Source organism: Monomorium pharaonis, chromosome 2 (assembly GCF_013373865.1).
Source record: "Monomorium pharaonis isolate MP-MQ-018 chromosome 2, ASM1337386v2, whole genome shotgun sequence".
NCBI lineage: Eukaryota > Metazoa > Arthropoda > Insecta > Hymenoptera > Formicidae > Monomorium > Monomorium pharaonis.
Window position 1 is genome coordinate 28619203 of NC_050468.1, and position 60948 is coordinate 28680150.

At 37.2% G+C, this 60948-nt stretch overlaps 4 protein-coding genes across 6 annotated transcripts in view; 2 read left to right on the forward strand and 2 right to left on the reverse strand.

The window, feature by feature from the left end:
- LOC105835937 (protein transport protein Sec31A) overlaps positions 1-2776 on the forward strand; it is a 6191-nt gene extending 3415 nt beyond the window's left edge. Inside the window, exons 10-15 of one of the 2 annotated variants that reach the window (XM_012679611.3) lie at positions 1-936; positions 1073-1162; positions 1639-1716; positions 1786-2022; positions 2165-2236; positions 2306-2776. The exon at positions 1-936 is cut by the window's left edge and continues 182 nt beyond it. In XM_012679611.3, coding sequence (XP_012535065.2) covers positions 1-936; positions 1073-1162; positions 1639-1716; positions 1786-2022; positions 2165-2236; positions 2306-2494 — 1602 coding nt within the window. In that variant the 3' untranslated portion in view covers positions 2495-2776. The remainder of the gene's footprint in view (positions 937-1072; positions 1163-1638; positions 1717-1785; positions 2023-2164; positions 2237-2305) is intronic. The other variant, XM_012679619.3, reaches the window with a different exon arrangement.
- A 1116-nt stretch (positions 2777-3892) lies between these two features.
- Positions 3893-6639, reverse strand: LOC105835955 (integrator complex subunit 10). 2 transcript variants are annotated; one of them, XM_012679645.3, is made up of 8 exons: positions 6392-6637; positions 6128-6195; positions 5796-6039; positions 5230-5731; positions 4835-5145; positions 4543-4707; positions 4218-4476; positions 3893-4142 (listed from the first exon to the last, which is right to left on the reverse strand). In XM_012679645.3, the coding sequence occupies exons 1-8, from the start codon at positions 6542-6544 to the stop codon at positions 3976-3978; spliced, it is 1869 nt and encodes a 622-aa protein (XP_012535099.2). In that variant the 5' UTR covers positions 6545-6637; the 3' UTR covers positions 3893-3975. The 2 variants fall into 2 exon arrangements, with proteins under 2 accessions (XP_012535099.2, XP_036138596.1); XM_036282703.1 differs by lacking the exon at positions 4543-4707 and having other exon boundaries at positions 6392-6639.
- A 27261-nt stretch (positions 6640-33900) lies between these two features.
- On the reverse strand, positions 33901-39390 carry LOC105834101. Its single transcript, XM_012676334.3, has 5 exons — positions 38682-39390; positions 38056-38203; positions 37888-37970; positions 37229-37373; positions 33901-36076 (listed from the first exon to the last, which is right to left on the reverse strand). The coding sequence occupies exons 1-5, from the start codon at positions 38748-38750 to the stop codon at positions 35871-35873; spliced, it is 651 nt and encodes a 216-aa protein (XP_012531788.1). The 5' UTR covers positions 38751-39390; the 3' UTR covers positions 33901-35870.
- Positions 39391-39777: 387 nt separating this feature from the next.
- LOC105834102 (probable ATP-dependent RNA helicase DDX31) lies at positions 39778-55351 on the forward strand. The gene is made up of 9 exons (XM_012676335.3): positions 39778-40186; positions 40324-41706; positions 41786-42052; positions 42134-42354; positions 42546-43131; positions 43234-43464; positions 47835-48177; positions 51981-52188; positions 55023-55351. Exons 1-9 carry the CDS (start codon positions 40121-40123, stop codon positions 55162-55164), a joined length of 3447 nt encoding a protein of 1148 aa, XP_012531789.1. The 5' UTR covers positions 39778-40120; the 3' UTR covers positions 55165-55351.
- Positions 55352-60948: the final 5597 nt, after the last annotated feature.

Here is a 60948-nt window from a genome sequence, read left to right on the forward strand (position 1 = left end):
ATAGATGATAAAATTGTCACCGTGCTGTCACAGTATGCTGAGATGCTGGCGGCAGAGGGCGATTTAGAAGCTGCCTTAAATTATCTCGGAAACAGTCAGGATCAAAAAATTTCAATGCTAAGGGATCGTTTGTGTAAAGCTTTAAGTTACATGCAAGATCAAAGACATGTTACAACGAAACCTACAGCTCAGAATTATTATTATGAACAGACACAGAGAGTGTCGCAAGGCCCATGCAATCCGCCACAGCAACCATTACAGCAAACAACACCTGTACAAAACTGGAACACAACTCCACTGAAACAAACTTATGGAGCTCCGACAAATCAGTTTAACGCTCAGTCTCAGTTATATGGAATGCCTCCTCCCCCTCAGCCTCAAGCGCAGTCTACAATTTATAATCAATATCCTACATCACATCCGTACAATCAGATCCCAGTACCACAGGCTGCAGCTCCTCCGCCGCCTCCACCGACATCCAGTTCCAATTTGAGTGGCTCAAGACCATCCAGTGTCGGGCCACAATCAAGAACGAAGTATTTAGTAGATCCGTCTGTAAAATCCATTCCGTCATACAGTCAAAGTACCTTCCCGCCGCCAAATCCGTTGTACAATTCTCAGCAAATTCCACCTGTCCCTGATACTGGCTACTCTCCGCTAAATTCGTATCCTCAAGTTCCCATACCGGGCAATGTTTATCCCAATCAACCGCCAAGTTTTATGCATAATCCTAAAGAAACAGAACCATACAAGCCACTTCAACCAAGCATAATGACGCCGTTGCAAAATGTCTCACAAACCCAAATGTACGAACCTATTAGATCTCAACCTACTCTGCAAACGCAAACGACATACGGAGGCGAAAATATGTATCAATTACCACCGCAATCGTCTGGATGGAATGATCCGCCCATTGCAAAAAGCTCCAGAGCACAGGTAAATCATAGAGTTCCCAGAGTTTACTTTATACTTCTCAATTCCAATAGCTCTTCATGTTATTTCCTTGTCTTTCGTCCGAATAAATCTCTAAAACATTTCGATACTGATATATATGTATATTAAAATCATATAGCCAGTACTGGCACTATACAACGAAATGTCTGCGGAACATTCTGGTACTAGGAAGTGGAAGGCAAAACATTCAAAGGGTGTAGACGTTAAGGTAGTCGGCTTCACACATGTCGAGAATGCTATATCTACAATGTCTCGTAGAATATATTGTTATCGTTAGTGTTACTTGCTATTCCCCTATTTAATAGAATTAATCTAACTGATTATGATTATGATAATCTTTTTTACATTTGTGTGATATAAACTAATAAGCGTGTTAGATGAAAGAAAAAGTTCGAATTGCTTTGCATTTTGACACTGGTGTCACATCATCAGATTATCGTTGTTTATTTATATTTTATGTGTCAAATTTTATAAGCATAAACAATTTTTTCACATATTTGATTGATATTATCATCACTTTAAATACTAAAGTGAATTGTGAGGCTTTGTTGTCTTAAAGCTTTCATTTATTTCTATAGCGCTATAGATGCATTATCATCGATCATCATGCAAAGTGGCTGAAAAGTCTAGAGAATAGGCTTAAGATAAATACACCATTAAGAATTAATTATTTCTATTTTTCAGTCAAAGACAGATTATCAAGCACAAAATCCAATAATGCATCCATTGCAAACTAATCCATCGAGTGTACCAGAACCGGGTGTAAGTCTTAAATATAATTTTGTATATACATGCGTGTATTTATATGATTATATTTTAATAATTTTTTAGCCATTACCTCAGGACAATGTTTATCAAGAGTCTCCCGCACTTTATAATCCGCAATTCAGGCAAGGTGTGCCAAATACTGTACCGCTTAACAAACCAATTGAACCATTGCAACCTGTAATGCCTGCAAAAGTGGCGGAACCTGAGAAACCTAAAGCACCTATACCCGAACAACACGTACATTTAAAAACGATATTGGATGAATTGAAAAATCAATGCTATGAAAATGCAAAGAATCCAGTAAGTACTTTTCTCCCTCTCCCCCAATTCTGAATATATTACATGCAACATATACACATAACATATATTAAATAATTTACATTTTCATTTTTTATTGTTATTGTTTTTATTTAACATAAAATATTTTGTATTATTCTTCTAGCAAATCAAAAGAAAAATAGAAGATGTATCAAAAAAACTAGAAGTACTCTATGATTGCCTTAGAGAAAATAAGGTGAGGCAATTGTAATATTATTTTCTTATATATTTTTTATTTATTTAAAACAAATTATCTTGTTTTCAGTTGTCTCAGAATACTTTGCAAATGTTACATCAAATATCACAGATGATTCAAAACGGTAACTACACAGGAGGATTAGACTTGCACACACAATTAGTATCAGGACCAGATTTTAGTCAAATAGCTTCCTTCATGCCCGGAATTAAAGTATTACTTCTAAGTGCCCTTCAATTGAGTGTTTATATTAGATAGATTGTCAAAAAATCGAAATTGTTCAATTCATATATTCATTATGAATTTTTATAATTCTAAACAGCCTTAATGAGAGGATTGTTTGTTATAATAACTTTGTATAATCAATAGCAAATAATAATTATATCATGCAGTTATCTATAATTGCGCAGTATTTGTTAATTGAATTTTATATATCTTGCTTTGAAAATTATATTTTAATACTTATCAAGATAATTTTATATTATTTTGTTAGTTATTAATTCTATTGTTAAAGATTTATATATGTAAGGAAATGGAATATATTTACAGAAAACGTCCATATAAAAGCAAAATGTAAAAAAATTGTTTTAATCGCATGTATATATATAATATTAAAAGCTATTATACAAAAAAGTAAAATTGCTTTTTTTAATCTTAAAATTTTAATCTTTATTTTGTGTTCAGTGTATATTTAATATATATGTAAAATGGAATTTTGCAATAAATAAAAAATTTAATTACATAAGCTTTATAGATGTGCGAATTCGAATCAAATCGAATCGAATCTGACGATATTCGATTCGATTCGAATCCGAATCAACATAGTTCGAATTCGAAAGATTCGATAACGTCGAATCACTGCAATTCGAATTTGAATAAAAAAACCGTGTAAGAAGACTTAATAAAACCCGTTAAATTCTATCGTGCATCCAGCGCCTTTGCGGTCAGAAAATTTTTCTAAAGAATTTTAGGCTGCGTTCGGAAACATCACCCGGGTGCACTCGAGTATCGTTTTATCTTTGTTTACTACCCAAAGTTAAACAAAGACTTTTAATAAAGTATAATTTTTAATTTTAATATGTTTAAATGCTTTTCATTTTACTAACACATTTCTCATTTGACGCTAAGGGATCACATATCACAATTAGTTCTCTACAATTCTGCTGTTGTATTTTCGGAATTTTACATAGGCTCGCATAGACTCCATTTTGCATTTTGTCTAAGTAATTGAATATTTATTGTCAGTTATAATTATACCTACCAATACTATGTCGTGATTTGTGGATTATCTTGCTAAACTCTTGATGCAAACGGAGCAAGTTGCACATTGCACAGTTGGTCGTTACGGGACTTCAGACTTCGTTAATTTTGATTCACCTATTCGATGTTTCAAATGCTTATGTCACATTCCTGGCTTGCAGGATTCCTATGCGTTGATTCGATTCGAATTCGAAATATGGGTGATTCGATTCGATTCGGCGATATTTTTGTCAATTCGATTCGATTCGAATTTTTTTTTGCAAATTCGATTCGATTCGATTCGAATTAGAAAACCTTGATTCGCACATCTCTAATAAGCTTGTATATATAAAATTTTTATAAATAATTTACAAAATATGTCGTAATTATAGTTAAATAAAACTTGGAAACAAATTGTTATGGTATCCAGAAATTATTTTAAAAGCTTTAATATAAAAATATTGTATACAAATTGTGACTGTATAGATAAGACTCAAAATTTATTGAATGATTAAGGTATGCAAAATGGCGCCTTGTTCGTTGATAATAAATTTCTGTAACAATTCATCTAAAGGATCGATGCCATCTCGTGCAGCTTGTCGACGCATAGCTTGCTTCAATTCTTCGCGTACTCCTTTATCAGCACCGCGGGTGGTAATGCGACGATCTAAAATAATAATTTCCATAATTTTCTTTATTTCTATAAGATAGTATATATACATAAAGAAAATTTTATATATACTTTGTATAATCCCTGTGCTTGTAGTTATGTCCAGTGACACTCCTCCGCCATGTTCAGTCCATAAATATGTTAATTCTTCTAAAATATCTACACATATTATGTACGGTTGAAATAATGGATAAGTGAAACTTCTACGATTGAGAATTTGTTCTGTTATCATAGTTAAAATACTAGCTTCTTGTGGCCAATCTATCTGCATGAGGACCAATGCATGTCCAATAGCCAAATCCCCAATATTTCCAGGTAAAGAAAAATTATCCTAAAATTAATCATATATTTGCCAAATAAGAAATGTAAAAATATAATTAAAAATAAATTATATTACCTTTATAGCTAAAAGAAGCAGTCTGCAACAGTACTGTAAAATAGAGAAACGCGCAAGAGCCAAATAATGTAAATGTTTCATGCTTGGAACTGTCAGATTATGAGATACTTTGCCTGATACAGTAGGCAATGAATTTGTTACCAAAACAATATATTCCAGCATACTCTAGAAAAAAGATTATTTAATAGCTTTGTAAAAAAAGAAAGAGTAAAAATACAGAATATTCTATGCAAATGATTATAATTCGCAATGTGAAAATATACATTCTTGTACGATTATAATTATAACACACCTTATAGTCTTTCAAGAAGAAACATGTGCTGGCCAAACGAAGATTAGCAGATAAATTAGCTCCTTCCGATAATCTGGCTAACACTTCACGATATAAACCTTTATACATTGCTGAATCTGTTAAGAACAGATTCAGCCAATTATCTAGCCGCAATTGTTGAATTAGTTTGGATATTTCCCTTTGAAGATATTCACTGGTATGTAGCAAGTCCCATAACTTTACTGCCAATGCTAAACCACTGCCATTGTAGTCGCTATCACTAGTTATTATTATGCCAGCATCATCTCGCTTTCGCTTTTTCAATTTTGATTCTGGTTTATGGAATTTACGATTCAATATACACAATACATAATGTAATTATGCAAATAATCATAAATCTCACTCGCATATCTCACCTGCAGAATATACTCCTTCCGCAAAAGCTTCTACAAGACAGTACTTTGTTTCTTCATTGTTAATGAGAATATTATGCTCGTTTAATATTCTCAATAATACTACAATTGTACACATTAGTAATTGCCTCACAATTGGCTCGTCGCTCAGACCAGTGCTATGTGTAATTGTATATTGCTGCAATCTATCGCTGTACATCTCACGACTCCAGGGCATACCAAACAAACTGCTCAACTCCCATCCCAATTTCTTCCCGATTAGCTCCACAATTTGGTAAAGTTTGTCCCATGGATTTTGAATTTGTGTGTCTTGCGGCTGCTGTATGTATGCCAAGTAGAATTCTACAGCCTTACACAACAGTCGTAAGCTAAGACGAGGATTCAATTCCACTACAGCACCACCGAGCAGCGGCAAGGCTTCACATGCCAGTAATCTTCTAAAACCGTTCACAGCTTGGCCAGGACTGTGTTTCTCCGCCGTTAACAGAGTTTCCACCAAACGTGGCTAAACATAATACAATAAATAAATACCTTTCCACAATCAGGCTCTTTTATATTTCAATACATACTCCATGAGTTGCTATGGTTTGAGGAAACTTGCGTAGCAGTAATAGTAGCAATTTGCAGTGTTCCATCGTGTCCTCGCTATGATCTGCTGTCAGTACAAGCAATCTGTGTTGCAAATCCTGTGGGATATGTTGAAACATTTGGCACAAAAATTCAGCCTCGCTGTCACATTGCTCCAAACGAAGACACATTGTTACCGTCTCTATCTCTTTCCATATCTCGCGATCATCGGGAAAATTTTGAAATCTGTGTTTACATTTAAAAAAAAGATTAAAAGAAAGTCTTTATAAATAAATATTAATAATCACAGATATTTAATGATCACAGTACTCACATTTCGCTGAAGCATTTTGCCGCCTCTTTTACATTTTTCGACAATTTCTCGATACGATATGCCTCAAACTGAAAGCAGAACAAAAGATTGAACATTACATAGCCATATGATCAGTGCAGATAAGTTTTAATTTGAAATCAATTACTGAAAATTGTGAGACGATACTTATCAAAATAAATTATCTCACTCGTGTAAAGAAAGAAAGAAAAAATAAATATATGCAGTAAAGAAACAATAAAGAATATAGTGATAACCGGTACTAACCTGAACCTTAGCACTATGCGGAAACAGAGATTTTGCAGTGATCAGCCAGGATTTAGCGGCGTAAATGTCGATCGGCAGAGCATTCTTAGCTTTTAATATTAAATAATCTTCTCTGGATAATTGGTTATCCGCACTGGACGATTTTTCCAACATAATGTAATATCACGTAAAATAACATCGATTTGCACATGTAGCTCGCATATCACATTATCACACAACTCCGCACAACTCCGTGTCGTCCGTGTCTCCAATAGTCTCCATGATTTTACGGTTCTCTTCCGTGCTATATTCAGCGTGATGAGAGCTAGAGGTGATCAAGAACGCCGAATGAATATCTGCTGCTGTTAATTTTAAATTTTAAAAAATCTCCAACAGCACGTTTAAAATCGGAACGTACGTAAGACATCCTTTTAGACATCTTTTAAAAATATGACCGATTATTTTAATTATTTCCAATTCACTAATCTTTTAATTGTATTTACAGAATTAAAAATCCTTTTCCATAATTAAAGTACAGACGGTAACATAATACGCACGTAAGAATTTTATATAAAAAACGAAAAACAATTTTAGTTTGTAAATTACATTAAATTTTTTTTTGTTTTTTGTATAAAATTAATTCTTACGTGCGTATTATGTTACTGTCTGTACTTTATTATAAGCGTTTCGTGCAATATATATGCGAAAAAACAATTCTTCTGTACTGATGCCATTTATTTATATATAGTATATATTTTTCAGCAAGTTTTCTGTAGTCGGAAAAGTAGTATTCTGAAATATCGCAGTTGCATAATATAGTCATAAAGTTTTTTTTCCTATAGAAAAAAATGTTTGCTCATAAAATATCACATATTACATTATAAAAATTTACAAATTTTTAAACATTATGAAAAGCAATAAATAATAAAAAACAATAGTACATAAAAAGTTATATTAAAAATATAGATTTATAATAAAATTAAGTTTATAATTTTATTAAAATAAGATAATTAAAAAGAGATAATAATACCGTGCGCAGTACGAGGAACGACTTGTGTTGAATTATTTCCAACATTATTTCGCTGCACACAAAGTAACTCAATACGTTATACATTTCTCACGTCTTTCGCGTGAATTAATTTCGATTATCACCGTCAATTACCAGTGTCATTAATCGCCGGACGATTCGCGTCAATCTCTGGCGTCTCTGAAAGACCCATGACGATTTTTCTCGAGATTTTCCGGTCGGGACGGCGTGACCGGCAACAAAGGCGTAATTTTGCAAATCCCCTGAGCGATATGGAACGCGCGGGGCCCCCGAGTAGTTCCATTTATAAAGATATAACAACGGCCAAATCCGCTTATTTCGCGACTCGCTGCGAGCCACCCACAGCGGGCGAAAAAGCTTCCCTTAAGTGGTTATGGCGCTTTGGCTTTGTATCCGACGACTTGCCGACGACTCGGCTTAACCACCGGAAATAAAGCTCCATCGACCTGCATGGGCCCGGCGCTCGATTTATGCGGCGAGAATGGAGCACTGGGAGACTGCGAGGAGGACCACCACCGGTGATCCATCATCGATCCATCGAGCGCCCCTTGGCGATGTTTCGCATGATCGCCCTACGCTGGATGTCGAAGTTTCAGAAACGACCCTTTCGAACGTAACGTAAAACTTTTCCGGCGTTCCCTTACTCCACACTCAGAGAGAAAATAGTTTTTGGCAAGTATAACATGATAATGAAATTCTGGAATTCTGACTCTGAAATTTAAGTACTTTTGTAACTAGTTTAAAATCACATGAGAATGAAAAAAAGTCATTGAAAATTAAAATATAATCACGATAATAAAATTAACATGACGTGAGATTTAAATTTGTAACTGCGAGAAGAAACTTGTTGTATAATTATACTGATATAAGTAGATATAATAGATAGTATTATTTTACTAGTTACATAAAATATTAAATAAAATAACAATTATAACACATATTGGTTATACATATATGCTGAATATAATAACTTATGACAAAATTTTATTTTTAGACATTTTCCTCTGAAGTAACACATTTTTTATCAATCAATATTATTAATAATATATTTTATTACAGATATTTTATATATTCTTTTCTTGAAATCAGTCTAACTATACTACTATTAATTAATATGTTAATATTTATTAACAATTACTTATTATTTATTTGATTAGTTTATACTGTTTATTAATTGTTCTTACTTTTTAATATTTTTATCTTTAAGTATATCCTTATTTAATTGTAAATTATTATAAAAATATTATAATAAATTAAACAAGAGACGCAATATTTTTAACAGGGTAATGTTACGACAATCCTTGTACAAATACTTTTTTCACTCTTTTTAACAATATAATTGTTGCTATAATATTTTAAGTAACATACGTTATTCAAAATTAAGACAATAAAATGTAAAAATTGTTTGCGCAGTGATAATTTTTTTCACAATTCTTACAATAAGACATGTGTCGTCTTGCGAAAAGGAAAAGTTCGAATACACCCGCGTTCATTAACTCAAGTCTACACAGGGGCGACAACGTGCGTTTCGCCTGCAACTGAATTCTGCAAATACGAGACCGGTCGGGAGCGTCCGACCGGTGGCTGCGTTAGTTATCCTCTGTCTCGGAGAGTCCTTCCCCTTCGTCCCCGACGACTTCACAATGGTATTAAAATTACCGAGGAAATTCAATTCCCGGGTGGATACGTATCTCGCGTAGCCCTCCGCTCACTCGTGCTCGGCCATACGCGAAGAAAAGCGCCGAAAAATTATGGCAAACGGATGGCAATGTTAAATCCGAAACTCCGAACGTGTTCAGGTAAAATAAAAAGTCGAGAGATAATCGCGTACCGTTTGACAATACGGTGCGAAAATTAAGAAACGCTCTGTCACGTTTTCAATACAACGGAGAGAGATGTGAAATCAGCACGAAAATGAAGGCAAAATGAAGATTTCATGAATCGAAACTCTCTAAATCTGATTTGGTGAAACTTTAAAATACTAAACTTATAATTGTGATTATCAGCGACTAATTAATGTTTTTTTTTTTTTAGTTACGAAAGAAGTACTCTCACTAACCAAAATTAGTACTATCATAGAAAAACTGTACATATATAATTGATTGATATAGTTATAAGTATAGCACTAAAATTAAACTATCTACTGTCAGTGAATAATACAAAGATTTTGATTTAAAGAGAATAAATCAAATACGAGTTAGAATATTTTACTATTAAAGAGTTTTTTAAAGTAGTTTTTCTAAATGTTTTGGTAATTATAATAAAAAATTAAACTTTTATCAAAATATTGTTGCCTTTTGATCATCGTTTATCGTGCTAAACGAATATTTTGCTAGCAATTTCCATAGCTCATCAAAGAAATGTGCGGTTAATTGACGGAAATTGTGAAGAGAATAAAAATGAGCTGAAAATATCGCGGGTAATAATATTGAAATTCGGTTACTATTGAAATCGCTTAACTAATATTTGCGCAAGTGTCCGCAGCTTCATGAAATTCTCTATTGGAGTACTAGCGCCGAAACATTAAATTGGCAATAACAAAGTAATGAGTGTAGTGTATACATATGTGTAACGCACTCAGACACATATGCAAAATATACAAATATACAAATTTTAATGAACATGTATAGTTTATGTTTTTTTAACATGTTTAATTTGACTCTCAGAGAAGTTTAACTTAACAGAAACTCTACTCCAAATTATAAAACTATTTAGAAATAGTACAAAAAGTTCACATACACTAAAGATCAATTCAACTCAGTTATAAGATAATTTTATTAATATTGTAATAAGTAAAAAAATCAAACATTTATTATTTTTATCAATGAATTGTATTGCTTCATAAAAAAATTAGGTATAAATATTCTTTTTCAATTCTTCTAATACTTATTCAAAATTTTATTTAACTAAGGCTAAATAATTGATATTCTAGGGCATAACAAACAGTAGCATATTTACAAACAAGAAATGCACATTTTGAACAAATAATAAAAGAGAAAAATATTTATTTAATAAAATTATAAAATAATAAAAATATTGTATAATTAATAAAACTTACAATTAGTATCTAATTTTTTATTACCTGCTACAGTATTAATAAAAGTATCTGTATATTTTCATAACTGAATGAATTAATTTATTAGATATATTTTTTGTTATTTTTGTATTCTGAATTTATAAAGTTATATTTACATGTTATAAAACACCTTATGTATTCTATAATATCATATTAAATTGTGTATATTGTATTATATCTAAGTTTCTATATTTTTTTAATAGTTTGTATCTTGAATTAAATCTATTTAAAAAGATTGTAAAAGAGTTTTATAAAAATATTCTTTTCTTATATCCTTCAAAAGTTTCTGCGACATTTTTTTAAACGTTCTTCAGGCAAACGTTTTTCATGTTCGAACGAATTCCCAACTCGTCGAGAAATTTCTCAGGCTGAACGAGGGTATGTTTGGTCGAAAACACCCTGTATACGTCGTGCACAGCCACGTAACCAGTAACCACTATGGATAGCTTAGGTTGGTTAGTTAGCGTGCAAGTACACGTATCAAAGGCACTCAGAATCCGAGCTTAACAAAGGCAGCTTCGGGTTTACCAACCGTGTCACGTAGTACGTGTATACCTTACCTGCCTGCCCCGCGCGCTTCGCAAAACCTAAACCTCCTGGCGGGCCGTATAACTTTGGGCTTAATGCGTTAGCGGGATAAGTTTCGGGCGGGTCAATTAAAACTAATTATTCCCGTCGGCGTAATCGGAGCTCCCGCGAGCGATCGCGGCTAATTGTATACGCAAGGGCGTGTTTAAAGGGGAGGGAAGGTCTCCGTTGATACTCACGGAAAACGATACTGAGGGTTTCCAAGGATAACTCATGAAACTTCTTCGACCGGTGATCAATTTCTTGGAATCAAAGTTTCGCGAGAATTCCATATTAAACTTTAACATTATAAATATATGTATAACGAAGAATTAACAATTATAATAAGACAGAAACTAATATTGTGCACTCGATCATTATTAAGTAGAATAATAAATTATCATGATTAAAATGATTCCAAAATAATTATTAAAATTCGATTCACGATTTATTTTAATATCATTACGACCTGCTGTTCTGCTTTAGGTCAATATTTTCAATTAATTAAATTACAACAGATGATATACTCCAATATCAAATTTTATTGTTCGAATATTCATGTGACAATTTTTGTGTCATTCCTTTATAGTCAGACATGATCGAATGTATGTACCTTGATTATATTAAGTTTTCTTTTTCAATTTGGTATGCAATTGACAAATATTTGCATTGACACGCAAAAGGAGGGAAGCGTGTAACATTATAACAACCATAAGGATGACCAAACTAGAAATATATTAGCGTGACGTAGTCGGATACCACTCGGATCACGAAAGTGCCGATAAGCATCGCAAATTCGGTCTCGTACGCGTGTGCACGATGCTCCTCCACGATGGGGGGCTATCACAAATTTCAAGCCAAATGTGCAACTAAGTACCTACTTAGTCCCCGTTGACGCAGGGGATTGAGATCGCATTTGAATGGGAGATTTAGTCGACGGATTTTCGTCCCGAATTGAGCCATTGTGCCCTTTTAAAGCGGCCACCTGACAGCCCCTGACACGCTACCGTTTGCCTTTCTGTATTTTAAACGCGCTTCCGACACCGCGGATCGCACGTTTAAAATAGAAAGCGCTAAACATCACTCAACAAATCTAGACTGACAACGAAATCCTTAATCTCGTAGCCTGCCACTTTTTCGAACGACACGTTGTGTCTTGATTTCTCTCTTTCTATTGCATTGTTACGTCACGAAAAATTGATACTGATCAAGAATGGAGAGGTTTTAAAAGTTGAAGCCTATTCAAACAAGCATTATCTTATTTTTTACACGAAGGAATTCAATACAGAAAGAATTTTTTGCTAAAGTATTTAAAATTTTTAGAAATTTAATTGGGTACAGATTGGAAAGTAATTTTGTTAAGCCATCAAAATAATTATGTAGTGCTCGAGCTGGTTGCTCGAATATCAAACTTTAGCATTATTACAGGAAATGCTGCAAATGCTTAAATTATTTTGCTTGAATGCTTTATAATTATTTTGATAGTTCAATAAAATTATTATTAGATATATGTAGCTAAATTTTTAGATTAATACTTTAATAAAATTGTTTATTCTGTACAATATTTATCAATTAAACTATTAAACTTATTCGAAAATGTCGAAAATATTCTTTTTAGTCAAATTAAATTTAGTTACGTATACAATACATATATTCGTTACTGCACGTATATAGATATTTAAAAAATAATTACATGATAAATATCGGACATGTACTTCGCGAGTTTTATTGCCTCAATTTTAGCAGCTGCATTAACTCTACTTTTTCCAAGCCACGGCGCCAATCTGCCCTACAGCGTAACACGAAAATCTAATAGGCGCGTCCACGCCCAAAAAATTAGCCCAAATGAATAAATACGAATCGGCCCGATATGAAAAGAATTGACCGCCAATGACTGCTCGACTTATTTTCCAATATGTTCAAAAAATCTTATCAATTTCATTAAAATTTAAAATGTTTTTGCCAGAATTATGGTATTAATATGATAAAATATAAATAAAATTGTTCAAACAGTTTTGTGGTAAACAAAAATACAGAACGATAATCCTTGGACAATACTTTCTCGGATGGTACGAGATGTTTTGGCACCCCAACGCGCAGAAATATTCGTCCCTCTTGTAATACGTCACCCCATCTATCGAATTATTTTGATTCTGCGATAATTCACCCTTAATACGCCATTCCCCCGCTACATAAAACGAGAGGAAGAGGAAAATGGTGATTCGATCTTTTTGATGGAAATTCGAAAACATCGCGCAGTAGCCGCTCTTCCTAAAGATATTAGGCACAGGAAATTAGCAGGATTTATAAAAAAAAAACGTGTTGCGTGTGCGAATAAATCTTACTACAATTCACATTTTAAACATGTATACTAAGAAAAAATTGTGTGATATTTGCCACTATAATTGCATAAAATAATTATAATTAAGAATATCATCCTTATATTATAATAATTAGTACTATAATATTCGTAATAATAATCATACTTTATAGTGGATGTTTGTAGTGAATGTTTTATGATACAATATACTAAAATCTTTATTTTGGTTATGACAACCATATTATTAATTGTCTAAACTAATATTATGATTATGAGACCTTTAATTTAATTTAAACAAACTATAATTTATATTGTTGAATAAGTATAAAAATATAGTTGAGTTCAAAAGCTACTATAAATTATAGTAACTTTTCAGCTAACATCATGGTTACTGCAACTATTTTTTTTTTCGGTACATTTGTTAAAAACAAACATTGAAATAAGATTACACATTTCAAGCGGAATAAAATCTGCTTAAAAATAATGTGTCTTATTATCGTTAGTTAATTTTATTTAAAAAATCATATACAGCAACGTATTCTCAAAATTGTGTAAAACTGGTGTTGTTAAAAGTGATATATTTTAGTCAAATTGTTCGATATGCAATTTTAAAAAAAAGGTATTTAATTACAAAATTTTACAGTTCGCATTTAAATGTATTTCACACTACGGTGCGTTATATTGCATCGTGGTTTCCCCAAGGGAAACCTCTCTTCGCCGTATGTTCGACACGACGATCGAGTGCGAAGGTGGAGGGCCTCTCCGAGGTTTGTCGGACGGCTTAGCGTCGTCACGCGCGTGAAAGAGAGAACGATCGTTAGCGCGGTTCGCGCGACTCGCCGCCGTGAATCCTTTGGCCGTGTCGAATCGGATCGGAGGGCTGTAACGGCGCGGCCGAAGCCGATTTCGGCGTAATTTTTGGAAAGTACACAGCCGGCCGCGTATCGACGCGCGCGCACGCGATAATCCGTCGCGGCGACCATTGTCGACGTGAAATTGTATTTCGTCAATTAGATTTTCGGCGTTTACGGTTGGTTAATCCAACGCGCCTGGCCCACAATAGACGCACACGCCACGTGGACAGCTGTACACGTCGCGATACATACTTCTGCTCGCGCCGGATCGCCCACCCTCGGGGGACTCGATTCTCGCATTATTATAATGTGGCCTCGGGCCTAATTTTACCAGATCACGAGCCCGTGGCTAATTCATTGTCCGTATTCAGGGTCGCGACGATCAGTGAGTGCGAGATCGGATCCGGATAATTGGTAATGATTCCGCTTCGACTAATTCGCGCTGATTGGAGCGGGAAGCGTGAAAGGATTTAAATATTTGTTTATTCCGATTGATTATGTTAAGCGCGAGAATAAGAATTTTAGCATGACACTAGGCTTTTTGCTGATGCATCTAAAAGTTTGATGTACGTTTCAAAATTATTTTGTTAAATTATTTTTTCTAGAATTGTTTATGCATCATGCTTAAACGCCTTTCATAATTATTTTGATGGCCCGACAAAATTATTTTCAAATCTACACTGAAAGAAAAAAAATAGTTACAGTAACCATAATATCACTTTATAATCATTTTTGAAGCCAAACGTATGTATATAGTTATTTAATAAAATAAATTATAGTTTTAAATCATGTGTTAAAGTTTTAATAATCATAATATTGGTCTATATAACTTACAATATGATTGCTATAATCAAAATAAAGATTTTAACGTAGTAAGTTATACCATAAAACAATCACTATCAGTTTCCACTATAAGCATGGTTATTCTTACTAACATTGAAGTAACAATTACTAAAAAATAATATTCTAGACTATAATTATTTTACTATGCAATGATTACAGTCGCAAATCTCATACATTTTTTTTCAATTTATAATTATCTAAATTTTTATGTGTTTCAGCAAATTTAATTGTTTCTTCCGTATGATTGTGAATTTAACGATAAAACCAATGATCAGTATAATTTGTTAAAGCTTAGCAATCAGGAGAATATTGAAGCACATCTTTTCGCGTTATAAAGAACATGCTGATAAGGTTTTCCTCGAGGCGCACGGTTTTCATTATTTATCTCGTTTACCTCATTCGCAATTTGCAGTAAAAGTGTTTAATATAATTTTAAATTGGGATATAAAGATCAAAATCGGATTAAAAAAATTCACTCGAGAGCATTCCTTTCCGTTCGACAATAAAAGAAAAGCACTGGCGAGTCTTTCGGCGACAGCACTTTACTCTTAATTGAAATGCCTCGAAGATCGTTGGCCGAACGGACGGCGGATTTGAATATTCCTTCGGCTAATTCCCGACCGACAAAAGATGTTATTCTCTTCCCACCCCCGTCTCGAACTCGCGAACCTCTTCCTCGCTCTTTCGTCCCGTGTTCCCGGGGGAGTCGAAGTTTGCGCCGAGCGTCTTGGTTAATCACTATAATTGATATTCCGCTGATATCACCGTCGCGAGTAACGGAGTAACGCGGTAACGAAGTAACCCAATTAAAGGGGGCCTCTTATTGGCTCGCTCGCTCATTCTCTTGGATTGAATTATATTATTACCGCCGGGATAGAGAGGGGGGGAAGGGAGGAAGGCAAAGAGAAAACGGGTGAGACAGTTTCCTGTCGCGAACTAGACAACGATCTTCGAATCAGAGAATGCGAACAAACAAACACCGATGAGGTCGACGTCGTATTTTCATCGTTGCCCCCGCTCGCAATTATTACTCACAAAATGTGCTGATTCGCTCGACATAAACAAAAAAATTGAATGGAATGTAGCAAGAAAAACATAAAAGATATATTTTGTTAAAATACATTTTTTTTTAACGACAATAAAGAAATATTGTATCTACGAAAAGAATAATTTTATCGAAGTATCTAAAAAATTAGTTTTGTGATTTGAAAAAAATTTCATTATATTATTAAAATAAAAATGTAGGTCGCAAGCACTGGTGCAAAAGTTTTGACATTTCAATTATCAGTTTGAGTTTGTCCTACATAATTATTTTTAAAGGATCCAACAAAATTATTATTTTCAAATCTGTATATGTTAAATTTTGAGATATTTTAGCAAAACTGTTTTTTCCATAGTTTAACATAATTTAGCATAAATATTGAAGTAAAATAATAAATTTCAAAATTTACTGGCTCTAAGAATAAACAAAATTAGACAAACAATTATTAATATAAGCTTTCCCGGTTGTTGATGCTTTTGCAAGCAATTAACAGATTTAGATTGTAATATTGTCAGATTACATACTGTCTAATTACTGTCCAATAACAAACATTCCGATGATAAATATGCATTCTCAGTGTAACTATAATTAAACAAAATGAACAAAGAGAACTTGAAAGTAGCCGCTACAATCTCTCTTTGCTTAATATTTATATTGTCCTAGCATAATAATCAATATATTAAGTCAATTGTAAAATCCTGGATCAAGCTGTCAGAATAAATATTTATTTATTCAAAAATTTTTATTATTCTTACAGAATATTTATTATTAAAAATGTGGTCCAGTTTAAATATTCTGAGAAAAAATGTCGAGTTACAATGCGTACACCATGGATATCTTAGTTTTATTAATGTAGGCATTGTAACTTGATATCTCTTCCTAGACTATTTAAATCTGGACCATATTTGAATAAGTGTTTACTTGATATGTCTCTTAATAAATATATTTTAAATATTTGATCTTTGATTTCAACTGACCTATTATTTCAATTATTATGTTGGACAAAATAAATAATGAGCGAAAAGAAATCGTAGCAGCTACTTTAATTCAACTTAAGTTTAACACGTAAATAAAAATAATTACACTAAGAATCCATATCCAGGATTGAAACGTTTCTTATCGAACAATATCTGATTTAAATATATAAATCTGTTAATAAACTACAAAAATTTTTATTAATTATATGTTTGATTTTATTATATGCTACAATTTTAATTAATTATATATATATTTGTAACAACATTTGAAGATTATTGTCTTTTCTTATTCTTACACACTAACAACTCATACCGCCAATTATTCTCTAATTTTATAAATATAATGATCAAGAAATAAGTAGATAAAAAGAATTTTAAATTATATATAACTAAAGAATCTTATATTATATATAACTTTACAGTACAAATAAAATGACATTGTAAATAGCATTTACAACATTTTTAGTAAAGCTATACGTTGTTTCCAACAACGCTCAATTATCTGTTCACGTAACAGTGCTTTAATTTAAATGATCGATAGCACAATATAATCCATCGTAACGACAGTATCATCCTTGACTACAATAACGTCGATATTATCTTTGATGAAATATGGAGCGATCGCATTTACAAACCGAAAATGATCATTATCCCGAAGCAGCTCGCGCGTTTCCAAGAGCCGAGACAAAGGTGTCGTGACACCCGTTCTTTCCGGCAGTAGCGATTCGTTTAGCAGGAACAATGACGTATCGGCGACTTCCGGCACGCGGGGCCGGCCGCCGGAATCCTCCGCGCGCGGCGCACAGGACTCCATTGCGGCAGATCCTGGGGAACCGCATCACGCAAGGGCGGTTACGAGTACGAGCCGCTGATTTCCGACGTTAATGACATATTTGCGACAATAATATTCTGTGTAAACGAGTATATTATATAATGGCGAAATGCGTCGCTGCGGGAAGTAGAGAGATGCGTCCAGACTCGGACTAAAGAACATTTTTTAATAAAATAAAATATAATACATATAAATTTTTAACTCAAGTAATATTAATATATATATATGATTTAAAAAAGAATAGAAACATGTAAATTAATTTTTCTTTTTTATATTTATTTTTAAATTAAAATTTTACACATGAATAAATATAGAATATATAAAATATATTAAATAACAATATAATCCAACGGGGAAGAGTTTAAACTATTGCATAGATAATTCAGATATAATCTTAAAAATTGTCAAACGGCATGCGTATTACTCTATATGTAATATTATAAATTTTTAATTACTTTAAATTGAAGAAACTCTTATCTAATGTCTAAAATAGTGACACTGATAAATGCATAATTTGTAATATCAGGTCTGAAACATTTTATAATCATATTATTACCCATTACTTATGGTATTTTATATTTGGAATTTCAACATTTTTTAAGTGCGTCGCAAAATTTGCATTTTTTCAAATGGCAAAATTTACAAGATAATACACACACGTATGTCGTAGAGTTCGCAATTCAGCTCAAAACGCAATTTGCGTAATACAGAACTAAAGAGGTATACGAACACGAGTAATGTCGCGTCGCTTCTGATGTCGTTGAGAAATTTCTCATTACAACTACTGCCTGTCCAGTCCGACCCTGAATGCGTTTATGAAACGTACGCGTGTGGACGTACGCGCAGGTCGTTACATACCGGTCGTGTATACGTATCGTGCACACGGAGTATCACTCGTGCGTGTACACGCACGAGACGACACGCGTGCGTTTTCCTTGCCGCGTCGCGCAGCGTGGGTGGAAGATACTCACGGTCGCAGGAAACAGCGCATCATGGTAATAACCGTCATCAAACGACAACCACTTAGAACCAGGTCGAGTTCCACGTGGAAAATTCGTTGTTTTACATCCGAATGTACAGGGGCACGACGCACGGTGGAATTGCTCGAGAAGCGACGCGGGAAAGCAGTGGTGCCTGCTCGCAAGGTTTATCAAGGCTTTAATTTCATGCGTCAGACAATTACGGAGCATTGATTACAACTTAAAAATCATTTACGATCGTTAACTATTAAAACAGTAAGGATATATTTTGTCATATTGATTAATCGACTGAAAAACAATTTTAAAAACTTTTTTTTTCCTTTGTGTTATATTAATAGATTGTTCGTTGTTTATTAAGTTTCAAGTTGAAATCTGTTAAAGTGTTTTAATAAGCTCTCAGATAGGTACTTTTTATTACTCAGTGACCTTATTCATAATTGATGGTTCTGAAAGTTGTTGGATTTGTTTCTGTGGTCTTTTTTGTATCTTCAGGTAATTAGAAAGGACTTGTAATCAGGATGGGAATAGGATACTTTTTTCCGTAGGTAATAAGTAAGTAAGTAAGCAATAAGTTTCCAGTCACGTTAGCTCAATTCCAAAAATATCGGGGAAAAAGGTGGTAATTTAATGACACACTTCGATTTGACGTTTATTGCCTTTTTGCGGGAATATCTGTAATTCCAAGCATGGAATGCCGTGTTGATTTTGTACCAGACATGCTCGTTCACGGACGCAGGAAACGGCGCATCATGGTAATAACCGTCATCACACGGCGACCAGTTAGAGCCGAGATGGAAGATTCGCGGAAAATTCACCATAGCCACGGTGAAACAATATTTCAAAATAATCTAACAGAGATGTATTCCCAATTGAAATAAGGCAGTTGAAAATAGATATCCGTATTACTTACGGTTATTACGTAATCTTCTTTTTTCTTTAGAAACATACCTTAAATCTTACACATTTCTTGTAGAGAAGAGAGAAAAGATTGAGAACTTAAATTTATGTAGCCGTATTATAATAATTTATTTTTCAAGTTTATTTAAATATGATTTTATGCTTTTAAGTATGTAATATAATTTTGTTGCAATCCTACAGTCTGTCATGTTATTGTACGAGCAAAATTTATGTAATGTCCTAATAAAAATTAAATGTTCTCTTTTTCTATAGCAAAATTAACATTGGAAAAGTAATTGTGCAAAGGTAATAAAGGCCGCGGGTGCAGCTCGAAATGTATAAAAGTCATCGACAAGTCTCCGAGAGCAGGCGGAACGAATAAACTGATAAACCCATCGTTGGTTAATGTCACCGGCTGATTACGTGAAAACCCACAAGGTGAATTAGATTTAACTGAAGCATCGTTCGCTAACGAGCGGTCGTGATGTTGGCGCGGCATTAAACTGTCCGCAATATCCGCCATTTCAAAACGGGCCGCCGCGAGCGAAATAGGGAACAAAAAAAAAAATGAGAGCGGGATAGAGAGCCACGGTAGAGGGAAAGAGAAAACGGGAGAGAGACGGACGGACGGACAGAGAAATTACAGCCGCATGCTGCATTCAGGAAACGGCGCATTCTATTGTGCTTTTGTCATAGTTAAACTGTCAGGCCGATTCTGCGTCAAGCCAATTTATGCTCACGTGTCCCGATTCGCCCGCGATCCTCTGCTGCTACACGTAGGTATCTCTACCGGCGCACGTTATGCTGCCCCGCATAATTCCACGGAATTTTCTGCGGCCGCATACGAGACGTAACAAAAAAGAAACGGCGAACAACGGTGCCCGACATTGCGGAACAATTTGCGTGGGTGCCAAGTGCTCGTTCACACTAACACCGCGAGATTTTTACGCAGGATCACATGGAGTATTCGTTTATCATTGAATTAGTAGTTTGTAAAACTAACAAAATGTCGCTCCGATGAAAAAAAAAAAAACAGTTGCTTCAATTTTCTCTGGTAAATTTGCAGATATACGCACACTCGCGGCATTTCTATAATTTTCCATTTAAACGTAGACAATTTTTATACCCACCTTCTACGTTATTTATTACTGTAATTATATTTGAAAAAAATAATAACATCTCAATCAACGCGAAAATTTAAAATGGATATTTAACGAACGTTTAAGAAAATGTCGAAAGACTAAAAAATATTTCAAACGTTTCTCAGATATAATATTTTTATATATTTCTAAATCTCATACTTTCTAATGTAAAAAAATTGATAAGACGTTTGAACGTCTGATCAACGTTTTGAAGGAAAGAGGTTACAACAAGGGAGAAAAATGGTGCAGTAAAAAAAGTTACAACTGTGAGCAATTTGCATAATGTCGAGCAAATTAATTAGCGGATTGCTATATCTAACGACGAGCGATCACATTCGGGCGAGCGCGATTCGTTTGGAACCCAAAGTTTATTCCGGCTTAACGATCGCCGCTCCCCTTCCCCCCTCCTCCCCGAAGCGGCCCGCGCAAATCGCAAGAGGCCGGGACTCGGCGGCGGGCAATTAGCGTAATTAAATAATAATTGAAAGGAGAGAACGGTTGGTCGAGAGCTAGTAATCGAGCCACGCCCCGAGCGTTCGTGATATGCCGACCAATCGGGCAGGACGACAATTTCCTCCCGACTTGTCTTGATCGAAACTTCATAAAGAGCATGGCTCTTCCAACAAGTGCGCTCTAAATCCAATAAGCTTCATTCGCGAGTCTCACGACCGCTAACTAGTTGAACTGAACTTTTTTAATTATGCATTGCGTAATGATCGTAGCTTCATAACTATGTCTATCGTCCCGTTTATTATGAGTATATAGAGAACGAAACTATTCCAAAATTAATTATGTCCGGTATGTCTGATCGATAGGCGATAAATAAATTAACAAATTAATCAAAGCTACCTGAACTTTAAGCATTCAAATAAATAATACAATTTATTAATTTCGAAACTAATTAATTAGCATTAGTTTAAAATTTAGTTATGTCAGGGGAGAGTTTTAATGTTACGCGGAATTACAATAAATTTTTAATCAAATTTTCGTAGGAAATGATTCAAGAAAATATTTGTTGTAATTTGTTGTAATTTGTAAAATACTTTTATGATTTAATTCACTTGCAGTTATTAAAACGCGCTTCATTATTCGGAATCCGATGAATTTGGATGGAGGGGAGAGTTGTGTACTTTAAATTATTCCCTCAAATAAATTGCGGCACCGCGAAAGTATCGGAACGATCAGCAGAGACTTTCATTCGCGGCACGTAACCCGAGGCAATTAGTCGAGGTGCTAAAATATTCTACGGTTTCAAGGAAAAGTGGTTTATACGCACTTAAATATAGGCGATTCTGCTCGGCCAACGCTTTCGATGGACGCGATGTGCATGAATAAAACATCATTTCAAGGGGTTCAAGAAACAGACAAGTTTTTACTTAAAAACGTTACTCCTTAAAAGCGACGTAATTCCTTCCGCGCGTTGATAGCTACATAATATCACGATTACATCATATTACACCATTATCTACAAGGTATATCAGAAACGCTGAAGTTTTCCGTTTTCATTTGCATACTTCAACCATTAAACTTCAAATTACATTTCTAAAATTTAAAAAGTGCACTTTTACTTATCTGGAATTTAAACTCGATTCACAAAAGTTTCTTAACTTTCAATTATATATAACACGACAATTATTGTAAATATCAATGCTGAAAAAGCGGTTATTCTTTTCACGTCGTGCTTAGAAGAATCTCTTAACGGAATAAAATCGTACGTCTCGTATCATATATCATATTGATAAATGAGTGACATCGCTTAAAGTAGGTCGGGAGGACAATTATGATTCGAGTAACTTCTAATGATTTTAAACGTGTAACGAAATAAATGTATCGACGACGTATGTATATATGTATGTATCGCGAAGGGTGGGCTTCGACATCTAGACACTCGGTTCAGGAAATTACGTTATGCCAGCGGGATACCTGCGATTGTGGTCGATGACGTCAGCAGCATCGGCCGTATAATGGAATATTCCAGTGTATGGCGTGCATTAACGATTCCATCAAATCGTTCGTTGGGAAGTTTACCTTCGTATAACGCGCACGGATCCAAAATCCTTTAAAATTGTAGTCGTAAAAGATTTTGCATTGTGACAAAAAATCTGAGAAAAAAAGGTGAGCTTCTTTGAAGACGTAAGAATCAAATTCCTGATTTTCTTAAATGCTTTATAACAGCATGTTTTATTGTGCCTTTGAGAAAAAATTCTGCGCAATGATAATGCATAAAAATAACACGACTAAAGATAAAAACTGCCCCATTGTCAGTTGCTATGTAGCGACGACTTGGCTCTCCGTGAGAATATACAAGAATCGCACATTCGCACGGTTAATTGATTTTTATTGGCGTTACGTCATTCGAATCGCACGGGAATGCGATCGCTGCTTATTTCCAGGTCTTAAGTCTCTTTAAGGATTTCACGGGCTCGGAGCCCGGGCTCGTTTCCCAGGAGAAAAACGAAACGATAAAGTGTCTTCACTACCATTTTGGTGGCGCGAGTGGCAAAATGTGGATATAAATATAAAGTATACGCTCTCTTTTCTAGTGTCTCAGTGACTGTCGGGGTATCGAAGTACCCCAGGCGACGATGACGACGGCAACGACAGGCGATGGGTGAATAGATAGGTTGCCTCATGTGTGTGTGTGTGTGTATGTGTGTGTGTGCGGCTCTTCGAGCGACACCAGGATCTTCCAATGAAATCGCAGCGCATATATATATCGGATGGTACAACCCGGCGCAGACGCGTTAGACAAGCTGAACCGGGCGGTAGGGTGCGTACTTCCACCCTCTCGACTTGGTGTGGCGGTGCCGTGCCGTCGCCGCCGCCGCCGCCGCCGCTGCCGTTGCCGGGGTGTGAAAATCAGGAACGCGAGCTGCGGAGGAGCCAGATGAGGGTGGCGGGGAGGGAGAGGGGGAGAGTACTGGCGGTGAGTGAGAAACTGAAACACCCTCCGGGGTCCAGTGGGCTGCGGGTGAGGCAGGGAAGAGGGAGGATGACGCGGGGGATGGTTGGCGGCCGCTCGAGTGAGAGGGAGAGATTGCCGCCATTTTACAGTGGCGCGGATCTGCATAACGATCAGAGACTGTCGTGTTTATCAAAGCTTTTCTCCGCCATCTGCATAATTTTCTGCCGCGCCGGGGATGGCGAGGAGGGGTGGACGCGGGCGGGAGGAAGCGAGAACGGCGCGACGGGATAGAGAGGCGCGGCGAGGAAGGAAGGGGGTGGACACTCTTACTCTCCATTCTCGAGTGCATTTTATGTGCACGACTTATGAAACTTTAACGCCCTTACGAATAAATTACGCGGGTAAGCACCAACCGCTGCAGTGCCCCCTTCCCCTCCCCATCCCCGAACGCGTGATTGAGCCATTTGCATTCGAAGCGAAAACAGAGTTAGTAAAAAAAAAAAAAGAATATATACTCTCGGTCTTAAATGCAGGAGCTATCTTCATGTGAAACTTTGATCTGGTTTTAGCGCCTGATAAAACTGACGTAGGAATATATTTATTTGTCACGCTTTGTACGAGAAAAAGTGCAAAACTTTCCTTAATCTTTACAGTTTATATCTAAAAAAAAAATTTTTTTTTGATTCAGAGAAATAAATGTTATGTATCATTAAACTAAAATGTTCCATTACGCGAGTTTAATGTGAAAATAATCATTTGTGTACAAACCAAAAGAATATCTGTATGCGATGATATGATTCTTAAGCCTTTTTCATCAAGTATCGAGAACACAAAAATCGATCTTTGTCGAAATAAGCCGTGAGTAGAGGACATATGCGCCACGGCATCACGGACGAACTCCCTGAGCAATCGTTGAGGAAGAAAAATATTTAGTGACAGTCCCCACATACCGTAAGGGGTGGAGCGCCCGTTATTAGGGCTCTTATTAGCCCAGCATATGGACCAGAAGGGCGACTTCAGATAGCGATCTAGCCAGTTCACTATCTCTCCTAGCGATCGCAGATCGCAAGCGGCAGTTTACAGTAACAGGTCCTATTTCAAGGGATTACAGACAGTCGTAATCTGCATCGGCCATCTTCCGCTTTCCGATCCGTCGAGAGAGAGAGAAATGCAAATGCGCGCTCCTTTCCGACCGCAAGGGACGAAGGAAAAAAAAATGAAATAAAACCGCGACGGAAGAGAGAAAGAGAGTAACATTATCCTTCGTCCCCTGTGGTATATCGTTTCGTATATTCCGAGATCCGTCGATCGCGACGATAAAACATACTTGATATTTCATAACGCCATCGGGCAATACGAAACGCTTGTCACTTGCGAAAACCGGTGCGTCATATTTTAGATGAATCACGCAACTTTGTGAACACGATAGTAACCCTTACAATTTTTATTCTTAAAGTTTGAGATAAGAAGTTTTTTGCACAAAAATAAAGATCTCTTTTAATAACTTTTGTTTTTATTATCCTATTACTCTCTAAATGGCAATCAGTGTATTATCACTAATTTGCAGAGTAGTATACTTACAACTAATAATTAGTGAGTTTCATTGTCTTTTCGAGTTTAAAATTAGTGCAGTTTATTACTGAAAGATCGATGTATTTATTTTACTGATTAATAAGTTATTAGTATATTATTGAAAGTCGGTGTATTTTTACTGATTGTAGTGATTATAATTTAGAAAGTATATTTTTATTAATTTCTAATAAAATGTGCCTATTTATATGATGAATAACAATATTCTAAGTAGTACATTGTTTGATGATGAGAATGATGAAAATACAACAAAGTTTTTGTTATACTGTACTTGTTAAATTTTATGATTTTATTGATAATCAAGAACTTTGGTTCATAACGATCGATTATTCTTTCGGTCTCTGTATATGCTTTTATTGTATCGCGACGAAAAGGGAAAAGCTGGAATCGGGAAACTCGATTGACCGGTCATTGGACGAAAAGGCGTTGGAACCCCTAATGCGCACATAATGGCGTGAACAAATTCAAATTAAACCACTAGGGTGTTTATCGGCGAACCCGAACGAACGGAACGGTCGAACGGTTACCGCGTTAGTTCACCTGATTTGGAGGCTTAATGAGCCCGTTGACACTTTGATGCAGGGCGTACCGCGTGTCGCCGGGGAATTGCCAGCTCAATAATTCAGAGCCGCCGTAATGGAACTTGTCCGCGGGACTCGATCTATCATAGGAAATTGCACGGGGGCCCTTTTACCGCCGCTCATAAGAAACATACATATTAGAGGAATAACGGCCAGCTCGCTCGCCCGCTCGCTTGCTCGTAACCCGCTCGTCTGTCGTTTCGCCTTCCGAGAATTGATTAGATCCCGGAAATCAAACGGACAAACGTGTGGGTGCACGCGCGTCTCTGTGTGCGAGCGTGAGCGAGCGTTATACGCCCGAGGGACGGTGTTCTGCGGAAAACGTAATATCTGGCGAAAAATTCAGCGATATCGCGGTACAGCGTGGACACGCCCCTGCGGAATGTAGTCCGAGTTTAATATTCCGTCTAAGGTGAAGTTTAAATATACTTGAACCTTAACGAAAGATAAAGAAGACGCTGATTTTGGGTTCCTACGAATTTCTATAAGAACTGCACCTTGCGCCGAAAAGAAAAGTCTTTTCGCGCGTCCTTCCGCTACGGAGAGGGAAATCGAAATCGGAATTGGCGAAAGCGTCCGCATGTGAAAAGACGTGCGAAACGAAGCGCCGGGACGCGGCTCCATCTCCTACCGAAGCCGAAGTCTAGTCGGCCAGACTTTAGCGACGCGCCGTCGTCTCTCCCGCCCGTTTTCTCTCGACAGCGCGAAATGCCTCGGCATCAAAAGCAAAGCTCAGAGGCAATCATGAGCTTTCGAATGCAAAACAGCAGCTTTCGCCTAGCGGCACTCGGCACTTTTACATTTAAATGTAAACTTGCTGAGTGCGCGCCGCAGAGCCGCGCGCCTCGCCGTATCCTCCTTCCCCTTCTAGGGGGAGGGCAGCAGCTTCCAACCCCTTTCCGCTCTCTCCTGTCGTCCCTTCCGCTATTTTCTCTCTCTCTTTCTCTCTCTTGCTCTTCCCCTATCCTCCTGCCTGCCGAGGACGTAGGCGATATGGCGGAGGCGCCTGGATTTAATATTTTACACCTCAAATGTTCGGCGCGCGCGCGAGAAATGCAAAACAGCCCGACAGCCACCCTTCCATTCCCTCTCCCCCTCCCCCCTCCCCTCTCTCCTTCTCCTCTCGTTCCCATCCCCGTGGCATGGCCGTGGATACAGCCGTGGACTCCCCCTTTCAGCACGGATTGGATTTAAAACGCGCTAATTTGTCGAGCACGACACGACCCACGCTTACAGGCTCTTACGTGTGGCCCGCGTGGGCTCGCGCGCGCGCCACACGGAGCCGCGCGATGTGTTGTGTATACGGGCCACAGTGGGCCGCATCTAAATTTAAAATCTGCTTTGCATAATGCCCGACGCCCGCCGTCGCTGCGTCGCCCCGCCGCGCCGCCGTCGACCCCGGGACCGCCTAATTGCGGGCTCGTTCGAGCCTCGTGTCCCTTCGACACCTACGGCGGCAGCCGTTCCCGAAAAACCGGCTTCTTCCGCCTCCGTCCCCTCCCTCCCTCCCTCGGCTCCTACCTCGGCTCACTTCCGTCGCTTTGAATCGTCGGGCGAGATAATGCCAGTGTCTTTCGACGCCCTGATCGATACGCGAGGTGAAAATGTTGAATGGGACCTGCTTATTTTAACATATGTTGTCGAGAACAAGGACTTTTCCCTCTGCTTAACGAAAACTTAAACGGAATTGCGATTTTCCTCAATAAGGTATTAATATAGCTGATCCGTTCGTGAAGCGACGGTTGTTTTGTATGTACAAAGCGTAATGGGAAACGTTCCATTGTGCCTTGAAAGCTGCCGGATTAATTTCTGCGCCTAATGGAAACGAGCGAGACACCAGCTCTGGAAGTTATATAGCCCCGATAGAATGCGGTCTCCGTGCGTCAATCTGGACGCCAAACATTTCCGGTTGCGATGCTCGATTCGCGCACGCAGGCGCACTCGCGTGAAAGCCTGGTAGCGATTTTTACGCTAATTTCCAGCATAGCATCGCGCGTAATGGCAATGCGCCATTGAATGGTAATTAAAATTGCCGCTGAATATTCAGAGCGACCGCTTTAAAGGTGAATTTGCCGTACGGACACGGTACGCCGCCCCATAATTTACATCCATATAAGTGCGTCATTGGCGCGCGATATTGCGCGGCCAATTGCCAACAATTACCAATTACCAATTACGTAGCGCGGTAACGAGGCGGAGCGCGTGCAATTGCTCAAACCGCCGCAAACACCGACGTACGTGCGAGAACGTCGAGTATGTTCCTCCTCCTCCTTCTCCACCTCCCCCCTCCACCTCCTTCTCCTTGTGCTCCACGAGGCCGGAAGTCGGATCGGAGGAAACTCATTTCGAATAGTTCTTTCCTGGCGGTGGGTATAACGATCGCGGCAATTTAGCCTGACGTTGCAACGCAATCTAAACTGATACATCGAGCACGTATTATACGCCGATACTTCGTAGATCAAGATACAGTATTTTCTCGTAATTGAGCGCAAAGAAACGAGTTGTTTCGCCTTTACGGTGAATGGCGTGTAGCGTATCATTTTCATGTGATTACGGCGAGTTGCGGCCAAATATTTGCGTTTTATCCGTGATTTTGTGAACGGTAGAATTCGAGATGTTTTATTAGCTTCCTCGAAGCAATTTACGTTTCATCTCCTCAGAAAAATTTAGATTTCACTCTTGTGTAGACGATTGATAATTTTACCGAAAAGTCTGATGTTAAGTCTTTAATATTATTGACAGAGTACATTAACTGTACGTTATCGGGAGATTAATGCATTTATTACTTTGACGAGCCAGTTAAACTACCGTTGTTATCAAATTGCTGCAAGGCTTCCCATCTGTTGTCATAAAATACTCAGTATTGTTAACGCTTGGAAAGATATCAAGATAATAAACATATACTTCACTTTAGAATTGAATCCAAAAGAATTCAACAATAATTTGGATTTTTTTTGTATTCTTTAGCATGCTATTCGATTCTTAATTAGCGGAAATTTGATTAATGATTTTTTATTCACTTTATTTTTGTTATAGTTTTCATTGATAAATAAAATTTTGTCAAAATCAAGTAAATAATAAGTGCACTTTTCAAATAGCTATTTACCCTTTTTGCAAGAAGCAATCTTATTTTTTATAATGTACAAGACATTATAATAGATTAGCTGATATATATCTGCTTAATAATCTGCTTAATATATCTGCTTAATAAATAATTCATTTATCATTTAAAATATACGTAGTCAAAAAGGAGATTGTAAATTGTATTGCAAATCTAACATCTAATTAATGAATTATAACTGCAGCTTCTTGCCAAATACAACAATAAATAAATATCTACAGCAGTATTTGCAGTATAGCACATGTAACGTTTTCATCCCTAATGTAGGGGACGTGCACCCGGATGTGATCGCACTGTGCCCCGCTGTCCGAAGAAAGTTCGTCACGGCGGTCACAACCGATGTCGTTCCGCGATGTGCTTAATGTACTATTAAACGCAACCATTGTGTCGGCGGTCATCTATCGCGCTTACAAATTTACTTCCGCCGCACCCCCCTTTTGTCTGCTTCGTTCTTACGGTTTTGAAAAAACGAAGATAGAGAAGATGAACACGTGTCACACCCTACTTCCAACGAACTAGATACACTAAGATTCTATTCCCCTCCCTTTCTCTACCCATTCTGCATCAAACCTCCGGTCATCAGCTCGCGTTTTCGAATTTCCATTCGCGGGGGAACGGAGAAAAAATCGTATATCTCGCGGGACAGACGTAGCATTCATATGCTAAAATCACCAGACGATCTTTGCAAAACTTTTTGACACGGTGTTCGCAGAATTTTATTTATTTTCTGTAAATTAAAATTTTCCCTAAAATTTTTCTTTCTTTTGCATAGTATATTTATAGACCACAGCTTATATTTATTGATATTAAATGCCGAATTTGTGTTTTCATATTTCTAAAGTATTATCCATGTAACATATACTTTTCAGAATATGCCAAACAAGTTAAAACTAATTATATATGTATAATTATATTACTATAAAGATAATTAACTTGATAATTTTATGTCATAGCAAAATTAATTGTCATTTCCTAATATTTCTTATCTTAGATTTTCTTGTATAAAAGAAAAGAAAAAAATACGCTCCTAAATACAATATGTCTATAAATCTGTATATTTTACTTTTTTATATAATATTAGTGTTACGTTCTAGAACCTCTATAATTTCTTTGTCATATTTTCAATAGAATAAAAATAAAATAAATAAATTTTCTAAAATAAAAAGCAAGTTATAGAAAACAGATCACAATCCAAATAACTTTTTTTTTTATTTTATATAAACGTAACGGGACATAAAATCCTTTTAATTAATTAATAAAAAAAATCATAAACAAAGATTTTTGTCAGAAATTTTTTCATGGTGGAATTTTTAAAATGTTTTTCCTTATAATGGAGTTTTCATGTGTTAACATGTGTTAGAAAAAGATCTTTTAATGATAAAATGGAAGTTCTTGCAAAAAGTGGGTGAAATGAACAATGTTTGGAAGACTGTTAAGAAGACTATCGAATAGAATTGTAGCTCTTAAGATAAGGTTGATTCAATGTTAATTAATAAAATCGGAAATTGTGTACTTTGTAGATTGCTAATTAAATATTAAAAAATATTTTAAGAACCTAAAGAAATCGGACGCAATAAAGATCACCCATAAGCCATTTCTCAGTCGAATCTTATATTTAAGATCATCTTAATGTGTCATTAACCAAGCACAGAGTCGTATTAACATTTTAAGACATTACGTAAGACTTATCTTCCTGAAATAAGATTCAAACTATGAACACCGGCCATAGAGACTTGTATAAATCGCAACACAGCAATAGCTAGATCCAAGCTAGGATCGTAATTTTTATGTCGCCATAAGTTATTGAATCTTGCAAATTTCTCGGAGTCGTTCAGCGTACAATCACTGAATAGAGGCAAAGCGGAGAACGCTAATGTAGCATCGCAAATGCTGCAATTACCGAGTCGGTGATGAATCGACTTTCAGACGAGCGGGAAAAGATGAAGGAAATAGAGATTTACACACGGAAGTTTGTCCGCTATTATCATTAACTGCTCGATAATAACGCAAACTTTACTATGTCACTGTAGCAATATTAATTCTCTAATAATCTCTAATCAATTCTTTTCAACAATTAATCTTCGATTTGGCTTTAATTAAATTGTTTTATATTAACAACAATACAAATTTCTTTTATAAAATATAAATCGGTTAAGTTTTTTGCCCGCAATTCAGACCTCATAATTCCTTTTACGCGCAACAATCGCGCTGTGCAATCGTATAATCGGCAGCCTTCGGTTTACGTCAAGAATTTCATTATCGATTCAAGACGCGAACGCGCCGGTTCCCTCTCGTTCGTCTATAAATTAGTAATCTCGGCTCAGCGTTGCGAATATCAATTTAGTGGCGAGCGACGCGCGATAAAACTGAAATAAGGGAGCCGGACGGTTCGCGACGGCGGCGACGCATCGAGGAGAGTGCATACCTCTTGCCACCGTTACTGGCAGTTTCCTGCGATAACCCCAGCATTATATTCGTACATCCCGGCGGGGGATTCACAATGGTCCACAATGACTGGGCCAACATTACGAATTAGGCTCGGTTACGCGTTTATTGCCGATTCCGGTTCGGGCCAGCGGCGTCGGTGCGTTCTTCCCCGTCGACGCCGAGGCGTATCGACGGCCGGGCGTCGCGCCGCCCGGCACCGACGCCACTGCCGAGACGAGAAGTATTAGCATTGGTTAGCTTTATGGGGCGTTCAGTTCCGCCGTTCTCTCTCTCTCTCTCTCTCTCTCTCTCTCTCTCTCTCTCTCGATTCTGACTCCGCTTCTCTCAGCCCTCACCCGTTCGCGAAAGCGAGATAGAGGGTGGGAGGGAGGGAGAGGGAGAGGCAGAGAGCCGCCACGGTGCACAGATCAATAAAATCTGTCTGTCTAGAAAAGTAATGCCAAATCGGCTCTCCGCTCTCCGCGGCACGTATAAATGCCACAAAAGGAGCGGAACAATGAGCGATGGTCCAAATTTCGTCGATAGGGCGCCGATCTCTACCCAAACGAATGAACCCTTCGCCGTTCGAATTGAAATTCCGGAAATGATTTTCTTACTTGAGAACTGATATTTTATCGAAAGAAAGAAAGAATTGAATGTGTACTCTGAAGGTATCTTTTGGAACAAATAATTAAAGAACGCGCGAAAAAATACCCAACAAAAAAACAAAACAATAATAACATTGAAGGTGCCAAGATAATCGCCGGAATATTAATCACTGTCGAATTTAGATAACAAACGAATATTGCGGAACACTGCGATCCTTACTGGGTGCGTGTCTTTTTGTAGGATTATTGATGCTCCTTTTTTCTCTATTTCTCTCTTTCTCTCTCTTTCTCTCACTCGCTCTCTCGCTGTCTCGTTGTGACTGGCGAGAGTCCGAGAGGGTGGAAATTGGGGCGCGGTAATTATTAATCAATTTCCGTATTAATTGTTTTCTGGGCGGCGGGCTTAAGTGGTATGTTGTGTTCTGGTTCTTGGCAAGCTCTGCCCCGTAACCAGCTAAAGTGTCATGCGAGAAGATTAATTACGTCGCGGCTACGTTTTATGTGTGTCATACGAGCGGGTACTCTCTTCTTCGGCCGCTCGATACGACTCGAAGTAGGCGAGGTCACGTTAAAATCTGTTTTGAAGGAACTCGCACAGCAAAGGACGGTATAAAGCGTTGATAAGTAGGACTGGCCTGAAATGCCCGGCATCTCCGTAATAATTTATTTATTTACATCGGCTATAATCGATAAATAATGTGTAATATGAATATTAATGATCCGCTATGTTTTTGTAATAAAATTTATTACATTTTCTAGCACGTTTAAATCCATTTACGCATTTAACGCTGCTAATTGTGAATAAAGCTCTTAAAACAATGTTTTATCAGAACAATTAGTATTTATATTAATAATTACACCGTACAACGCCATAAATTTCTTTGAACGAAAACGGAAGACGCTGGTTAATTATAACTCAAAAATAGAAATAAAGGTTTGCGCGATACTTTTAGCAACTAAGCATGAATCCCGTAAGACGAGGGTCTCATTAAGCTTGTGCCTGCGGAAGGCAAACATTTCTTCAAACAGACGTGACTCGCTGATCGTACTCAACAACCGTCCGGCTCCCTTCGTCGCGCGCGAGGGACGAATAAAAAAAAGGGGTACATGAAAATAAAAGAGATCCGCGGGAATGAGATTTCGCCAGTACTCTCGTTCCCGAGCCACGAAAGAGCCAAGTTAGTTTTATTTTACAATCCATCGGCTGCCGCGACACGCAGGGGTGGGCCCGGGTCCTTCATCGGTAGCAGCGCACGGTCGAGGAACAAGAGGGAAAGAGAGATCGGTAGGGAAGAGAGGGACAGAGGGATCCTTCAGGACGGGCGTCGCGACGGGGGTGGAACGGCTGTCAACTAGTGTTTTAAAAGTTTGCGACAGCCTACAAATTGACTCGCTCAGTTCTTTTTAAAAGCAGCGGCAACCAACCACGTCGCGCAACCCGCTTTCTGTCTGTTCCCGGTGCCAGGACCGTGTCGACGACTGAAAAATCCAGAAGTATTACTCCTCGCCGCGGGAGACAGATAATTTAACAAATTATCGAGCAGATCGTTTAACAAAAACATTTGTTTTCTCCCATTTTAGCTTACCTAATACTTTTTACTCGCTTCAGTTTATTTATTTCAACGATAGAAATTTAATGCACTTAACAAGATTTTTTTCGGTAAAAAATTTGTCCCTAACAAATTTTTAGAAATAAAGATGCAAATAGAAACAACACACATTTTCTTTATCAACTATTTTATAATCATATGTTATGGCCAGGTATAATACAATGGAAGAGATATGTATGTTAACAAAATCAGTTCTCACTTGCATATACTGTAATTAAGATGTAAGATGTTTGGAGTCGAAAGGACTCGTATCGGTAAAATAAAGCCTTACGGTTCTAATTTTGGAACTATATTCTAAGCGAACGGAATAGAAGTTGGAGTCTACCCCGAGTTCGAATCTACCTAACACTCCTTTAAATGTGGGATATACAATTCACGTTCCCCTCGAATAGAAGGAATGTTCGGAGAGAATTCAACTGAACAAATTTCAACCTAAACATTTATCTGTTTCTAGAGATAAAAAGAGCTTATCAAACGAAATTTTAGATTATCTCATTTACTTTTGAAGTAATATTTATTGAAATAATTACTCTTATATTTAATAAAATATAAAATTGCTCTTTTTCCCTCGTATACGCATTATAACATATAAATGTTATGTGTGCTATTATTAAAGTATACCTCCTTGCAAACATAAATATATTATATATGAAATCAATAAAATCGACAAAAAACATCTTCAATAAATCGTATCGGGAGCTTTTCTCCATCATCTATTGTACACTTGATCACCATTCTCAAGAGTATTGCGAAAAGTTGCGGCCATTCTCGGACAAATCGACCTCTATCTGAAGACGGTCGATCCTGTATAGCGAATATGCTTGCGTGCGATTTGAGTCCATGAAGTTTAAAAGTATTTCGACGTAAAACGCGGCCATTCCTCATATTTTCTATGCAAGCGCGCTTCGCCGGGGGCGCATTTGATACACTCTATTAGTCGCATCTCCCGACTGATTTATGAAGTTACTCTCCGCATTATTATGCATTTTCCCCGTTTCGAAACCGGGATTTACCGCAGGGAAGTTTAGTGGTATTCGCGTATATTCCATTAGGCAGGAAAGATCAATGGGTTTCTGCTTAACATCTAAATCCTCACAAATACTACATAGCATACGAATGAATACACCGAGATCAATAATCTCGAATAATTAAATATTCTTTTAACAAAAATTTCCGTGTTCCTTATTTGGAATTTACATTATTTGATTAAACTTAAATTTTTTTATTAAACTTAATTATGGTAAATGCCACTTCCTCAAAAACCCAAATTTTCTTTACAACAATCAACAAAATTAATATAAAAAAGAAATGTATAATTTTTAGAAAGAAACATGTCTTTATAAACAGTTATTAACAAAAAGAGGTAAAAAACAATTACGGGGTCAGTAATATAGACGTTTTGCTTTGTAAGCAGTGTAGAGTGGATCTCATTTCGCGTAGAAAGTCGAAAATTCATGTAAAACAGAATATTATAGACCTTGTGTTTTTCATACAAAGCAAAGTGCAGTCCTACACACTCCTATGCTCACGGAAACGTGTTCTATATTTGTACTGTATATGTATGTTTTATAATTACTTTGTTAATTAAACTGTTTAACAGACATATCTTCTAATTTCTTGTAATGTTTCTTTTAAACTAAAATCTTATTTAATTAAATTTTTGCGCGTATTAAGTACAACAAACTTCGCACAAGATTAACTACGTTACACAATAATAACCTATCAAATTAAATTTTTAAAAATTATATTAATGAAAGAATATAATTTTATGAATTTTGTAGAAAAATTTTCATTACATACTTTAAACATGATTGATGTTTATAAGTAGATATTTATTTATATCGCGGAATGAGTTGACTCATATTATTTAGTTAATAAATATATATACTACATACTACATGTAGGGCGTGTGAGTCTTAAATTATGATGGCAGATAACGTTCGTATATTACGAAAGAAATCTATCAGTCTTTCTCTCATTGTTTTGTAAAAATCTTTCTTGTAATCTTGTAAATTTTTGCAACAGCTCGCCTCAGGCGGCAGTCTCATTTCGGATTTGTCCACGGTTTACGGACTTCCTGCTATTTAGGCAGAATCATCGGCGGACGCGATGATTCAAACATTGAAAAATTTTGTGAAAGGAAAGACGGTGACTTCGAACTGCTACTTGTTGACGTTGTTGATACAAAATCCAATATATTTGGTTCAATATTTGCAATTTGGTTCCGCTCGTCGTACCATTGATTTCGAGCTGCTTCCACGATCATCCAAGAATACACGCTCATCACTGTAATTATTGTTAAGTGTAATTATACGATTTAACAAAAAAGAAAATTAATTGGTTTTTTTTTTAATGATAAAACAAATCTGATCGTCAAATTGTTCTGTCATATTTTAACGAATTTGTAAGTAAAGTTATAAAAAAAACTTTATATTCACATATTTTGTCATATTATAAATTACGGCATCTAATATGCAGAAAAAGTTTTGTTACAATTATAATTAAGTATATTGTAATAATTTTCAGCCTTTAAAAGAAAGTTTTTATGTATCTGTTGTTATTAATAAGATGGTTATTAGATTTGTGGTCTATTAAAACTTACAAATTACATTATAATATATATTTTATAATTTATGTATATATAATCAATGTCAAAATTGACAAAGTGAATTAGTATAGCGGATAAAAGTTAAGTCATATTTAAATTTTAGAAAAAATCGTACATAGAAATTTTACCGCAATAAATTCTATATATTTAATTATAAATATCTTCTTAACCATATTTGTATAAAAATTTCCTTTTGAGAAAGTTCTCCTAACAACATATGTAATTTTGATAACAATATTTCTCTAGTGTATCTTAGCTATGTGACAAACATGCGAAAATAGTCTTTTTTTATTTTGCAAATTTCTCGAAATTACGATATGATGGAACAATTTAAAAATTAGATTCATTTTCAGCATTTAAAAAACTATAAAGAGTTACTAATTTCGTTTAGATGTTAAAAAAAAATTATTTTTTATTAAACTGTGTGATCTTATTTATAAAAATTTTTGGCACGGTTGTATTTTTTTACGATTTTGTGAAATCTTTATGAAAGATTTAATAACATGACATAACTTTTAATAAATAATCCTTTTTTATTAAATTTAACAAGAAGCTTTTGATAAGATCTTTCTTAGAATAAATCTGCTTTCATTTTGATTAAAAAGAATATGTCATCATATTTACTTATGTCATCAAATCTTATTTTTTATCACACTTTTATTTTAAGAACAAATTAACAGCATTTTTTCATGTTTAATTGCAAGTATGGAATTCGCAAAGATACTTCAAGATTTGTTTTTGGAAGTTAGAGAGACAGAGAGAGAAAGAAAAAGAAAGAGATTAAAGTGCATTATTTATGTTAAATCACAAAAGATTAGAAATATACTTACTCAAATAGATGCTGCATACCGTAATGTACCACAAATATAAAGTACTCTGCTGTTCATGTATTATATGATTAGATAGCGCCACGGTTTGATCTATCACGCTAATCATTTGCAAATACATCCAAGGCACGGCACTCATATGTCTCCTCTGTGAACGTATGCGGAAGTTAACATGGTTGTTAGCGAGTTGAAGAGGCAAGTATGAGTACAAGGCTATTACGTGCTCAAAATACATCTCGCGAATAAAGAATGTTTGATGAATTTGTATTCGATCGGCGGTGTCGCTACGACCTTTACCGCAAGAAAGTAATGACAACTGTACACTTTGCTCGCCAGCAGAATGTGGTCTAAAAATTTACTATCGTGTTGCTAAATATTTTGAGAAAAGAGAAAGATTCACAAAATTTTTTATAATTTATTAAATTTAATAATTTCTAAAAATTAACTTCGATATAAACTTAAAATTATTACAAAGACAACAAATAAAATATATGACAGAGTTATTTGGTTAGATCAGCTTTCCTAAACATTTCTCTTTTATCCAAACAATTTTTATCTGCGTGATGTCACAAACTAAATATTAATCTATGATATTTGGTATGTAAAGTTGATTACATTATTTCTATTTAAATAATATTTACTCGATATTTTAAAACGCTCACCAATATCGATCCTAAAGCGAGATATGCACTGGCCAACAAAAACGTGATGGCATATATGAGAAAACATATCAAAGCGGTTTGCGCTAAAAAACATACAACGCTACATTATACCGTCTGTTTGTGGAAGCAATTCGCGCATCTAACAATAAGCATGTGATCGAGCTTCACCTTTTTTCTGCAGATGCGTATATCTGATTGCCTGCATCCAATTTACTCCCAAAATAGCCCAAGTTTTGATAGATTCGAAAAAATCATCATCCCCCTTCCTTGAGAAAAAGTTACTTACCAACACGTTTATTAATAAAAGCGAGGTGGACTGAAAAAATAATAAACAAAAAAGTGATTACAGACAAGTATAAAAATAAACTAATATGATTGAATTTTCAAAAACGTATGTCTTTTACAAAAATACTTGACCAATTATTTATAAATTACTCTTATTATTTTTTAATAAAACAATTGATTTAATATGAACTAAAAATCTCTCAAGTAAAAGAAGACAAGAATCAAGTTATATTAAAATAAAAATAAAATTTACACTTAGTCTCTCAAATTTGAAATAATATAGAATTTGCGATTAATTACTTTGATTCCAAATTCAATAACAACATCACTCGTTATTGAATTCGAATCTCGGCATCGAAAATTGTATATGCGCTCATCAAAGAAAATTAAGAAGCAGGTTTTATATTCAATTGCTTCCGATATTAATATAAAACGCAGCCGGCGACGTACACAAATCCACAAAAGTATGAAAGAAATACGGAGCAAAACACGTGAAATCTCGGACTTACCATCGTGTACGCCCCGATTATCCTCGCCACGAGCGACACACTAATGCAACACATGCCACGATACTCCATGACGAAATGAACTTTTCGTCTGATCGCTTTGCCTCACGGACACAAAATGCCCGACGTCTCACCGGCGTCACTTTTCGTGCTACCTTGTCAAACAGCACTTGCACAATATGTTGTAAAAAGTGTAAACACACATGAACGGAGGTAAATACACGTCTAGAGTGACAATCTTCCGAAATTAATCTCGCGCATTGTATTGCGTTGTACCGTGCGAGCGAGAGCTCCAACAACAATCATCGAACCTGCTAAACGAATAATTAAACGCCGTTCCACGGTCCGTTGAATAATGCGATGATTGTCGGATAGGAGTCCTGACTTCGACCAGCGCCACGAGAAACAGAAGATCGTTCTGTATTGTTCGACTGTCGCAGCGACAATATTGCCTTAGCTGCTCCAAAGTCAAAAAGACACGCGTTAATGATACTCGGTTGTAATCATAATAACCAAACACATCAGCGTTTTATCATGACAGGGTCGTTGCAACTTATCAAAAGAAAGTATTTATTAAAATATGTTTTGTCCAAATGCAAGTCCCGATTGTGCACGTTATATATGCGTGCGCGTGTATGAATTAATTTTCAATTAAAAACTAAAATCTTGAAATTTTTAATCACTTTATATTATATTATAAATGTCGTATAAATAAATAAGAGAAATTTTAACATTAAATGATTAACACACACACACACGTACGATTAAATATTATATATAAAAATCTTTTAAATTAAAAAATTTTATATTTTCTACATATGTATAAAATATGTAAATATTATATATATATATATAATTTTTATATATGTATTATACATTATACGTATATCTACATATGTAATATATATATAAATATATACCATATATGTTATATATAAAACTTCTATTTTATGTACATATTCTGTTTTAATAAAAATTATTTATATTCTGCATTTAATATATCTGTGTATTATAATATTCCTGCGATATACCAATTTACAGTAATTATATATTAATATAATCCTATATATTAATATATACTATATTATATAGCATATACATATAACTACAATAAAATTATAAAATTTATATTCTAGTACAAATAATAGATAGGGCTGGTTATTTTCGAACTTCTTGATAAACTTATTTGTCAGATAAATGTGCCTGCCTTTATTTATTCAGAAAAAAAAGTAATTTTACCAAGAAGTTTGAACAATCTGCTCCTAATCTTGGAAATGGATCTGCTCCGAAGTACGCGCATGCGCCGGCACTCGCGCAGCGCAGTTCACCACATGGTCCACAGCGTGATAAGTGTGCGTTTATTATCTTACGGTTTTATATTGTATTTTTCTGTGCATTATGTAATATACGTAAGAAAAAAGTGATTTGTCATAAACTTACCGATGACAATTCAAGACATGGATATCTGTTTAAATGTAACGGCGGATCCAGCTGTTACAAAGAAAAAGGTAAGTGGTTTGATTAGGTTAGAAAACACGTAAACATGCTGCATTTGCGCAAATTTTATGCAGTTGCGTATAAAATATCTTAACAGAAGCATAAGAAACGTATTAATGAATAACGTAAGATAAATATTTGTGTACAGAATACATTAAGAAGAAGTGAATATTCCACAACATCAATTAAAAGGTTAAAGAAACAATCATTTCATAAAGATGCTGTACCAGATAGCAAGGACTTAAAGAGAAACGCGAATACGCAAGTGACGGGGTCTAAAAAGAGAATTAAGCAGAAATCATTGGCAGCTATCTTCGCTAACAAGTTGAGCGAAACAAATGTCATCCAAAACGCACAGCACTTTCAGGTTCCATCTCACGGTAAAGACGTAACAGCGAAAGTAGCAAAGCCAAAAAATATTAAACAGTCTAATGCCACAAACAAGAAGAATGTGAAATCTGACAGGATTCTCTCTGCTGCAAATTTTGATTTTACAAATGAATCAATTGTGTCTTTTACAAAGGCAACAAAGCATAATGGTAAAACACTATTGGCAAAAATGAGAGATTCAAAGAACGAATCAAAGAGATCACTTTCTGATATATTTTCGAGTCAATTAAAAAGTCCAAATGAGTCAGGTGCTATAAATTTAAGTCAGAAACATGATATCCATAAAAATAAATTTAAATTAGACAAAAAATCCAAAGTAGTAACTAAAGAAAAACAAGTTTTAAAATCTAGTACGATACCTTTTATTACAAACTCCGATTCTACAAATAAATTAGCTAGGGCTTTAACAAAGGAACATGTTAATAGAGCACTGTTATCGAAAAAGAAAGATAAATTGAAAGCTAAAACAAAGAGATTGCCTGTTATATTTTCGACCCAATTAAAGAGTAAAAATGAGTCAGGTACTATAAATTTATGTCACAAATATGATGTTCATAAAGATAATTTCAAATCTGACAAAAAATCCAAAGTAGTAACAAAGGAAAAACCAATTTCAAAATCTGATAAGATACCTTCTAGCACAAATTTTGGTTCCAAAAATGAATCAGCTGTAGCCTTTTCAAAAATAACAAATGAATATACTAATAAAATACAGCTGGCGAAAAAGAAAGATTTGAAGGCCGAACCAAAAAGATCACTTTCTGATATATTTTCAAGTCAATTAAAAAATCAGAATGAGTCAGACACTTTAAATTTAATTCAGAAACATGATATTTCTACAGATAATTTTAAATCAGACAAAAAAAATAAAGTAATAGGTAAGGAACCTGCTTTAAAAAACACAAAGAAAACAGATATTTTGAATAAAAGAAAAGAAAGAAAAAATAAAAAGCAAATTATAAATAACGACAGGGAATTAGACAAAACTCCACAATTAACGCACAGAACTGGTGGAAAATTTTCCTCTTTATTTGGCAATAATCCCGAGGTACCGACCATAGGCCAGCGACTTGTAAAACCTGTACATGAACCAGTTTTTACAGAGATTACTTTTGCAGATCTCAATATTCATCCGTTTACAGTTAGTATCCATGTGTAGTTGACATTTTTAATGAAAATGTGGTTGCAGCAAAGTAACAGTTTGTTACCTTTTCTCACAGATCTCAAATTTAGAGCAAAGTATGGGTATAACTAAAATGACAACAGTTCAACAAAAAGCGATCCCTCAAATATTCTCAGCTAAAGATGTTCTAATAAGATCTCAGACTGGATCTGGAAAAACGTTAGCGTATGCGTTACCCATTGTTGAATTGTTACATAAAATTAGACCACAATTAAGTAGAAATAGCGGTTTGTTGGCCCTCATAATTGTTCCAACAAGGGAATTGGCCTTGCAGACGTACGAATGTTTTATAAAACTGGTTAAAGTAAGTTAGACGAAGTAAGACGAATATATTTTGAATATGTTAGCATTTATTAGATGCACCAAAATTACGTTTTAATTTTAGCCTTTTACTTGGATCGTGCCAGGCTACATATTTGGCGGAGAGAAGAGGAAAGCGGAAAAAGCTCGATTACGAAAAGGATGTAATATCTTAATATCCACTCCTGGTAGATTATTAGATCACATAAAACACACAAAAGCGTTGAGATTAAATGACGTTAAATATTTCGTATTAGATGAAGCTGATAGAATGCTTGATATGGGTTATGAAATGGATATTTCTGGGTAGGTTTTTGTTTTATTTTATTTTTTAATTTTTATTTTGTTTTAGCTCTTATTTTATAAAAGGATAGTAAATTTTTGTATACAGGTTAATCCAATTATTGTTTAAAATGTTAACAATAAGAAATTATAATAGTATAAACTTAATTATAATGATCATTAAAAAAATTAATTCTTGATATTGTGTAATTTAGGATAGTAAGTGCTTTGAAAGTGTCATCTAATAATGAAGAATCAGGATACGACGCTATGAAAATATTTAAACAAAATAGTAAAAAGATATTTACAGATAAAGTAATTGAAGAAATTTCAAAGGAAGATATAAAATCCAAAATAGAAAATAATAATAGTAGGAGTAAAAAGAAACAAATATATCATTCAAGTGACGAAAACGACGCGGGTCAAGCCGCGGATGGCATTAGTTCTTTTCCTTCGAAAAAAAGAAAAAAAGATACAAAGCATTCCGATATGAATCAAGAATCTGACTTGAAAACGGAAAATGTTCCAAACGTCGAGCGAGATTACGAAAATCAGTCGAGAAGGCAGACAATTTTGTTGTCCGCGACTTTAACACAAGCCGTTGAAAAATTGGCGGGTCTCACGATGCACGATCCGATCTTCGTTGATGCGGCTAAAGAGACTCTAGAAGCGAGCGGGGGAGATGCTAGCGAGATTAACGAGGATCTCGTAGTTCCGCAAAGCGTAAATCAGATTTACTTGATAACCCCGCCTAAATTAAGAATGGTTACTCTAAGCGCTTACATCGCCGGGAGATGTCAGGTAGGAAAATCTTCATTTTAGCAACACTAGTAATTGTTGTGTTGACTTACAATTCACTTGTGCGCCTAAGTAACAGAGTTTTCTTTTCTTGTCTCCCTTTAGACTCCTGGGGAACATAAAATATTGATTTTTATGGCTACGCAAGACATGGTAGATTATCATACCGAAATTTTGTCAGCCGTTCTTACGAAACCAGTAGACGATGATGACGAAGACTCCGATCCGCTGGTTGATGTAGAATTCTTTAAACTGCATGGTAACATGATACAGAAAGAAAGGACGGAGGTCTTCAAAACTTTCAGTCAAGCGAAAAGTGGAGTACTACTGTGCACGGTAAGCCATACATTTTATCGAAAATAGCGTCTTTCTTCAAATATCCGCGAATACATTCTGCACGTGATTAAATTCTCTTTATTCCTTTGTACACATTACACGGAAAGAACAGCTTTGCTGAAATATTTAAGAATTTCGCTATAAATAAATCTGCAAATTTTGATATTTTAGCAATTTAACCATTCTAATAAACTATAATACTTTTCTACACAATTATTTTGATGGTCCGACGAGATTATTTTTAGATTTCTATTAAATTAACTTTTTAGATGCTTTAACAAAACCTTCCTTTCCGTATATTAATATTTAAACTTTTACTCTTAAATATACGTTTAACATTAGATGTTTTACTTGAAAGCTGATTTACTTTGAAAAATTAAATATTAATATAAATAAAAAATACGAGAGAGAGAGCGCGTAAAACGAAAGCGTTGAAGAATTAAGGGAGAATAGCGACGAAAGAATAACAAAGAAAGAAAAGCCAGGGATATCTGTCGGCACTCCCTGAGCTGTAAATTACTTCGTGGCTTATTCTTTCGAGAGGGAATTTAATACCTCTGGACCCACGCTGTGTTCGGAGGTTAAAAATTATACGGGCGCATGAAGCCTTCGTAATGAGTGTAATTACGATCATTTGTCTGTTCCCTGTGCATCCGTGCTTCCTTTACTTCGCGAAGCGATCTGAGAGTCCGAACTTTGCAGTCCTTCTCTATTAATAATTACTAATCGTTTATGAAACAAATTGCGCTTACCAATTTCAATAAAATTCTTGAACTGTGGAAAGATATTTGAATCACTATAAACGCAAAATATTTACCTATTTGCGATATACCCACAGAAGTGTCTGTTTCGTTAATTGCATTCCGCGAGCGGCATAATTAATCATGACGCGATAATGTTTGCGAAGTAACGGATAACTTTCTTTCTCTCCCCGCCGCTAATTACATTCGTGTTACACCGACCGAATTAATCTGACGTCGAATAACAGAACAACTTTCTGATTTGCATTGAACTCTTGGCGACTGTTTTAACTGCCGTAATTACCGGTGAAAGCGATCGATTTCGTCATTAGACACGGGGATAAACTGTCGAAAATAAAACGACAGGCAGCGGGTCCCATTTCTTCATCGACCAATTTAGATTTTAGCGTGAAATACTGTTATAGCGCTTTCACGTGTTTGAAAGTATCACGGGTATCGCGGGAGAAACGCAAAAGGAAAAAAAAAATTAAGAAAGAAAATATTAAATCGCGGCAGGATTTGCGAATTGTGAACTTCGTCGAACGACGTCACGCAAGCAAGTGACAACTTACATAGCTGAGAATTAATTTTTTGCCATCAGGCGATCTTTGGTATAGAATCGACGTTCGATTCGAAAATTCCGAGGTCCTCGCGCCGCGGGTTCTCGTTATCCTTTCTGCTACCTTCGTTAAGCCCTATACATTGCGATTAATTGACGGTCCGTTCTCCCGAGTTGCGCCTCAAACCCGTGTCACGAGTCGCCCTGCAAAGAAGAACAACAAGATCAGAATCTACAAAATTGATTCTGAATATAACGAACATTCGTCCGTCTTTATAGCTTTCTTTTCTCACAGTTTTATTCATTCTCTGGGATTTCGCATACGCCATAATTTCTCCGGCAAAACAAACTTTGAATGAAGAAACTACTCGCAGCGTGAATATAATAATAATAACTTGCTGCGATGAAGCGCGAGGCAATTAACATATAAAAAGATTAAAATTACGATTGGATATATTTTGTACTCCTTTAAAAGCGAATGCTTAAAACTTTGTAATATTTTATGGTGATGTAAATTGATTAATATGTAAACATATAACAAATATGTATATAATTCTGATACTTTTATATACATATATATATATATATATATATATATATATATATATATAATTTTAATAAGAGACGAATTTTCTTGAATTGAAATATAATGTTATCTATTCTTTTACACTTTTTACATGGTTTCTTTCTAGTTACGTTATGCTAATTTAAATTAAGAAATAAGAAATGGTTATATGTTTTACTTTTATATTTCGTTATTTACTTATTAAAATCTTACGGTATCATTTTTAATAATAATTGTTAATAAAAATCATTTTTTAATTTTGTTAAGTATGGTTTGAAGTATAATTGCCTGAAAGCAAGTAGACATAAGATCATCAAAAATCAAAAATTTAAGAAACATAAGCAAAAATAATACGATAAACGGGTCAATATATCGAGCCAAGACAAATTATCCTAATACAATATAATTTATTAAATAAAAAATATATAATTATAAATGCGACTAAAAAACAACTGTGTTAAAAATGTTAAACAAATTTCGAAACGTTTCGACTATACATAGTCCTCTTCAGTCATAACAAAATATTTATGAACTTAAACATGAGTGAAATAACGCAAACGAAATTATAATTAAACAGTTAAAAAATAATGACCATTGAACAACTATAAAACAACGCATATCGTCTTATTAGGATAATTTGTCTTGGCTCAATATATTGACCCGTTATTATTGTATTATTTTTGCTTAGCATTAACGAGTTCTTTATATTTGTTTGTTTTTTTGTTAAGAAACATAATTATGCTGATAGAAATATGTTATCCGCTTGTTCGTTGTTAAACCAATCTCGCGCGCTTACGCGAATGTATTAACGTCATGTTGCCAATGTTGATAAAGAGTTGCATACAATAGGTTGAAGAAAGAAAGCGGAGTAATTTACTGTGTACTTAGAGAAACGTCGGGCATATTTAATTCCTTAATGTTGATCCGCGGAATGTGCGATGGCAACCGCCCACGTTTTACGGCGTTGCTACCACGTAGGTTTTACGGCCGCGTTATTAATTTCCACGTTGAAAAGCCACGAGGGCACCCGCGGGCCTCAGAATGCTCCGCGGCTCTCTCAGCGGTGGTGGATCCGGATCCACGATGTGATCTATGGCCCGAGTGAGATGTTTTGAGCGGGCGATCCGTTCTCGATCCCGCGGGCCGCGATCCCCCCGGTCCCTCTCTTAAACGATCGTTTGTCTTAATCGCCGCCATCGATTGCTCCTCAGCGTGCCGCTCTTTTTACGTGTGTGCGTGTGCGTGTGCGTGTTGAAACCGGTGGCAGGTATCGTGGCTCGTATCGTTTTAATGTGCCAAGTGCACTTGCTCTGATTACGAGCGCCGCGTGCAAGTCACTATGGACTTGCGTTAAGCTTTGGAGAATTATTCTTTGGCGAAGCCAACGCTGAGCAGTTTACACCGTGATAATATCACATGCTAGTTGGTTAATGTTAAACGTTAAAAAATCGCTTCGTTTATTTTTATTTTTTATCCTACACAATGGACATTTTGAGACCATTCGCGAAAGTTATACGAGTCACTTGATGCACTTCTAGAACGCTTTTTAAGTTTTGTAAACGTTACGTTGTATAAAATGCCACGTGAGAGACATCGACTTCTCCTTTTGTTCCATCGTTTTGTTCTCATTAATATATTCTTAATCGCACGGATCGAATAGTTAGCTAGAAATTGCTCTATCAATATTCATCAAACGATAAGCTGTAATGGAACCACGGGGAGATTCGATCCGATCGACATTTATTTCGATTGATCTGGGAGAGGGGGAGGAGGGTTCCTCCTTACTCGTATTCCTTCACACTGGCGCCCGGATCGCGCCGTCGTCGACGTATGTTGAATTAATAGCGGGAAAAGATGTAATAAGAATACACGGATGATACACGTCCGTATCGTGCCGCGAAAGAATTCCGGGGTGCCCGCGACGCCCCCCACTGGTGGTCTGGGATTAGTCCCCGGGGCCCGTCAAGCGGCGGACAGACCCGGTGGGGCACTCGCCGCGGTAAATCATCGACTAGCCGAACGTAGGAAATCAGGGCCGTGCTCAAACGTTCGCCGTTGGGGTCCCGCAGCGGGCGCCCGCTGCCAGCCGCGCGCATTCACGTCGCCACAAAACGAGAAATCGCCGCGGTTTGTAAGACATTTGTACCAGCAGGTCGCAGACTCGCCGTTGCCCCGCGTTCTCTTGTTCGTGGAACGAGCTCTTACTTCTCAGGGGGAGCTGGAACGCGATAACTACCTAGAACATTGTTCCAGACAAATTGCGGGCGGAATCACGAGGTTCTGGTTCTCATCCTCGTTTAATATCAAATGCATCCTACTTCAAAGGATTTAAAGCCTTTTTATTTGTAACTTGTGAATGGTTGCAATGTATTATTGATTAATAATACTTGTCTTGTTCTTTTATTCAGCAGGAACTTCTCTCTGAAAGACGTTCAATGTGCAAATCGCCGATTAAATTCAAGATATATATATATATATAGTATATTTCTTCTTTTTACTTATTTAGGATGTTGCAGCACGAGGATTAGACATGCCGAAGGTGGACTGCGTTGTACAGTATACGGGTCCAATTTCGACTAGAGATTACGTTCATCGAATCGGTAGAACTGCGCGCGCAGGTTGTTCCGGCACGGCGACGATCTTCCTAACGCCCTCGGAAATCGAGTTCGTGCGAATGCTCGAGTCGAGACGCATCAGAATCAAGCAGCAGGACATGAATGATGTTCTGGACAAGCTACTGGGACCTCTTTCCAAGCACAACTCCGTCCAGGCAGCGGCTATTGCCCTCCAAAACGATTTCGAAGATTTAGTGTTGGAGAACAAGCAACTTCGCGCGAAAGCGTGTAAAGGTAAGTACTTTGTAGTTTGTGCAACGTATATATTCTTCTTTTAATTTCATAATCATTATCAAGACTTATAGAAACCGGATATGATATTTATGAACATAACACTGTGATATCGATTGAAGTTTATTGATACGATGATGAGATAAACTGGCAACTAGATAATCATAGCAAACTGCTATGCTGCATAAATAATTACGTAATTCTTTCCCACGTTTTTATTAGCACGTATATTTGTATGTATATTTTAAGAGGTGCGCGCGTGCAATAAAAGCTTAAATCTTTGCTTTCGTGAGAGGCAAAGTGTTGATGAGGAGCTGGGAAGGATGAGCGAACATCTACTTTGACGCAGTTGGATTGTAACGAAAGCGAGCTGACTTTCAGGGTAGACTAAGCCAATTCCAGCGAGCACCCCACTCGCATATAAAGCAACCCCTACGCGTACACGTTATGGGGCTCTTATTCCGTCTCCCTTCACATTTGCCTCGTTCGCCACTTGGATATTTACATAGTCTACGGACGAGGAGGGATGATTCTGTTTGCTATGCCACGGTTACTCTATTAGGGTTGTTACGGAGAAGAATTTATTTGCTGCAATAATAAATCCATTATATCCGGTCTAATACTCGTGAAGTGAAGACATTAGACCCTCTTCACATTCACGATGACTTTTTTCCCCGCAAATCTATTTGCTTTTCCATATAAATATCATCAGTTAACTTGTTGCTTTCTTAAACTACTTCTCGATTACTTCATACAAGGCTAAAGGCCGGTTTGTCACTCTTATGAACGCGGGTTCTAATTTTTTTCTTATCAAATCTGAAATGCTTTAGAGAATTTAGAGAAATTTGTGCTTCGCTGAGACGTAGTAACAACAGCATAAACGAATCCTGCTTATCTTACGAGAATTATACTTTTGCGAAAGTGCATTAACAACCGGTGTTGCGTCGATTGGCATAACCGCGAAAGACTAGCATTTCCAAAAAGGAAATTCGGGATCATTAATCTTTCTAAGAGGTTTTCGAGCTTCGAAATTGTCCCGCATCAGCCGAGGCTTTACACGAAGGTTAGCCACGGTTTTTGAGCGCTTAGCCGCCCCAGATTTGAGTGACGTTACACAGCTAACCACTTGACCGTTCCTCCGCACGTACCGAGTGATTGATAGATTAATTGCTGCCGCCGTTCGTGACCCCAGCATTGCACTTTTCGCATGGAAACCGAGGGAGCGAATGAGAGGAAAGCAGGAAGTGGATAACAAATTAGTTAACATCTCTCGATATATCTACTGGGGGGCATTTGCATTTAATGTCTGTCATTCTAATCTGTGTCTCTATGTTGACAAAAATAATTTAAAATGTTTGGAAAATTTTCTCGTGAGAGAAAACAGAGAGAAGTGAAAGAGTAAAATAATATTTTTACTGCGAAATATTTTCATTTATTTCAAGGATAATAACATATAAGTTACGCGTTTTTTTAAATTATATAATTGTTTAAAAATTAAGAATAATTTTTTAACATAAGTAAAAATTATTTTTGATATTTTTCAATATTCTCTTTTATTTATATTTTCAAATAATTTTATATACTTGTACATTTGATATGAACCTTTTTACTTTTTGTACATTTAAGCTGAAAAAATCAACCCTACTTAAATCAGCGATAACGCCGTATATCGGATATAATACAAAGCATAGTGTTGGAATTAAGATCGTAAAAATGTTCATTCAACAAAAGCAACAATGGAAAATAGCGCTGCACGTGGACACGTTCTTCATGACAATTCCGAAATTTATTTAATTCGCCACTGATGCGGAGACCGGTCGACGGGGAAGTGGAAATCTCGCTAATTCGTAACATTATCACCCCAATAGAGCTGAACAGCCTTCAATAGCAAGTATGGCTCTATAGAACGACCCCCGAGCTGCGACCCTCGCCGCTAACCTGAGGGATTCATCCCTCACTTCTATCCCATATATACGATTTGAGCCTCGTGTCGGTCGCTCAACTATATTCCATTCGTCATAAGTCTGTGTAAATATTTTTTGACATTACAGCTTAATACAGTAGATAATAATCAGACCGTTCGATTTTATGCAATTTATTCTGTTCGAACAAATAACTTATTTCATGTAGATTTGTCGGGATAATGATATGTAAACTGAAATATTCGATATAACGAATTACATTCAGTACAGATTTAAGATTAATGGCTGAAAGAATTTACCTGCACTCGATATTTTTTTTTTATTAGTTTGTGTAGTCAAGCTTTCAAGATAATATTTGTCCAAAGAAAGGCGGTCTCACTAATTATTGTCGTGACGGTGATGATACCGTTGAACTAATCTCACGCACTCGTCATGAGTTAGATCGAATTCGGTGTATATCGTTCGCGCGCCTTTCACAGAGGGTGGCCGACACAATCCAACCACTGAATGTGACTTCCGCCAAAACCACTTACGCTTTGTGGCGAGAGACTCTTAACAATGCGATACAGGATACAAATACAATAAGACGCAGTTACATCACTTAGGAACAATGCTACCCCACTCTTACACCCCCCCCCCGTTCTTCCCGCCGCTACGGCTTCTCAGTCAGACACCGCCCCCACGTGTGATTTATGTGCTAAATGGAGAAAAACATTTCTCCCTTTTCAACGCTGACACCAAGCCGTAAGAAAGACTCCAGTAGTGTTTCTTATGCGCGGAAGGAAGGAGCCAAGATTGGAAGCAGACGGAAATCAGGACGGAAAACGTTGAGACATAAGTCCGCGCAAACGCGAGAGAATTATGAAAATGGGAGATACTTCCAGAGTGTTGAAGCGAAACGTTATAACTAAATCTGTTCAGCCATATATAAATTGCATTGATTATGTTATTTAAAAAGAAATGAATACCGCACTCAAGAATAGTGTTAAAAGAACTGCATTTTAATTTATATACTTGAGAAATCGACAATTAGAAATTTTATCGCGATATTTTTTCTTGTTTTGCATCTCGTTATTTCGTTCCACTATTATGACTATCACGCGCGAAATGTCCTTGTTGCTGGAAGCTTTACGTGAATTTAAACCTATGACACTTAGCATGAACTAGCCGGGGGCCAAATTCATCTGCTCTATCTAAGGTCCGAGAGATTTTTCACACGAAAAACGCCGACGGTGTGCACATGTCGAGTTCTCTTACGACCAGAGATCCCCCGGGTTTCTCACCCGTGCGCACAAGCAAGAGCAACGTTAAGAAGGGACGCGAGGGTGACTATTAGCTGCAGCACTTGACTCGACTATCCCCCTCCTCACCGTTAATGCCCCTTAATAGCCCGCCACGGGTCGCGCACACACCCCACGGAATCGCACGGGCCAACCCCCGTAGAACCACCTAATGGAACTGCGATTAATAAGGGCGCACTACATGTAACTGATCATTACATTCGAGAGTTGCACGTGACCTCTTAAACGTAGACGAGATAAGTGTACTTGACGCGGCACCTCTTGATTTCGTCCGCATTTTAGACAAGCACTTCGTCTTCTATGGGAGAATTATTTCCTACCTCTATGCGTGAATTATTTCCTTATTAATTGCAACGCACACTTGTGCAACCGGTTCATTATGACAGTATTAAAAGTTAGCGATTGATCAGATACATATTTATTCCTTCAAGCATACCTAATTAACGCACGAGGGTAATTACGCTGGTACATTTTTTATCGTACTTAACACGTCTAAGTAATCTAATGCGCATATCTGCAATGGGAAACGCCGAGTGGGCGTAGAGATAATTGTTTTATTTTACATAAGAATCTTCCTCCATAGCCTACGTCTCATGGATGCGTTTCTACACGAGTTATCCGCGCGACATGCGCGAGATATTCAATCGGAAGGAGCTTCATTTAGGTCACTATGCCAAGAGTTTCGCATTGAGATTTCCGCCGCACCAAGTCGGCGGAATCGTCAGGAAGCTCCGCGAGAAAGACATCTCGACACAACCTAGACACAACAATCGTCTGTCGAACAACAAGTCGTAAGTATCCATTAGGATTTCCTTTCCTAATTTGCGATGCGCGAATACATTTTTCGCGGAGCTACAATTTTCACTTAAAAATTAACCTGAAAATCGTGGTAATTGTGGGACAACGTGAACCTTGAAGAATTTTACTATACTTCTAACAAAATTTACTAAAACTTTGTCAAATTTTATTAAAGTTTTAGTAAATTTTGTTAAAAGTATAGTAAAATTCTTCAAAGTTTACATTGTCTCACGATTACCACGATTTTAAAGGTAATTTTTAAGAGAAAATTCCCTCCGTGTATCATCTGAATTAATCTTACATTGACATGCATGTACGAAAATCACGATCATTCTTGGTGTCCCGTTTTGTCCGTATCGAGACGTCACATATGGGTTTAACTTCGGGAAACGCACACATTTCGGGTCACGCATACCTGCGGTAGACAATATGCTCCTATTTTGGGACAGGACATCGCGAATGGTCCTGCTGTTGACCCGCTCAGCTGACGTTTCAGCCGTGCGCGATCGCAGAGTCCATCGTCTCCAGAGTGACGGTATTAATGACGGATTCACGCGTGGCTTGGCGTGTTAACCGCGACGCACATCCCCGGCCCTCCTCCTCCTTCTCTTCATAGCCAACCCCCGCGCACGATCGCGCACGTATACAGGCGTAGGGTACGCACACGCACTGTGTGCGGGCTAGAGCGAGCGGCTCCTGGAGAGGTTGGGCGCATCAAAACTGTCGCTCTGTGTCATCCGTCATGTACGACGAACGGGCGGACGTGTTCTACGGTGGCTGGCAGCCATAAGCCATACGGCTCTCATCGTGCTCGTCCTCGTTGTGGTCCCCATTCTCCTCTCCCCCTCCCGCATTCCCTCCATCCATTTCACTCCATCTAACTCCCGTCGTCTCGCTCGCTCGCGACAAATGTGTCTCATTCCTTCTCTCGTCTCTCTCTCTCTCTCTCTCTTTCACACACACAAACGCATACATTCTACCTTCATGCGGTGTGCATTTCACATGGCACTCTGCTGGCTTCTGCCCTTCTCCAGGCTTCTCTCCGTCTCTCCTCTCTCTCTATCTCTCCATTGTTCATAATTATACAATACGGCTATTAAACAGACTGATGCGACCGCCACTTCCGGTCGTAGCTGCGCCATTTACGGAAACCACGGGACGAGCACGAGCCTCCCTTCTCTCTTTGCCCCCTTCGTTCCGTCTCGCTCGCGTTCTCGAAATCCTGAAACTGTCACCTACCTACCCGCTTGTGTACTTCTTCCCCGCTTACGTGTGCCCTCTTGCGTGCTCCGATTTTTTGACACGCACGCTTACCGCCCTCCATTCACGCATTATTTTGCCTTTAATTGTAATGTACATAATTTTTAACTGTGCCGTACAAACGTGGAAAGATATATTTCAACTTTACTTTTTTTTTTTATATATTTTAAATACAAATTTGTCAGAATTACGGACATGAATAATCTTATTGTAGTTAAAGTATTTTACATCTGTTGCTTGCCATGTTTCCGGTTTATATGCGCGCGCGCGCGCGAGAACACACACACACACACACACACACACACACGTTTAGTTGCTCTTTCTTTTCACGGTTGCAAACGAGCCAAGTCTAACCACGGGCGCTGTACTTCGTAATTTCTACGCCAACGTCCCTTCTGCTTCATGTATCACGTCGTCCACATCACGCGAGTACCTCCCGCGTTTTTACCGAGCTTTATAATTCCTGTGTTCTCCGGCGATCATTTGCCTGCACTGCCATATTCACATTCTCTCTCTCTCTCTCTCTCTTGTCTCCTCTCTCTTTCCTTCTACGTACGACCACATCGTCTCTTCTATCTGCCCTTTTTTTCGCGTTACGCGCGGCGAATCTTTTTCCCCGAGACCGGCATTACGCATTAACGTGTTTAATGCGATTTGAATGGGCGTGCTTTGGGTGAGCACAACGGGCAACCGACTGGTGCCCTCCGCACGGGGAGAGAACGAGTCAGTTTTAATGGGTGAAAGGCGGGCACTGAGCTGACGGTCCAATGGATCGAGAGACGACCACGGTGTACGCCTCTGTGGGTGCGATTACCTATATGTTTGTGTGCGTATCTTAGCCCAAGTGCGCTTGTGAATGTATGCATGCGTGTACCTGAAGCGATTTCACGTCGTCCTTCTTGTATACTGAAAAAAAAGTTAATAACTATCAAATGCTGTGTGAAATCGTGCCAATTAAATATTTACTTAATATCAAACATAATTTTATTTTTATAAATATTTTGTAAATATTAAATTTGGTTGTATTTATTAAATATTTAGAAAGTAAAATTATTTTTAGTACATAACCAAATTTAGTAATATTGATTAAATACTTAGAAAAGTAAAAATTTTTTTGATTATATTGAGCAAATATTAAAATTGATATTATTTTACTCAGTATTTGGTAGCTATTACCAAACTCTTCCTACAGTGCACATTATTACGAAGTTAATAACGAAACTTATATATGAATTATCGCTTAATCGAGAACTGCCACTGTAGATCGTAAAGCATGATAACGCGTATTTCGTGCGTGACGCGCAGCGGTGGATAAAAACATAGTGGCGAACACGAAATTTGGTACGGCAGTTGGTAGAAGCCCACCTCCGTTCGTCCGCGAAGTGTATCGTCGCGTTTTTGATGCGCGCGCGCGTCCTGTTTTCCTTTTTCTTTTACCTTTTTTTTGCCTCAATTTCCGATTACCGCGCTCTGTCCTCACCACATGTCGTTTACGTCGAATTATCGAAAATTGCGGGTTAGTCCTAATGCGAGAATTAAAGTCCACGCCGGCTGCTTTCGCTTCCAGATCTGACGGGGTGCCGCAAAAGAAGCAGAGGACCCGAAACGACGGCGGCGGGCAAAGAACGGGGTTGTTGAAGAGGGTCAGAATGCTCAACACCTCCGAATACGATAGCGGCCTCGAACCCCCGAAGAAGCCAAAGAAGTAATCTCCGTGCTTCATCGCGATTGTACAGGTTGTAAATAGAAACAGTGATTTCACGTCTATGATTCGCTCCTTGTGAACATGCGTCTGTTTTTAGCCTTGATATGTATTAACGTTTTGTTTATACATTTTGTAATACATTTTAGTCAAATGTTTTAACCTCATTTTAATGATTAATTATTTATCAAAAATTTTATCTTTTTAAATATCCCTTCCCCTTTCCGATAGGCATCTTTTTAGTATTTTAAATGGAGAAATATACTTTTCTTCACAATTTTTTGTGCCGATTATGTTGATTGAATATAGTATTGATTTATAATGTTTTGATGCCGTTTTATTTTGATGAGATTTCTTCTGTTATGTGGCAGAAATTTTCATGATACAAGCAACATGATAAGCAAGATATAATTTTATAATATATTTATTACAAAGTTTATAATCATATAATAAATAGCTTTTTTGTTTGCGTTTGGTGCGGGCTTAAAAGCTCTTGCTTTTACACACACACACACACATACACACACACACACACACACACACACAAAAGTATCGGGTCTGTATGTCCGTGGGCCAAAATTACAGAGTGTTTCCGAAATGATGGTAACTTTTGGATAAAAAATCCTTTTTTGAAACAATCTGTAAGTTTTTACAAAACTATTTATAATGAAGATCATGTTATGAAACCTCCTCTATAATGAAAATCCGAATCAATATATTTGAATCAATATACAAGTTGTTGTTTCATTTAAGGACCTACATTTCTAAAAGTTACGCCAATCATTTATGAAACATCCTGTATATAGAAAATCCAAACCCATGGCATCCTCGTAAAATTTGGAATAAAATGAGATCATTTGTAAGAGGATCGAGCCACAAATGACAATGTTTGCGGTCAGACAAACCGTTACTAATCAATATAAAGAAAATAAAAAAAACCCTGTATATAAGAAAAACAAACCGCTAATTTCAATCCGGAAGAAATTTGAAACAAAATGAGACCAGTTGCATGAAGATCGGACATCAAATGACGAAAATAATCGCGGACATACAGATAACCGAACTTATATATATTATAGATACATAGTTGAATCTTTATTTTATGTTAACAGTTTCTATTTTTTAATATACGTTTCTGATTTAACATTGTTTCTATAACGTTCGCTAGTTTTTTCTACGATGGTCACTAATTAGTGGCAAATACGCTGCGGCAAAATGCAGTACGGAAAATGCCGAGTTTAAGGAAATTAACTGTAATGATATCGCGCTAATCGTATGGTATGGACGTCGAATGTGCTTTCGCGGTCACGAGATCGCGGCGACGTTTTAACTCCCTTTTCTGCTACCCTTTTCGCTTATCTCATTCCGTTCATGATAATTTGCCAATCGCCTTCTGATAGTACGTACTTACAAAACCGCCATTTCGCCGGCGTCATAACGATATCACGCTAATTGCGCTTTCGTTTCCACTCCTCGACGTACCTTCCGCGCGGTCACGAAATTGCGACTCGCTCTATTGTTAAAATCAAACTCAACACCGGCCATTAGGAACGTAAGCACTTTATACTTCGCAATTGGATATCACTTTATTTCTTACCTTTTATCGGGATATTTCACAGCTTGATCAATGTATCCCACAGTTTGCCCGATATTACTCGTTATTTAAATTATTATTACAATACCGATATATACAGCTCGAGATTTTTCGGCTTTAATGTTCCAATAAATGCACTTTGCGGACGTCGAATCGCCAAGTGCCTTTTCCACTCTTACATTAATAAATATTAAACGATTACATTTAATTCTAGTGCGCTTTGAGATTGGTATGTGAAACCATGCTGGCAGCAACGCCGTTGGAAAGCCGACACCGCATACGTCGCGCGTAACGTCCCACGTACGTGCGCCTACACGTGTGTATTGCGATGAAATTAGGAGTTTCGTCGCCGAGGCTAATTTGCCAAAGGGCGCTAAAGAGCTAACGCGTCCCGCGGTGCTTCTTTCCCGGCTTTCTCGGACTCGATTTCAGGCAGCGAAAGGGCGCCGGAGGGACACACAACCACACACACCACACACACACACACACACACACACACACACACACACACACACGCGTGCACCACAAAGGATCCTCGGCACGTGATTGCACAGCTATGCGCCGGCAACGAACGGGAATGCATTTTTGCGGAGGAGGAAGAGGGAAGGGGGGGTAACATCGGACACGGAGCGCGTCGACGACGGGAGAGAGGGGGAGGGAGGCTCCTCGGAAGGACCCCTCGCGGAGGAAGAGCGGCGAGGAGACGTCACGAGAACGATGGAGGAGGGAGGCGCGGGCACGCGGAGGGTATGATTAATACGCGAGCATTATTTTCGGATTTTTTGCCGCGCGATCCGCGAGCGCAAATTGCTTGCAAATAAAGGCGGCGTTGCAGGGGCGACTATCGCCGCCGGTAGGACGGCGGCGGCGGCGGCGGCGGTGGCGACGGTGGCGGGAAGGGCGGAAAGGAAGTCACGGAAGGAGGCCGAGAGGAGAGCTCGTCCCGAGCTTAATTTAATTTAATTATGCCCTCTTTCTTCGCTACCAGCGCGCCCGAAGATAGATGGCGGCCACGGAATCTCGCCTCGGCATGTTGCGCCGCCGCGCCGCGCCGCGTCGCCCCGCACGCGAGCGTAACCGCGATTTCCGCGACATAATTCGATCTCCATTCAAATTACACGAGTCTCAAATTAACACCGAAGTCCTTGGGCTTTTCCTTTTGTTTTGTATAAATTCCACACAGGTCAAGAACTGGTATTCAAGGTATCCTTGGACTGTGCTCGAGTTCTCAGAAACGTTTACATTCGAATGGAAATTATATAACAATTTTACAATTCTCTTCATCAGCTTAAAGAATTTTTTAAGTTTATTTCTAATTTGTTTTCATTATGCGAGAAGAACAATGCAGCTTCGGTTTAGCGTGCGTTGTTAAGAAAACGCTACTCGGCTCTCCCGTGTTGCGTAACCCGTTGATTCGTTCATGTTGCGATCGCGATTGGCGTGTCCGATTCGCGTTTCGCCACATTCGCGGCGGCACGCGATTTAATTCAATCGCGCGGCGCGAGTTTCCGCGTTGACGGATACGTTTTCGAGCGGCGCGGCGCGTTGTTACGCGCGGTTTGGCGGCGCTTAAACGCCGCGCCGCGCGGATTAAGGCGGACGGCGGCGTTGATTGATCGCGGTGATAAATCGATCGTCTTGGGAAATAACATCACGCCGACATATGTTTATCGCGCGGATCTGATGAAAAGCCGCGCGTTCGCAATTTAATTTAATCGCGCGCGCGTTATTTCGCCGCCGCGTGCGCGCACATTTTCGAAACCCACCCAAGTGGCCATCTGCGAGCGGCCCCGCATTAGGCCGCGCGAGCGGAGCAAAGAGTGCGATATTTATTCGTAATGCGCATCGCAATTCGTCGTGCCGCGGCATCAGTCATAGTCATCGCGAGCGAGCGTGCGCGCGCTCATAATGAACCGTACGATTAGGATATCCCGTTCGTTCGTTCGTTCGTTCGGCGAGTGCGTTCCAGGGGAGTAAGAGCGACTCGCGTGGGGACCGAATAAAAAGATGTCTCACGGAAGCAGGGGCGGATTTATATACGCAAATTGCAACTGTCGAAAAAACTTGAAATAATTCTCCTCAGAAACATTTAACAGTGTCTTTTAAAGTCAAAGTAGAATAAGATTTTTACTTTGCTTTGAGATGACTCTTTAAACAATTATTTTACAGTATTATGTTTAAAATACCTGAAAATTAATTAAGCGTTTTAATTGTATTTTAATTAAGCAAAAGAAGACGGCCTTTATAGTTGTAAGCAAATTTTTTAAAGATAAACAATAACAACTGTATAAAATGTCATAGTAGATAGAAATAGGGCAAAAATTTTAAATGTAATGTATTTTTTATCATTAAAATGCTTAAAAATTTTAATGGCACTTTACGAAAACTTCTAAACTTTAGGAAATCAAGTTCCTTCTAATTTCTCCTTTATTACGTACAGGCAAGCCCTAAAGGGCCCTTGAGCCCTTGAGATGTCGTTATCCGTCCCTGCACGGAAAGAGGATAATCCTCATTACCGCGAGATATGCGCAGCTTGAGTCCGATTAACGCGACGAGAAAAAGGAGGGCCGGAGGGACCTGGGCAAGAAAGGGCCCCACTGCGGGGACCGGCCATAACCGCCCTACACGCCCGCGTCGACGCGTCCGCTTCTTACGCGTGAAACACCCGCGGTGACGCGCCGCGCTCTTTCTAATACGGGCGGCACAAAAACGTAAGCACTTATAAGAGGCGTCGATTATTCCACGTGATTACCGATTTCCGACCAGTTAACGACTTTTTCGAGTCGCTTACACCGCGCCGCGCTCGCCGACGCTTATTACGAGTCATTACCGCACGTATCCCGCTTGTTGCCTTTGAATTTCACGCCTCGAATCGGCATCGATCCCCCGCCCGCCATATATACGTTCGTTCGAAATCGAGGTCGAAACACGCGAGGCCTGTAACGAATTTACCTCGGCATTCTTATCGTCGCATAATTGTTTCGCAACGTTTTATTCGTGATTCAAGTGTCATTGGTTCTTACTTCGTTAACTCAAGTTTCTCGATTTCCCCGATCGTTTAATCGCTTGGCACGATGAACAATATTAGATAATTAGACAGATGGAGAATTCTGTTTTTCTTCCTTTCCTCATCAAGATAATTTCGAGATAAATGATTTGCCATAAATCTTCGGGCATGCTTAATGTTCGAGGAAAGAAAGCGGAAGAAAGGTGCCTATATAGTTGTGCATTTGCTTTAATCGCAATGCTTTTCTAAGAAATGAGCAATTTTATTCGCAGATATGTTATGTCGTATGGCGTACTATTTACTCACAGACAAAAGATATTGCGAACGCTATGGGTGTTAAAACAACATGCAGCTTGCGTGACGACATTGCTTCTTAAGCATTCCAGGGTGTAAAGTCTTCATCGTTTTTCAATTTCACGCTCAAAATTAACGACAATTTATTACGGAAATTGCCCACCGTGAGTTTGTCGTGCCTCTCACTTTTTCCCATTTGAGAGCACTTTTTTGATAACCCCTTGTAATTTCTAAAAGGCCGAATTAACTTTTATTACCAAAATAATTGATGCAACAACATATTGCCTTAAACATTTTCCTGCAGAATCAACGCATTTTTATGCACAAGTTAAAACTGTATGTATATCACATTTCAAGGTATTATCAAAAACTTTTAAAGTTTACAAATTGTTCTACTATTACGTTTGATTATATATCCATAGAAAATTTGAGCCTAATTCTCTAATAAATTAAAAGTCATTTAATTGTTTGTTTACTCTTGATTTATATATATATAAAATTGCTTTTTGTAATACTTATTTGCAAATTTCATGAGGAAGTAGCAACAAATTAAATCATATTTTTTACATACACTAAAAAAATTTTAATAATTTCAATAGTTATTTGTGCAAAAATTTATTTAGAGCTATTTATTTGTTTTAATGTTATCTAAAACAGCGAAATAGGATCATTTCGTTCCATAAATCGTTATAGATCAAATTTTTTTTTTTTTTTTTTTTTTTGATTTTAGAGCCAAAATTTGGATATTTACGATTAAAATTCTTTTAAGAACCCTGCAGTTTTTAAATTAAACTTTTAACTCGTATTGTAGAACACATTAACATCCTTACTTTATAATTACATTGAATTAAGGATCGAGAAACAAAAATCGTTCTCACGGGTGTTTTCACGCTTTA

What these genes read in the sequence shown, in the direction of transcription:
- LOC105835955 (XM_012679645.3), bottom strand. Translation starts at nt 6,544, where the DNA reads ATGTTGGAAAAATCGTCCAGTGCGGATAACCAATTATCCAGAGAAGAT. An exon ending in GCAAAATGCTTCAGCGAAAT is followed by an intron (nt 6,040 to 6,127) that starts GTGAGTACTGTG and finishes ATGTAAACACAG; the next exon opens with ATTTCAAAATTTTCCCGATG. An exon ending in AAACCATAGCAACTCATGGA is followed by an intron (nt 5,732 to 5,795) that starts GTATGTATTGAA and finishes TATTATGTTTAG; the next exon opens with CCACGTTTGGTGGAAACTCT.
- LOC105834102 (XM_012676335.3), top strand. Translation starts at nt 40,121, where the DNA reads ATGACAATTCAAGACATGGATATCTGTTTAAATGTAACGGCGGATCCA. An exon ending in CAGCTGTTACAAAGAAAAAG is followed by an intron (nt 40,187 to 40,323) that starts GTAAGTGGTTTG and finishes ATTTGTGTACAG; the next exon opens with AATACATTAAGAAGAAGTGA. An exon ending in GTTTTATAAAACTGGTTAAA is followed by an intron (nt 42,053 to 42,133) that starts GTAAGTTAGACG and finishes TTTTAATTTTAG; the next exon opens with CCTTTTACTTGGATCGTGCC.
- LOC105834101 (XM_012676334.3), bottom strand. Translation starts at nt 38,750, where the DNA reads ATGGAGTATCGTGGCATGTGTTGCATTAGTGTGTCGCTCGTGGCGAGG. An exon ending in TACGCATCTGCAGAAAAAAG is followed by an intron (nt 37,971 to 38,055) that starts GTGAAGCTCGAT and finishes TATGTTTTTTAG; the next exon opens with CGCAAACCGCTTTGATATGT. An exon ending in TCGCTTTAGGATCGATATTG is followed by an intron (nt 37,374 to 37,887) that starts GTGAGCGTTTTA and finishes ATACGTTCACAG; the next exon opens with AGGAGACATATGAGTGCCGT.